Genomic DNA, 56,591 nt, shown 5'->3' on the forward strand with positions numbered 1-56,591 from the left:
CATCACCAAGTCCAATGCAAAGCGTGGGATGCAGTGGTGTAAAGCACGTCGCCACTGGACTGAATCACGCTTTTCCATCTGGCAATCTCATGGACCAGTCTGGGTTTGGAGGTTGCCAGGAGAACGGTATATTTCGGACTGCATTGTGCTGAGTGTGAAATTTGGTCGAGGAGGAATTATGGTGTGGGGCTGGCTCTCATGAGTTGGGCTTTGCCCCTTAGTTCCAGTGAAAAGAACTTTGAATGATCCTAGGATACCAAAACATTTTGGACAATTCCATGCTCCCAACCATGTGGGAACAGTTTGGAGCGGGCCCCTTCCTCTTCCAACATGACTGTGCACCAGTGCACAAAGCAAGGTCCATAAAAAACATGGATGACAGAGTCTGGTGTGGATGAACTTGACTGGCCTGCACAGAGTCCTGACCTGAACGCGACAGAACACCTTTGGGATGAATTAGAACTGAGACTGAGAGCCAGACCTTCTCAACCAACATCAGTGTGTCACCTCACCAATGCACTTTTGGAAGAATGGTGAAAAAATTCCTATAAAATCACCCCACAACCTTGTGGACAGCCTTCCCAGAAGAGTTGAAGCTGTAATAGCTGCAAAAGGTGGACCGATATCATATTTAACCCTTTGGGTTAGGAATGGGATGGCATTTCAAGTTCCTATGTGAGTTAAGGCAGGTGGCCAAATACTTTTGGCAATTTAGTGTATAATCTGCACCTAGAATATAAGACAAAATAATGTTGAATGTTACAACACTAATACTGTATTTACTCACATATAAGACAATCTCTTTTTTAATATTTAATTCTAAGACAAAATCAAAGATGAAAAAAAATAATCTTTTTTATTTTAAAAACAACATATTTTTCCAGCACGTCTTTGTATCCCGCCTGCTGCATTTCTCTAGGTGTGAGTGACAGGAAGAAAACCTCCAAACTGCTTTTGGGAGGGTGTTTGGCACCATCTGTTGGTTTGCACGTAAAAAGAACCTCACCCCGAATGAGACAACTTGTAAAAATATTTTTAAAATTCATTTTTGAATGCACACACCATGAATGGTCTGCTTCGTTCTTGTCAGAGAGCAAACTACTGATTGCAGAAAAGAGGATAAGAAAGAGATCAGAGTCCTTATGTGACCTTTTTGAAAGGATGCACACCGACAGGACCGTGTTGCTTATCTGATGACTTGATGACCTGAGATTACAGTTATGATGATAACGACACTTTGACCTCTATCTGGTCATGGCTGATACAGGAGAGACCTTTGATATCACAGCACGGGCGCTCCTTGTGTCTCTTTTGCACTAACGTGCAACACTGTGACTCTGTATTATTTAGAATTTCACAGTTGAACGCTTGGGACGCTGACATTCCCATGAAATTAAAAACAATATGTATTTATTATGTCGTTTGTCTCTGTAAAAAAAAAAAAAAACCATTGAAAAAAATAGTTTTATATATTTTTAATTATCTATTATATAATATACATTATGTATTGTATTTGTTTTATTAATAAATGTATGGTTTCAAATAGTTGAATTGTTGGTCCATGTCAGGGGTGTCCAAAGTGCGGCCCGCAGCTAATCGTTTACCGGCCCGCCACACATTCTGCAAAAATTGCAAAATTAATAGTATTGCAAAAAAAAAAAAAAAAAAAAAACATTTGAAAAAAAGTGAAGTGAGGTGAAATCTAATGAGTGGCAATGTTGACACAAAGCTGCCATGCAGGCAGTTTTTTTCCCCCTTTTGTCTTTATTTTCTTTTTTTTCTATTGCTCCAAAAAAAAAAAAGGACCAAAAAAATATATGTTATAATGAATTATTACTTTAAAATTATCACTTTAAAATGTTTTATGTGGAAAAAATATTGCATATGTTGTGTGGTTGCCATATAAAAACATCAACGTTTTGACGAAAGAGCATAACAAAAAACAAAATAATAGTTCCAACTTAAAATCGACAGATATATCGGAAGTTGATCTTGAAATTTAAGTGTTAAAAGTAAAAAAAAAAACCTAATAAAAATGCATCACTTTATGAGTGGGGAACCTTTCGGATCTCAAATATATTTAGTAGGATTTTATTTAACTTTTCACTGTGATTACTCAAAAATATTAAAAAATTAAAATCAATGGTGTCCTGCATTATTGATCTTTGAGGGCTTTAATTGCTAAATAAAGGAACTCTCCTGAAGGAATCAATAAAGTACTATCTATCTATTTATCTATCTATCTATCTATCCATCCATCCATCCATCCATCCATCCATCCATCCATCCATCCATCTATCTATCGATCTAAAACAGGGGTCACCAACGCGGTGCCCGCGGGCACCAGGTAGCCCGTAAGGACCAGATGAGTCGCCCGCTGGCCTGTTCTAAAAATAGCTCAAATAGCAGCACTTACCAGTGAGCTGCCTCTCTTTTTTTATAAATGTTATTTATTTACTAGCAAGCTGGTCTCGTTTTGCTCGATATTTTTAATTCTAAGAGAGACAAAACTCAAATAGAATTTGAAAATCCAAGAAAATATTTTAAAGACTTGGTGAAGTGAATTATATTTATATAGCGCTTTTTCTGTAGCGACTCAAAGCGCTTTACATAGTGAAACCCAATATCTAAATTACATTGTAAACCAGTGTGAGTGGGACTGGGAGCCGGTGGGTAAAGTGTCTTGCCCAAGGACACAACGGCAGTGACTAGGATGGCGGAAGCGGGGATCGAACCTGCAACCTTCAAGTTGATGGCACGGCCGCTCTACCAACCGAGATATACCACTGTTTAAATAAATTCATTAATTTTTTTACTTTGCTTCTTATAACTTTCAGAAAGACAATTTTAGAGAAGAAATACAACCTTAAAAATTCTTTTAAATTCTTTTAAATTACTTCCTCTTCTTTCCTGACAATTCAAATCAATGTTCAAGTATATTTATTTTTTTTATTGTAAAGAATAATACATCAATTTTAATTTAATTATTCATTTTAGCTTCTGTTTTTTGGACGAAGAATATTTGTGAAATATTTCTTCAAACTTGTTATGATTAAAATTCAAAAAAATTATTCTGGCAAATCGGGAAGATCTGTAGAATCAAATGTAAATCTTATTTCAAAGTCTTTTGAATTTCTTTTAAAATTTTTGTTCAGGAAAATCTAGAAGAAATATTGATTGGTCTTTGTTGGAAATATAGCTTGGTCCAATTTGTTATATATTCTAACAAAGTGCAGATTGGATTTTAACCTATTTAAAACATGTCATCAAAATTATAAAATTAATCTTAATCAGGAAAAATTACTAATGATGTTCCATAAATTATTTTTTTAATTTTTTCAAAACATTTGAATTAGCTTGTTTTTCTCTTATTTTTTTGGGGTTGAATTTTGGATTTGAAAAGAGTCGAAATTAAAGATAAACTATGTTTGAAAATTAATTTATTTTTTTCCTGTTTTCTCCTCTTTTAAACCGTTCAATTAAATGTTTTTTTCATCATTTATTCTCTACAAAAAACATTCCGTAAAAGGAAAAAAAATGTACGACGGAATGACGGACAGAAATACCCATTTTTTTATTTATATAGATTTATTTATTAAAGGTAAATTGAGCAAATTGGCTATTTCTGGCAATTTATTTAAGTGTGTATCAAACTGGTATCCCTTTGCATTAATCAGTACCCAAGAAGTAGCTCTCGGTTTCAAAAAGGTTGGTGACCCCTGATCTAAATACTGCATATTTCAGTTTTACTATAAAAAACAAAGTTGGCTTTGACAGAAAAGGCATAAAACCATATTTGTTTCACTTTATATCAACCTCAAGTTGATATGGAGATTTACTGTAAGCATTAAATTAGAAAAAATTATAATAATTTTACTTATTTTTAACATTTTATGACTATGCTCCCCAGGAGCCCTATGGATAAAAAAAAAAAAAATCCATAAATTTTGTTATCGTTTGAAAATGAAAAATATCAAAATGGCCCCCCCGCGTGCTTAAATTTTCCGATGTGCGGCCCTCTGTGGAAAAAGTTTGGACACCCCTGGTCTATGTTGTAGTTTAGTCCTTTAAAAAGTTTAAACAAAGTAGTTTAGTTGACTTTTTAAGGAACTCTTTTCAGCTCATTTGTACTTTTCACCTCAGTTTGATTGACATCAATAAAGTGTTTTTACTGCGTGTGAAAGTGTGAAGAGTACTCTGCTAACAATCATATCTGCTATCAGCATTGAGATAATAAAGAAAGTTGGTAATCACCAGGATGAGAACATTATGAAACCAAGGTGATCATTCATATATCTCTTTAATCCCCGGTTATAGACTCAACTGTACTTTTTCATCAGCAGTCTCCATTATGTTGATTTATTCTCCATTTCGTGAGCTATGACATCATTGTGATGTCATTTCCTGTTATTTGGACTACTAAGGAGAAGCGTTAAAGGCCTACTGAAATGAGATTTTCATATTTAAACGGGGACAGCAGCTCCATTCTATCAGTCATACTTGATCATTACACGATATTGCCATATTTTTGCTGAAAGGATTTAGTAGAGAACATCGACGATATTTTACTTCTTTATCTTTTTTTGCTACCAAAAATGCTTTGCTCTGATTAGGGGGTACTTGAATAAAAAAAATGTTCACAGGGAGTACATCTCTGAAAAAAGGTGGACAACCACTGCTCCAAAAGCCGTAGATGTTATTGTCACATATGCATGCACTGTAGATGGCAGCATTGTCCTGTTTAAGAGTGTCACACCATTGCTGTTTACGGCAGACAAACTGCTTTACGGTTCATTAATGAAACTACATAACAAGGAAACCCACATAAGAAACCAAGAACTCGCCCTCAATTATTCTACAGTTAAAACGTCATTGGGCAGGCACTCTGTTTATATTGTGGGAAAGCGGACGTGAAAACAGGCTGTCGACACGTCACTCGGGTCCGCATGGAGCTGGAGGGGGCGGGGCCTCCAGCTCCGCCTGAATTTCGGGAGATTTTCAGGAGAAAATTTGTTCCGGGAGGTTTTCAGGAGAGGCGCTGAATTTCGGGAGTCTCCCGGAAATTTGGCAAGTATGTTATATTTTCAGTTCCATTTCAAAAGTAATGGAAAAAATTGTTTATGAACAGTTTGATGGAGACTGTACCTTGCCACTAAAAAACTCATGTACAAATTCCAATCCGGCTTCAGAAGTAACCACTCCAATGACACATGCCTTCAGAAGTCCTTTGACACCGTGAACCACGCAATACTGTTGGATAAGCTCAGAGCAATCGGATTCGATAAAACCTCATCGAGCTGGATGCAATCTTACCTGGAGGGGAGGAAACAGGTGGTAGAGGTGAACGGCACCATGTCCTCTCCCCTCTCAGTAAGCTGTGGAGTCCCCCAAGGCAGTATACTAGGACCTTTACTGTTCCTAATATACGTAAATGACATGTCATCAGCATGCCACTGTGAATTGTTCCTGTTTGTGGATGACTCGGCCCTGCTGGTATCCGGCAAGGACAAGTCACAGGTGGAAAAAATCCTCAGTGCCGAACTCTGTAGAATTTCCACCGGGCTCGCTGACAACAAGCTATCCACACACTTAGGTAAAACGGAATCCATCCTATTTGGGTCCCATATCAACCTTAAGAAAGTCAGTGACTCCACTATAAAAGTGGGTGACATTGTTATCACCAGGAAAGATGAGATCACCTACCTAGGTTCCATTCTAGAGGCTAATCTTTCCTGTGATAAAATGGCAACCAAGGTAATCAAAAAGGTCAACCAACATACTTGCCAACCCTCCCGGATTTTCCGGGAGACTCCCGAAATTCAGCGCCTCTCCCGAAAACCTCCAGGAAGAAATTTTCTCCCGAAAATCTCCCAAAATTCAGTGGAGCTGGAGGGGGCGTGTCCTCCAGCTCCATGCGGACCTGAATGGGGACACGTCCGCTTTCCCACTATATAAACAGCTTGCCTGCCCAATCACGTTACAACATCTACGGATTTTAACAAAAAACTGCACACACAAGGAGACGAAGCAGAAGAACGAGGAAGTTATAGCAATGATGACGTTGTCTGTAATAGGGTGATTCTATGTTGTCTGTTGCCATCTCTTGGTGAATGTTGGCTATAGCGTTATAGGGTTGCTTTTTGATTGGCCAACGATTTACGTGATGTTGGGCACCTGACGGCAAGTGACTCTCGCCAGTACGCAAATGGCAGAACAAAGGTTACTCAAATAGTGAAAGGTAAGTGTTGTTGTTGTTTTTTTAGTAACCAGCAAGCACAGTACAGTTAGTAGAACAACGGTGTTTTTATTACTGTATATTTCATAGGTGCCGTCTGAAATTCAACAATTTTTATTTATTTATATATGTAATAAAATAAATATATATAGCTAGAATTCACTGAAAGTCAAGTATTTCATACACACACATATATATATATAAAATCCATCCATCAATCCATTTTCTACCGCTTATTCCTTTTTGGAGTCACGGGGGGCGCTGGCGCCTATCTCAGCTACAATCAGGCGGAAGGCGGGTTACACCCTGGACAAGTCGCCACATCATCGCAGGGCCAACACAGATAGACAGACAACATTCACACTCACATTCACACACTAGGGCCAATTTAGTGTTTGCCAATCAACCTATCCCCAGGTGCATGTCTTTGGAGGTGGGAGGAAGCCGGAGTACCCGGAGGGAACCCACGCATTCACGGGGAGAACATGCAAACTCCACACAGAAAGATCCCGAACCTGGGATTGAACCCAGGACTGGAGGACCTTTGTATTGTGAGGCAGATGCACTAACCCCTGTCCCACCGTGAAGCCTATATATGAAAAATATATGAAATACTTGAGTTGGTGAATTGTAGATGTAAATATACTCCTCCCCTCTTAACCACGGCCGCCCCAACCACGCCTCCGCTCCACCCCCGACCACGCCCCACCACCCCCCAAGTATGTCAACCAACGAATGAGATTTCTCCACAGAGCCTCCTCTCTGGTCAACAAAAGCACCATGAAGATTCTAGTGGAAACTCTCACTCAACCCTTTTTCGACTACGCTTGCAACTCCTGGCACCCCAGCACCTCCAAAACCCTCAAATCTAGACTACAAACATCCCAGAACAAGCTATTCAGGTTTTTTCTAGACCTCCACCCCAGATCACACCTCACTCTTACTTCTCCAAAGTGGGCTGGCTCAGGGTAGAGGACAGAGTAAAACAACTTGCACTGAGCCTAGTCTATAAAATCCACTCCCTGATACCGAAGTACATGTCAAACTACTTCCTTAACGTAAATGACCGCCATAACCACAACACCAGGGGGAGCTCCACTAACCACGTTAAACCCAGATTCCGATCTAACAAAGGTCTTAACTCATTCTCCTTCTATGCCACATCAATATGGAATGCACCCCCAACAGGTATAAAAGAAAGTGCATCCTTCAAAACCGCACTAAAAGAACACATCCAGGCAACTACAACCCTAGACTAACACCCTCCCCGGATTGTAAATAATCAAATGTTAATAAGCAAATGTATATACGTGTTCCTATGCTTTCTGTACTCACTATGTTCACTACTTGCATCTTACGAAGTCAGACCTACACAGTTTCAAAGTCCATTTCTCAGATGATGCAATTGTTGATGACTGAAGTGCTGATATCAACACAACCTAACCCCCTCACCCCAACCCCCTCCACACCCCACCCCTGTATAGTTAATAATGTAAATAATTCAAAATGACTGTATTATGCTGATAGTTTATATTTGTACTATGAATTGATTTACGTGGACCCCGACTTAAACAAGTAGAAAAACTTATTCGGGTGTTACCATTTAGTGGTCAATTGTACGGAATATGTAATCAAAAACATTTTTACATGACAACAAACGCCCCCCTGCGGCTGGAAAACGCAATGCCTCTTTATTCTCTAATACGTCACAGTCTATGTATTTATAGCCTTCAGATATGACCTCAGACCTCAGCACCTTACATCAGGATAGAAATATTGCTTGGAACATTAAAGTGTATCATGCATCATATCTGATAATACTGTGATATTGTTGAATCGGGAGATAATATGGTGACCTTTGGCCGTAGGCAGCTCTGACAACATAGGTCATGTCACCAAAAATAAAAAACAATTAAAAAAAATATATATATATATCTATTTTTTTTCTTAATACATGTTGACCAATTTGTAAAAAAAAAAAAAAAAAAAAAGTTCAATTTATAAAAAGAATATAAATTAGTAAGGATATGCTGATGGATAAGTTGATTGGCAACACTAAATTGGCCCTAGTGTGTGAATGTGAGTGTGAATGTTGTCTGTCTATCTGTGTTGGCCCTGCGATGAGGTGGCGACTTGTCCAGGGTGTACCCCGCCTTCCGCCCGATTGTAGCTGAGATAGGCGCCAGCGCCCCTCGCGACCCCTAAAGGGAATAAGCGGTAGAAAATGGATGGATGGATGCTGATGGAGATCTTTGTACAGCCACTAGAGGGCAGTATTTACACAGAAACCTACGGTTGAGTTACTGTATTTAAATATATATATATATATATATATATATATATATAGTTTGAAAAAAAATAAATCCAAGGAAAAAAGTCAACACATAAATTGTTGTAATTAAAATAATATATAATGTATTATTTTATTTTTAAATTAACTAACTAAACGTTGTTTGTATTTTAAGTATATTTTATTTTGTAAAATACTTTTGAAAAATTAAAGCAAAATAATCAACACAAAAGTTGTTATGAAAAATATAGTGATGTGTGGCTCGAAACTGAAATATCGATACTGCCAATACCAGTTTTTATGCTCTAATATTAACCCTCAAATCAAAATATTGATACCTTTTAATACTGTATTATAGGTCAATGAGTATATCATTATTAATTATTAGTTTGAATATTTCAGATGCCAAAAATATGTTGTCTACTTTTGTCAATAAGATTCTTTTCAGGATTATTTGTTGGATCTGAGGAGTTCAGTTTGATTTAAAGACCAATCAAAAGCCCAAAAGGATTGCAGGGTTTACTGCTTATAGGGCAAACCAGTCACTTCACATTTGATAAAATATCCAATTTGATGGTTTTATCGGAATTTGTGGGTAAAAAAAAGACTTTTACTGTCTATCACAAACGCCAATCCCCTCTGGTTGACACTGTATTCATTTTTAGCTGACAAACTGCTGCTAATCATGTGTCTCCATACACAGTGTGGAGCCGTATATTGTAGCGTCCCGGAAGAGTTAGTGCTGCAAGGGGTTCTGGGCATTTGTTCTGTTGTGTTATGGTGCAGATGTTCTCCCGAAATGTGTTTGTCATTCATGTTTAGTGTGGGTTCACAGTGTGGCTCATATTTGAAACAGGGTTAAAGTTGTTTATACGGCCATCCTTAGTGTGACCTGTATGGCTGTTGACCAAGTATGCCTTGCATTCACTTGTGTGTGTGAAAAGCTGTAAGTATTATGTGACTAGGCTGGTATGCAAAGGCAGTGCCATCAAGGCTTATTGGCGCTCTTGTTCTTCTCCTTACGTCCATGTACACAGCGGCGTTTTAAAAAGTCATAAATTTTTACTTTTTTTTTTAAAACCGATACCGATAATTTCCGATATTACGTTTTAAAGCATTTATCGGCACTTATCGACATCTGTAGTAACAACAATGGTTGATATGTCAGCATACAGGAGGGCAGATCCATAAATAAATTGGTGGTGTCGATACCAAGGGTAGTAGTATCAATAGGCCTGGGCCAATATTCGATGAGTCAATTAATTAACCGACGATAAATGAAAATTAAATCATTAACTTTTCCAGTGTGGATAAATGGCCATGTGTATGTTTCAAGAGCATTCAAACTTTTATTTTGCTCAAACAATTGTTTAAAAAAAAAATAAGGATGCAGTTTAAATTTTGTGTTGATATTGTTACACTTTTAATAGCACTCACTATAAAAACATTGAAACATTTACAGTTAATACATGTGATCCGTGTTGGTATCGACCCTTCTCACTCATGCAGGATTGGTATCAAAATGGTCAGCAAGAAACCCCCGATATAATCATCAAAATTGTGAAGAAATGTAGGAATTCATTCTTAAAATAACTCACTGTGAGTAAAAGGTTTTTACTTTTTATACTGACTCATTCTAATTGGACTTGTTAATATTTTGGCAGGTGAGTACACATTAGTACACATTAGAGTACACACGTCAAAAGAAATAGTACCGTACTCAATCTTAGACATAATGTCTTTTCAGGTAAGTGAACAATTCACTTGTTAGCTAAATTAAACAATATTACGAAATATTAACTTTAAATTTGTACCATTTCACACAAACCTGCAAAAAAATTATATTTTTTTATCTATGCATTTGTTATTGTTAAATCTTTTTTATATGGGATTATGTGCATTGAATCTATGAAAAGTGCGTTACAAATACAACAGTTATCATTAACAACTAAACTGGTCATGACACACTGTATGCTAAAAAAAATATATATGTATATACATGTACATATTATGGTGTGGCAGAGCACAATGGCACCGTTTCATGAAAATGTTTTTGCATCATATCAAAACCATGGTATTTCATTTTATTCGTGTGGTGAGGGGACTTATGGCGTGTCAGTGGACCTCCTGGACAAGAACCACACCTTCATGGGCTCCTTCTTTCCCTTCATGGTGACGGGGCCGCGATACGCCAAGTGGAACTGCGGGTCTGCGTTCTCGGCAGACTGCAGACACCTACACCGCAAAATAAAATCACACTTTTGGTGGTGAAAGTGACTTCAAATAGCTGAAAATGCTCTTCTATTACAGTAATAAAGCATTCAAATGTCATGTTTTCACTGGAAAGAGACGGCTGCTTTTATTTTGAAGGCAACTTGTTTTCCCACAATGCCTTGAGAAGCCAAGTGCAAACAGGTGTGGTGGGAAAATGCTGATTTGTTTTGTTACTGTGCAACTTAAGTTTTTTAAGCTCGAAACCGGAACAAGGATAAGGTATGTACATTGTTTTAATTATGTTTGTAAAATGGTATTTTGTTGTTTGTTTAAAACAACTCGCTACCATACCATAAATATAAAGCACTGTAGCTCTTTTAATGTCCATTTTCTAAACATTCTAATGCTAACTACCAGGCCCGGTTAGCTCAGTCGGTAGAGCATGAGACTCTTAATCTCAGGGTCGTGGGTTCGAGCCCCATATTGGGCGAGATTTAGGTTTTACCATAAATTGATTAATGTGGACCTCGACTTAAACAAGTTGAAAAACTTCTTTGGGTGTTACCATTTAGAGCAGGTGTCTCAAACTCAATGTACCTGGGGGCCACTGGACCCAGAGTCTGGGTGAGGCAGGGCCACAAGAAAAGATTTCTTCAAAAAATGTTGCATACTCCTCAGCATGTCTATGACGGTTCAAATTGTATTCCTTTTGCACTGCAACTTTCTCTGTGCTCAACAAAGAAATATTGCATCCCCCACTTTTCCTGGAATTGTCTTTGCTCATCACTAACCCTTCTCTTCACTGCAGGCTTTGAAAAAGACATGTTTGGGGTTGTGGAAATAATTGTATTTGGCCAACGCACGGAGAATAATGTTATTTCCACAATGTGTGTCGTTCCGCTTTTCCTCCTTACAGCAACACAGCGGTCGGTGGAGAAGTACCTGGATAGCGAGCGCAAAAAAGTGACGGCTCTCAGAGTGTTATCCGGCGTCATATAGAAATATATGTAGTGTTCATCGTGTGAGGCAATGCAAATTAAACAATAAAAAAAAACAAATAGCGGTTGAATTGGTCCAGGTTATCGGGGACTGTTATTACTGACGGACAGGTGTCGCGGTGTGACTGCAGCCAGGCACGTAAGAAAACCCTCGTCTCCATGGCAACGTCTCTGTTGCTTTCACTCATTTGCCGCTTTTCCACTAACGCAGGGGTAGGCAACCCAGAACGTTGAAAGAGCCATTTTGGTCCCAAATAACACAACGCTGTCAAGCGCCATTCATACACAACTTGCTGGCTGCACTAACATTAAACTTTCATATTAAGATAGGGGGCTGCAAAATAATGTCTTGCGGGCCGCGTGCCTGAGACCCCTGATTTAGTGGTCAATTGTACGGAATATGTACTGTACTGTGCAATCTACTAATAAAAGTCTCAATCAATCAACATCATATCTATCTATTTTTTGCATCATATCAAAATGCAGGAATACCGTGATTTCCGGACTATAAGGCGCACCAGCTAAATTTAGGGGAAAATACAGATTGCTCCATATATAAGCCGCACCTGACTATAAGCCGCAGGCTTTTCGATGTGTAATTACCGTAGTATATAGGGGTTCCTGCTACCACGGAGGGGATTGTCGGGACAGAGATGACTGTTTGGGAACGCAAAGCGTCCCATTTATTAACAATAAATCTTTCAATCATTCAATCAAACTGTCACATCTTTGACATGGCGAACAGCATTCGTGCAGAGTACAAATAATACAACGGTGCAAAGTAATACAAAGTGCTCGCCTGTAACACGGCAGTAAAAGTGCAGTCTTCATGCTGCCGTTTCCAACGTCTCACCATTGATTCATTGATGTCAAGGATACGTGCAGCAGCTCTATTTCCTTCTTTGACAGCCAGATCGATTTCCTTTAACTTAAAAGCAGCATCATATGCACTTCTCTGTTTGTTTTCCATATTGAGGGTGTTTGCATGAACACTTCCTTCGCGCAAACTGTCGCTGACGCTCTTCTACTCTTTGTTTTGCTCTCGTTACCTGGCGCCAGATGTCTGCCTCGGTCTCGCGCATCCTCGGTAGTGCGCGCCCCTGGTTACCGTAAGCCGCAGGGACCAGAACGAGGGAAAAAAGTAGCGGCTTTTAGTCCGGAAATTACGGTAAGTTTGTTGTGCTGCTGCCTTTTTCAAACAAACTTTGCAGCATGCAGTCATTTGTTGCACACCTGTCGCTGCAAATCTCAATCACTGCCATTTTTATTTTCTTTGAATTGTTTTTCTTTCTTCTTTCTTTCTTTCCTTTGTAACTGAGATACTGTTTGGAACCATTTCCCTTGTGGATCAATAAAGTTTGTCTAAGTCTAAGAAACAAACCTCTCGTTCTCAGGTTGCGTTAGCATTAGCCATGTTTCGCTAGGTGTGTGAATCTCCGCTAATGAAATAAGGAGGAGGGCTGAAGCTACGGAAACTATGCCGGAGCAAAAGGAGAACTTTTTTTTTTTTTTTTTTCATCTTTTACAACAAAACACTCAAATTTATTGATAAAAAATCATCTTATCGCTCAGGCCGTCTAGCCACTAAGACTTATCTGTTAACCGCCTTCTAACCTGACTTTTCTTTGTCACACGGAATCGATGAATTGATCTTTAAAAATCTTGTGGAACTATTTGTGGATTAATCACATTTTAGGGAAAAAATATAGCATGTGGCTGAATACAAACTTGTTGAGAAGTACTCAACCAAGTTCTTGGATTACACTCTTTCTTAGTAGGTGCTTTATTTCATATACATTGCTTGTATTTATTTAGTTTTTATTTAATTGGCATACGAACCCTTTACTTTGTATTGTCCAAAGCTTATAAACAATTTAGGGCGCATGCAGAAAAAGCGCAAAAATATTTCTCCTTTAGTGTTTCCAACAGAACTGCAATGTATTTGTGGCACTGCTAGTTTGGTGATTGACGCTATGACGCTATCGTCAAATTTGTATAATTGGCCGTGACACATTTGTAGAAAGCAAGTAAAAAAAACAAAGCAAAACAAATGTTTAGAACTACAAATTAAGTTTCTTTTTGTTGTTTTTGACATGAACAAAGCTGACTGTGAATACTTTTAGATAGGGGAGGGGCCCACAGTAGAACTAGATTAGAAGACAGACACCTGCTTTCATTTTAATAGTCAATAGTCGCCATTTTTAAAAACAGTTTCCGGAGGACTCTGATGACTTTAGTCACTCAATATAGCAATAACGTGGCTAAGTTGGCAACACTGATCCCCCCTGCTTTGTCTTCTTATTCTCTGTCAGACCAGGTGCAATAAATGAATGTGTCGATGAGCGAGGGCGAACAAGTAGCAAATCTATAATAAACTTATGGGAACCACGGCATTCTGAATGAAATGTAATCATCAAGTGCCCAGATGTGTTGTTCATACCTGTAAGTGTATTCTGAAACGTTGATCTTGCCCTTTTCGCCTGTGGTTTCAGTGCGACTCGTGAGGTTGACCGTGTTTCCAAACAGGCAATAGCGTGGCATCCTCTGGCCAATCACCCCTGTCACCACCTCACCCGTATGGATCCCGATCGTAATCTGGAAAAAAAAGAGTGCCCCCAAATTATGTACAAAACTGGTCAAAATATGGAAAGTATATGAAAAAAAATGCCTCAAAGCCGAGAGGCTTCATCCTATTGATGAACAGCGTGTTTTGATTCTTCTTTAGCTTTTTTGGGTGGCAATTAAGAAATGTGATCACAGAGCCAAAAAGGGAAGTTACTACTTCTCTGTCCTGGCTGCTCAGTGCAAAAAGGCTAAAGTGACAATTATACAACAATAGTGTAGACCAGGGGTGCCCACACTTTTTCTGCAGGCGAGCTACTTTTAAATGGACCAAATCGAGGGAATCTACCTCATTCATATATATCAGTGGTTCTCAAATGGGGGTACGTGTACCCCTGGGGGTACTTGAAAGTATGCCAAGGGGTACGTGAGATTTTTTTTTATTTTATTTTAAAAATAGCAACAATTCAAACATTTGTTATAAATATATTTATTGAATAATACTTAAATAAAATAGGAATGTAAGTTCATAAACTGTGAAAAGAAATGCAACAATGCAATATTCAGTGTTGACAGCTAGATTTTTTGTGGACATATTCCATAAATATTGATGTTAAAGATTTCTTTTTTTTGTGAAGAAATGTTTAGAATTAAGTTCATGAATCCAGATGGATCTCTATTAGAAATCCCCAAAGACGGAACTTTAAGTTGATGATTACTTCTGTGTGTAGAAATATTTTTTTATAATTGAATCACTTGTTTATTTTTCAACAAATTTTTAGTTATTTGTATATCTTTTTTCCCAAATAGTTAAAAAAAGACCACTACAAATGAGCAATATTTTGTACTGTTATACAATTTAATAAATCAGAAACTGTGGACATAGTGCTGTATTTTAATTCTTTATCTCTTTTTTTTCCAACCAAAAATGCTGTGCTCTGATTAGGGGGTACTTGAATTAAAACAATGTTCACATGGAGTACATCACTGAAAAAAGGTTGAGAACCACTGATATATATCATTTATATTTATTTATTTATGAAAGAGACGTTTTTGTTAACAAGTTAAATGATAATACAAGCATATGTAACACATATAAATGTCTTTCTTTCACAAAGACAAGAATATAAATTGGTGTATTACCTGATTCTGATGACTTCCATTAATTGGAATGAGACAGTAGTGCTGATAACGCCCACATTTTTGAATGGAGGACAAAAAAAGTCCTCCTTTCTGTACAATACCACATGAAAGTGGTTGGTGTTTGGCATCCTATTTATCCAGCTTCCATACACTTTACAAGAAAAACATTGACGGCAAATTCCGTAGCTTGCTTGATTGACATTCACGGCACCCGAAGGTCTTGTGAGATGACGCTGGTTGCTGCGAGATCATTATTATGAAAAAATGACTGAGAGTAAGGCGAGAAACACTTTTCATTTCAACAGACTCTCGCGCCGTACCTTCCGTCAAAACTCTAAAGGTTGACTGCACATTTCCTATCTTCCCAATAAAAGTCCTGCTTCATGCTGCCTGCGCTAACAAAATAAGAGTCTCGGAAACTGGCGTGCACAAGCGATCGCTCGGAAAGCTGGCGTGAGTTCCTCAAAGATTCCCACCTCGGGTGTTTACACTTACATTTATGCATTGTAACAAGGTCTAATGAAGGCGTTGTACTAAGATATTATATTGTCAGAGCTCAGCCACAGGGAAATGTAACAGCACCAAAGCTACACAGGTTGAGATCAGAGTTAATAATTACATTTTAATATAATAATTAAAATAAGTCATGGCAATCTTGGCCCACACAAAAAAAAGTCTGGGTTCAAATCTGGCACTAGATGCTGTCCTAATTGTTATATTACATTATGTATTGTAGCTATCCTAAGAGAGAGTCGTAAATCTATCTGCAGACTATTTCCATGTGAACCGGTGGGCATGCTGGTGGTCTTCAGAGCCTGAAGGCGCTCCTGAGTGTCTGAGATGAATGAGAGTCTATTTTTAGCGGTGGGATCGTGAGATGATTGGAGTCTGTTTTTGCTACGGAACTCGAGTCCACTTCAGTCTGTGCCCCTGGCCCAAAATAAGCCTTTTGTTGAGGTAGATGTTTTTCCAACATTACGTCTTCACAGTCCTTGATACAATAACAATGGCCAAAGCTCATTCAAACAAATGTCTGCTGTTTTGTTTCTTGAGTTTTCACTGCTTATTGTTTCAAGCTGCAAACACGTCATATTAAGGACTGTAGTAGTATTCTGCATTTGGCTGCATAGGAATTGGTACAGCTTTTTGGTTCAGTTCATGTGCCTTCTTAATGTGAAAACTTGAGCAGACAACGGTTAAATGCAAAATAAGTCGAATGTTTATGGGGGTGCTGGAGCATATCTCTTCTGAAAGTAACAGAATGATTTGCAAATATAAACATTTTTTTTTTCTTCAATTTAAAAAAACAGTTCGCAAGTAAAAATAACATTTTCGGCAGGTAGAAAAACGACTCGCAATTATGAAAAACTATTAAAGGCCTACTGAAACCCACTACTACCAACCACGCAGTCTGATAGTTTATATATCAGTGATGAAATATTAACATAGCAACACATGCCAATACAGCCGGTTTAGTTTACTAAATTGCAATTTTAAATTTCCCTGGAAGCATCCTGTTGAAAACTTCGCGGAATGATGACGCGTGCGCGTGACGTCACCGGTTGTAGCGAACATGTTCTTCCAGCACCGATCACGGCTAAAAGTCGTCCGCTTTAATCGCATAATTACACAGTATTCTGGACATCTGTGATACTGAATCTTTAGCAATTTGTTCAATTAACAATGGGGAACTCAAAGAAGAAAGATGTAGGTGGGAAGCTGTGTATTGCAGCTGCCTTTAGCAACACAAACACAGTCAGTGTTTCCTTGTTTACATTCCTGAAGGTGAAGCTTTACTATGGAACAGAGCGGTCAAGCGAACATGGTTCCCAACCACATGTCAACCGGCAGGTTTTGGTGAGAAAATTGTGGTAATAAGTCGGCTCTTAACGTAGACATGAGCGGAGCTTGCGTCCTCTTGCAGCTGCGGACTCTTTTACCTCCTCCCACCAGAGACAATGGCGGTCACCACACCCGTGGCCACACCCCTCCGACTTTCAGGTACCATATAATCTCACTAAGACACTAGTAACACAATAAGCAGATAAGGGATTTTCCAGAATTATCCTAGTAAATGTGTCTAATAGCTGAATTGCTCCCTCAGCCCTCCATTCATCCTTGCTAAAATTAATAGGGAAATCGTCGCTTTCTCGGTCCGAATCGCTCTTGCTGCAGCTGGCTATGATTGTAAACAATGTGAGCATGTGAGAAGCTCTACAACCAGTGACGCCACGCGCACATCATCTGCTACTTCCAGTACAGGGAAGGCTTTTTTATTAGCGACCAAAAGTTGCGAACTTTATCCTCAATGTTCTGGACTAAATCCTTTCAGCAAAAATATGGCAATATCGCAAAATGATCAAGTATGACACATAGAATGGACCTGCTATCCCCGTTTAAATAAGAAATCTCATTTCAGTAAGCTTTTAAGTATAAGTTAAAAAAAAAAGTGTAAAAACTGTTTTTATTCAATTAAAAAAAATATTTTGCAATTATAAAACAATTTTTCTACAAGTAAAAAGAAAAACGCATCGTAACTAAAAAGACAATTTCCTGCAAGTAAAAATAACGATTCGCAAGTATAAAGACGATCTTCTGCCAGCAACAGAACAGTTTTTGTATTGTCTTCTCTCTAACTCTTATTTATCTACTTGTTAATTTCCTATTAACATCTGCTTACTTTCTGGTGCAACGCTCTACACGTCTTGAACTTTATTTAGCACTTACTTCTTCTGTTGTTTCAAGCTAGTTTTACCAGCTACCTTAGCAATTAGCCTGCCTGCTTTTGTCTGCTCTTCCTTTGTGTGTAAGATGTTTAGCCTCGTCCTCCAGTCATGATAAAACTTAAGAACTGCAGATTATTTGTCGCAATTGAAGATTATTGACTCTGAGGATTGACTCAGCATGTATGGAGATAGACAGTGAGCTGCGAGCTAACTCTATGGCAGTCAATTCCAGTTGGAAGTAAGAAGAAAATAGGAACCCATCCATTCATGTTCTACCGCTTGTCCCTTTCGAGGTCGCGGGGGTGCAGGAGCCTATCTCAGCTACATTTGGGCAAAAGGCGGGGTACACCCTGGACAAGTCGCCACCTCATCACAGGGCCAACATAGATAGACAGGATCAAAGTTACAAAATGTGGATGATTCAGGGAGGATCGGAATCTAAGACCCAGTACCTATCGATGCTTGATGACCAACCCTAATCATGTGTAACCGTCGCCCTAATGGCAGAGTGGGCAAAACGCACAGGCGCCCCAAGCGGTAACAAACGCGGAGTAAAAATGGACAAAGAAAAGGGCACACTGAATGGCAAGGCAAGCCCCACAAGACCCGTCGGCTCTTTTGAAAATAAGTCTCAACTCATGTCCAAAATGCCTGTTCACCAATGCAGATGACCTTTTTTTTTCCATCTGTAGTATGTTTGGTTTTAAAGTGAGCCTGTGTCAGAAGTGGTAAGCATGTCTGAAAGAGTATCTTTGTATGTGTGAGTGATTGTGTGTGTGTGTGACGGAAAAAGAGAGTTTGTGTCATTTTATGTTGAGCTGATTTGAAAGTCTAACGTTAAATAAATATTTCCATGAAGCAAATTGTGCAGTCCTAAATTGATAGAATTAAAAAAGGCAGATGATCTGTCAAAGGTACACTTCTTAAAATGTATAGATGTAAAAAAAATGTTTAACCTAATGCTAAAAAACTTGTACCGTATTTTTCAGACTCCAATGTGCACTTAAAATCCTTTCATTTTCTCAGAAATTGAGCCTTATTACCCGTTGCGCCTAATATACGGAATCATTTTGGTTGTGTTTACCGACCTCGAAAGCTATTTTATACGGTACATGGTGTAATTATAAGTGGGACCAGTAGATGGCAGTCACACATTAGAGATATGTGTAGACTGCAAGATAACGCCAGTAAACTGTGTGTACAACCACAATAATAAACATTTTAATAGAAAATAAATACCTCTGTGACAGACTCAGTCAAAACTGAGCAGAGATTTAACACATTTTTCTTTTGGATCTAATTGATCATTTTTGAGGTACTTACTAAAATATCTAAAAGAAAACACTTTTTTTTAAAGTTTACCTGCTGAAAAATATTTGCAGTACTTTAGATATGGCTGAGCGACAAAACAATATCAATATATATCTGTATAGACACAATCAATATCAATAAAAAATGTGTTACAAACCCCAATCCATATGAGTTGGGAAATTGTGTTAAATGTAAATATAAACGGAATACAATGATTTGCAAATCCTTTTCAATTGAATGCACTACAAAGAAAAGCTATTTGACGTTCAAACTCATAAACTTTATTTTTTTTTTGCAAATAATAATTAACTTGAATTTCATGCCTGCAACACGTGCCAAAGTAGTTGGGAAAGGGCATGTTCACCACTGTGTTACATCACTTTTTCTCTTAATAACACTCAATAAACGTTTGGGAACTGTGGAAACTAATTGTTGAAGCTTTGAAAGTGGAATTCTTTTCCATTCTTGTTTTATGTAGAGCTTCAGTCGTTCAACAGTCCAGGGTCTCAGCTGTCGTATTTTACACTTCATAATGCGCCACACATTTTCGATGGGAGACAGGTCTGGACTGTAGGCGAGCCAGGAAAGTACCCACACTCTTTTTTTACGAAGCCAAGCTGTTGTAACACGTGCTGAACGTGGCTTTGCATTGTCTTGCTGAAATAAGCAGGGGCGTCCATAAAAAAAACGGCGCTTAGATGGCAGCATATGTTGTTTCAAAACCTGTATGTACTTTTCAGCATTAATGGTGCCTTCACAGATTTGTAAGTTACCAATGCACCCCCATACCATCACAGATGCTGGCTTTTGAACTTTGCGTCGATAACAGTCCGGATGGTTCGCTTGCCCTTTGGTCCGGATGACACGATGGCGAATATTTCCAAAAACAATTTGAAATGTGGACTCGTCAGACCACAGAACACTTTTCCACTTTGCATCAGTCCATTTTGGATGATCTTGGGCCCAGAGAAGCCGGCGGCGTTTCTGGATGTTGTTGATAAATGGCTTTCGGGTTGCATAGTAGAGCTTTAACTTGCACTTACAGATGTAACGACAACCTGTATTTAGTGAGAGTAATTTTCTGAAGTGTTCCTGAGCCCATGTGGTGATATTCTTTAGAGATTGATGTCGGTTTTTGGTACAGTGCCGTCTGAGGGATCTACGGTCACAGTCATTCAATGTTGGTTTCCGGCCATGCCGCTTACGTGGAGTGATTTCTCCAGATTCTCTGAACCTTTTGATGATATTATTGACCGCAGATGTTGAAATCCCTAAATTTCTTGCAATTGCACTTTGAGAAACGTTGTTCTTAAACTGTTTGACTATTTGCTCACGCAGTTGTGGACAAAGTGGTGTACCTCCCCCCATCCTTTCTTGTGAAAGACTGAGCATTTTTTTGGAAGCTGTTTTTATCCCCAATCATGGCACCCACCTGTTCTCAATTAGCCTGCACACCTGTGGGATGTTCCAAATAAGGGTTTAATGAGCATTCCTCAACTTTATCAGCATATATTGCCACCTTTCCCAACTTCTTCGTCACATGTTGCTGGCATCAAATTCTAAAGTTAATTATTATTTGCAATTTTTTTTTTTTTTTTTATCAGTTTGAACCTCAAATATGTTGTCTTTGTAGCATATTCAACTACATATGGGTTGAAAATTATTTGCAAATCATTGTATTCCGTTTATATTTACATCTAACACAATTTCCCAACTCATATGGAAACAGGGTTTGTACATAAAATCTTCAATTATATATATTTTTTCTTCGGTGCAAGAAACAGGAAGTTGTGAAGCAAGGTTGGTTGCATGAACAAAGGCGCTCGCTAACCGAGCAACACAGGAAGTGGTCATTGATCAGTGGGAGTGACACGCTAACAACCAATCAGGTAATAGTATCAACTATAATGTTTGGCTGCGTCGTCTTGTTGTGCTCACGGTTGATTCTTTGCATGGAGTGAGGAGAGAAAGTAAAAATGAGTGCTGCAGAGAGCAAATAATGTTTTGATAAAACAACAAAACTCACAGCATGGCAGTTTTTGGGACTTTTTCAAAAGGATCGTAGTGAGACCAAGGTGGTCCCTTAATTATGCAAGGAACTTGTCCCCACCAAAACTAGTTATACCACACCACCTTGGCCGTGCTCACCCTTTAGAGCACAGCTGTAACGTACTGGCACTAAACCTTCAGAAAATAGTTCTTCTCAGGTTTCTCTATGTTTACATTTTCACACTTTGCACTATTTGAATGTTTTCTATGTTTGTGTTTACATTTCCTTTCCTTTCTGCCTTTGTAACTTAGGGAATTTTAATCAGAGGAAGATTTGAAATAAAAATAATTTACATTTAATATTTTTTTTTGCCTGGTCCTTATTTTTTACTTATCGATATTGACTGATATGAAACACTTTTTCAGCGTTTTCAGCCATTTCGCCCAGCCCTAATTTTAGATTTTAATTTCATAGGAAAACATTTTGCTCATTATCCAAGTATTTCTAATAAGCACGTATGCATCTCATGTAGTTTCCTCTCATTAAGATGTAATTGTTATCATTATAATGACTGTCTGGGAGAAATAACATTGTTCAAGTATGAGGTCCATTTTTGACAGGCAAAACCTGGAAACTAAATATGGTTCCTTTCCTTTTAAAGATCTAGATTGTGTCAAAGGGTGACTTAAGTAAGTCATGTTCACATCCTCTTCTAATCTCACCTGTACGGGCTCCTCATCTACTTTGACTTGTCCAGCGATCTCCAACATGTCGAGGGCCAGGTGGCAGATGGACTTGGCGTGATGTGTGCACGGCTCTGGCAGACCGCTCACCGTCATGTATTTGTCACCCACCGTCTCTACCTGTGCACAACATTCCCCCACATTAAGTCAGAGGCACTATTTGCTTTGTTTTTTTCAAAGTGCATCATGCAATCCTCCCGATTTCTCAAAATACACACAGCAGCAAGGAATAAACCCAAAACGCTTGCAGATAAACACTCAAACACTTACATCAGCTTCGAGACATTCGGGGGCCTCAAATAGTGGGACCACCAAGCCATTCAGCTTGTAGAGTAAATATTACTTCTTTTGGTGACCCAGTCAGTGCATGAAGCCAATGGAAGCCAAGCTGGAAGTGGAGGAGGTCTGTTTGACTTCTTCAAGTGCATTCTTGTCTGAAAGCCTGGGGTGTAAATCTGCTGCGTGAGGCGTACAAAGTGCTGTGCTCGCTCTCTAAAGCCGCATTGTTTAGAACGCCGCCGTACTACCGTTCCCGTGGCGAAAAACTCAACTCAACGGCTATAAATAGTCTTATGTGAGGGCGATTGCGTCACACACTGCTGCTGTAAAACAAAATACATGCTCCTCTTTCCCCCCTCATTTAAAAAAAAGTGATGCTTTTAACCTTGTATACATAGGGGTTCTTCCGAGTGTCTGTCAAGATGTCGAAGCGGGTGTAAACATCATTGAGCAGGTTGACTATCTTGATGGCTCCCTCAGCAGAGGCGTGCTTGCTGCAGAAGACATTGAAGCCCACAATGCCGCTGAAGAGGATGGTGACATTATCGTAGCGCTTCGCCGGTACAGGACGCTTGTGTCGCAGCTCGTTGGCAACAGATGGTGGCAAGACGGAGTAGAGCAATCTGCAAAGATGCAAAGAAAAAGGAGGAAGGAGTGAGTGTGTGTTGTTGTGCCGCAAATGACGGCCAGACGGGATGCTGTCCTTTTGGATCCGAGCTTTATTTGCTCACCCACCACCTTTTGGCCATTTCTACATGCAAGCTGCATTTGGATGGGTGGTGTTTCTATGGTAACCAGTTGGAGCATGGTGATCTGTCGAAAGCAAATACTACAGTATCAAGCACATCTTTTGAAACACACAAAATTCTATGAGGTGGAAACTTCCAAAAAGCAAACGCAAGCCATCCCTTGTCACTGCTTGACTTCCACATTTCAAAACTAAATTTCATACAGTCGTTAACAACTGAAAGAGAAAAATTACACCAGAAATGTATGTTTTCTCCAAATAAAACAAATAAAACCTGATATACTAACTGGCATCCTGATGAAACCCAATGTTAATCAGATCCGATATCAGCAAAAATCATAGTACGTTCTTTAATTTTGTAGGGTGCGATGTTAGAAAATGTGTGACCTGAAATTACTCAAACAACAATGGTAGAGATAAAAACACTAACCTTATGAGAGACGTATGCTGTCTTTAAACTGAAGTGGAGTAGAAATTTGTTTAGTGACACCTGGTGGTCACAAGAATTAATTAGGTTAATTAAGCTCGAACGATGCATGTTTGTTACTGGTTCTTTTCTAATATGCTTCTGCTTTAGAGACTTTGGATATGTAAGTAATATGTAACTATATTTATTTGTTACTTATCTATTGACAAATGTGCTGTTGGAGACTGCAATGTTGTTCAATTAAGGACTCATTACACATTTCTAGCTAGTGCGCTTTACTGGTGTGTAACTGCTAGATGCTAGTAGCCTATAGCCTACCATGTTTACCTTTTTGTAAATGACTAAAAAACAAGAAAAAAACAACCTTGTGTGCTTATTGGAGGACGATAAGATGTTAACTGGCTGTCCAGCTTTGCACCAGTAAACACTGCAGGACTGCTTGCATCAGAGTTTATATCGGGGATTTTAAATGCAAGCCGATATCATTTAATACTTGTTTTTGTTTCTGAAACGAACCAATTTCCGATATCATTATCATATCACGACACCCCCATTAACCACTATTCTACATTGCAGTGTGCTCCCTTTCGGATTCAATGGTGACCTTCACACTTTTTGTCTCTGCCACTGCCAGGACCTTTCTGTGCTCAAATTATATCAAAATTGTGAAATTAATCCTTTAAATACTCACAAATAAGATGATATTTAATGTGAAACTCAGGATACTTCGATAAGTATAATTGGGTGGGTACGACCTTTAGGGTGTTCCACTTTAAATGTTCCACTGTACAATCCAAACAAATTCTGATGACAGTTTTTATTTTGACATACCCTTTTATAGGCGGTTTAATGGTACATGTATTTTTTTAGTATGGAGCCTTTAGAATTCCCACATTTCAAGTAAGGGGCAGGAAGTGTATGTTCAATGTTGCAATGCACTTTCACAAGCCCAGGCAGTGTGCCTGTCCTCAAAGTCTCAGTGAAATACGTTAAAGGAATATTACAAGTGGATGAGGCCAAAGCAGTCCCGCATTTTTCAGTAAAGATGAATAACTTCAGCTAATCGGAAACTTGTGTTTGCACACCTTAATTTTTATGGGGCTTATTCTAAACATAACGTTAGTTATTAATGAGATATATTATCAGATAGAACACTGATTTTCTTTGTCACTTGCTTTGTCGCTGGGCCCGAGCTCATCTAAGATGGACTGATGGAATGTGGAAAGGTGTTCTGTGGTCTGACGAGTCCATATTTCAAATTATATTTGGAAACTGTGGACGTGGTGTCCTCCGGAACAAAGAGGAAAATAACCATCCGGATTGTTATAGGCGCGAAGTTCAAAAGCCAGCATCTGTGATGGTATGGTGGTGTATTAGTGCCCAAGGCATGGGTAACTTACACATCTGTGAAGGCACAATTAATGCTGAATGGTCCATACAGGTTTTGGAGCACCATATGTTGTCATCCAAGCAACGTTATCACGGACACCCCTGTTTATTTCAGCAAGACAATGCCAAGCCACGTGTTACAACAGCGTGGTTTTGTAGTAAAAGAGTGCAGGTACTTTCCTGGCCCGCCTGCAGTCCAGACCTGTCTCCCATCGAAAATGTGTGGCGCATTATGAAGCGTACAATACGACAGTTCTCAAACGTTTATTGAGTGTTGTTAAAAGAAAAAGTGATGTAACACAGTGGTGAGCATTCCCTTTCCCAACTACTTTGGCACGCGTTGCAGCCATGAAATTCTAAGTTAATTATTATTTGCAAAAAAAAAAAGTTTATGAGTTTGAACATCAAATATATTGTCTTTGTAGTGCATTCAATTGAATATGGGTTGAAAAGGATTTGCAAATCATTGTATTCCGTTTATATTTACATCTAACACAATTTCCCAACTCATATGGAAACAGGGTTTGTAAATACATATATATATATCTATATATATATATATATCTATAGATATATATATGTATGTATGTATGTATGTATATATATATATGTACACACACACATATATTTATATATATACATATATTTATATATATACATATATACATATATATATATATGTGTGTGTATATATGTATACATATATGTATATATACAAGTATATTATGTATATATATATGTATATATATATACATATATATATATATGTATATATATATATGTATACATATATATGTATATATATATACATATATATGTATATATACATGTATATTATACATACATATATGTATATATATATATATATATATACGTATATATGTATATATACGTATATATGTATATATACATGTATATTATGTATACATATATGTATATATATATATATATATATATATATATATATATATATATATATACATATATATACATATTATGCATACATATATATGTATATATATGTATGCATAATATATATATATATATATATATATATATATATATATATATATATATATATATATATATTTTTTTTTTTTATTATTTTTTTTTTATTATTATTTTTAATCTGTCCTGTCCAGGCAAATCTTACTGGTGATGTAGATGCCCATATCTTCTGTACAAATTTACTTTAGAAAAGAGAAGGGTTGGAAACCTCTCTTGTTGCCTTGTTTGTATTTCACTTTATTAAATGTTTGGGTAGAATTTTGTTAAACAAAACCAGTTTTCTTTTATGTAATATAAAAATTATCAGAGCTGTTATCTGTTCTATGGAGGAATTTAGTTAATAATAGAACTGGCACCCAATGTTATTAAAAAAGTATTGATCTTGAATCGAAAATCGTTTTGAATCGTGAACCGATCCTGAATCGAAGCTTTTCAAATTGAGAACCGATTCTAGATCGTATCGTTACACCCAAGAATCAAATCGAATCGTGTGGAGTCCAAAGATTCACAGCCCTACACAGAATGATAATACACAAATTCAGCACCTGAACGGTGTTTTTTTTTTCTAAAAATCAATATGTGCTCTCGACTGCAGTGCTAAATTAATGCTGCTTACCCTTCAGTGGAAGGTCAGACTCACAGAGAATCAAAAGATTCTGACACTTCAGCGTTTTAGTGAATACAAAAAAAATCACAATAGCAGTCCTAAACACACAAAAAAAGATGTAATATAAAAAGTTAAGAGCAACTGCGATACAAATGGAGACTTTAACATGCATAATCATAAGTATTGTGACATAATGGTTTGTTTAATAATCGAAAGTGTCATCCGCTATGAATAGAAATGAGAAATAGTCCAACCTGTCTGTCTTCTTCTTCTCATCCTCCAGGGCCCGGAGTGTATGCTGCAGGCGGTCGGTTAGGATCTCCAGCTCCTGAGTCAGCTTGTACTCCTCACGAAACTGCTCGCCCAGCAGGACTAGATCCCGCGTGGCATCGTGGAGCGGAATGTCGCTCAGGTACAGGCCTCTTCGTGTCAGATCGTCCAGGTTCATCACACTTTGCAAGAAAAAAAAAAGCTAAATACTAATTTGTGTCAAACATTATTTCACTGTTATAATGCGCTTATTTCTGCTTCGAGTCGCTCTGCTTTAGTCCCACACTAATTGAATTTCCCGTTGGTAAGCAACCTAGTCCAATGACTAATCTCTTGCTCTCTGCTGTACAAGTGTCTTCTACTTGTGAGGGGCCAGCTGCTTGAACCTTGCTCTTCTCTTTCAAATATCTCCCAAGAAATTGGTTATAGAAGAGCCAGCGGGGCTGATGGAGGTGACAATCAGTAATTTGCAGTTTTCATTGCTTGTGCATTGCTCTGTGTCTGCACATGTGCCGAGTGCTTAAAAATATAAAAAGAACCCAGCAGATTTTCTCATTCAACATCAAAAAACAATGTTGAGGTGCACTGTGGACTCACCTGGGCGAGCAAAGGAAAAGGATGTTTTCCGCCTCGGGCAAATAAATCATCTGTCCTTTCAACCTCAGGCAGCTTATTTCCACCCCCGTCAGCTCGTCCTCATTCTCCACAGTCTCCACATTTAGCAGGCCCTCCTGCAAGGGTTGGACCACCTTTATGAATATTTCATTGCTTATTCCTCCACAAAACACGCCCAAAAATGGGGCACCAGTAAATCTCTCTTTTTTTTTTTTTTTTATTTGAATGCTTTTTTTTGCTAACAGGTCTAGCAGGCACTGCGAATGTCAAGTGAAAGCGTTGTTTTCCAAGAACAGGCAGAAAAAAGATGTTGACATTTTGGATTGTTTGAGCTGCTTTAGGTCACGGTCAGGTGGATGCTCAGTGGGCGCTTAGTGGGCGCTTGCGTTCGATCATTGAGACCCACCCTCTTCTCAGTTTGAACTAGGGATGGGCCACAATATACATATATCATAATATTTTAGTTGGCATATGAATGACAATATAAGTTAACCATTTCAAAATGTGTTACAAAGACTCTTAATTTGGTTGCGGACATATGAAGCAACATATTGTGTAATGTACAGTTGTAGTATTTTCTCTCAAAGCTATTCTATAATTTACTTGCAAATTTACTCCTAATAGGTGGTTACCTTTTGTTGTAACATGGCTCTATCTACACTTCTTTTAAAATGTAATAAACACCTATTCTTCTGTTGTTTGGATACTTTACATTTGTTTTGGGCGATTCAACAAATTTGGGTATCAATACAATACAAAGTAGTTTACAGGGGGGATATTGGTCCAACCAATACGGATACTGATACTTAAAATGTTCAAGATCTTTGAATGATTTAGGTGAAACAATATCAATTCAATATTGAAATAATTTCCTTATTCCTAATCTCCTTTATCACATAGAATAGTTCGAGCAAAATAAAGTCAACTAAACATAAGCAAAAACTACTATTGACTCTGATTTAAATCATTTGGTTTTTGTATGTGAAGGGGAACTGCATTATTTTGGGGAATTTTGCATATCATTCACAAACCTTATCTGAGACAAACACACATATGTTTTCCTTTGTTTATGCATTCTAAATCGTAATTAAACATTGGCAAAAGTCAGTTAACAATGGAGTCAAAGGGAGTCTATAAAGTGCTAATAAGAAACATTTAAACATGTTTTATATACATGCTGTGGGTATATACAGTATGTAATGTAGTAACAGGCACACACATAATAACATGTAATATTTACATATTTTGCTCATTTCAAGCATACAGCGGCACATCCATTTTACAGATACATCACAACGTTTGCCTTTCCCTTCAACAACAAGAAACCTACTAATCATCTTCTATGACTTCATGAGAAACAACACAAACTACTTTGGGACAAATTATGATACATTAACTTCAACATTTTTGGCCTGAAAAAAAGGAGGATGATCTCCAGATTTTAAACAGATCCAACTTTAGTGAAACAGTATGGCATTATGTAGCAGTATTGCTAAGTGCTAAACAAGAAAAACAAACTACGACTATAATAAAACAATCACATACTGTACAATGTTTGCTCTCACTAGGGTGCCAACTGACAGGATGTTTATATATTCCTGTTTGAATTAAGATTTTACAAAAGGTTAAAAAAAGGTGCCGCAAACTCTTTTTGTGTCTTTCTTGTCATCTCCGGGTCTAAATTGGATTTCAAAGTTCAGCAACTTCTCGGTTTATGTCCACAGCCTTCTACTTTCCAGATGAGAGGCATGATTTCTAATCTAGAAATGACGTATATCAACTCAGAGGTGATGTAGCAGCTCACTGGCTCAATGTGTAAACATAGCAGCAAAAGCGAGTTAGCACTCTGTGATCACAGTGCCACTAAAGATAGTTTGTTTGCGCTAGTGCTTATAATAACAATATCGCTAATGCTTGGTTAATATTCGGGTCACGGCATGTAAATGGAGTATTGTTGGCAGCTTTTGGATGTTTTTTAGAGGGTCTTTTAGGTGGAACAGTGTATTTCCATTAGCTGCATTGTTAGCCACCTCGTACTTGCCATATTTGACGACTTCAAAAAAGAAAAAAAAGAAAACCATATGTGTTCTTGTCTTACTGAGGGATTATCAATGATTTGGCAAATTTCCAAAACAACTGCAGTTCCCCAGTGTCCAGGAAGCTATTTCTTGAGTTTGTATACAACAAAACATTGATTTAGTGATAATAAAACATACTAATCAATTGTTGTTTTTAGATTTTAATTACTGCTACAAGTGGTGGAAAAGTGAATACCTATGCGGCTCATACGGACCACAGCTGACGGCCTAACAATGCAGCTCTTGACCCTAGGGGTCGCGGATGCCCTGTTGAAGACCTCTGTAGATGCATTCTTTGCCGATTGGCTGGAAAAAGTAATACGTTTCTACTGTCTAATAGTGATGTGTGCAGCGTTTGAGTTAGCAGATCGGGTTGCTGGCTCTATAAAGGACAAGACAACCATTTTACATTACTGGAGTTTGGGTCTTCCACTTAGGGTTAATTTCTCTATTTACACATGTGATGTTGTCAATTATGTGAAATTGTATTTAATGTTTGGTAAATATTGTAATATTCTTTATACCTCAGACTGATGGGAAAGGAGTTAGGTTCCCAAAAATGACAAAGTTAACCACAACTTGTCTTAGTTTTTTGTTCAAGACACTAAATATTACATCGATTACCTTGCTTCGCAGGACAAAGACAGTGTTGATGTGGGAAAGAATGCCGTGGTAGCCGAAGTCAATGTGCGGGCGGACCAGGGAAAACACCGAAGGGAGGATGCAGGTGCCGGGCTGGAGCTAAAAAGAGAGGAGGTAATTTAAATATGTCAAACAGACTGTGCTATCATGAGGTGAGGCTAACCTGAGGCAGGACTCGGTAAATGGCGTTGCCGCACTGCGTGAGCATCAGATCTTTATCGAACATCAAGTGGAAAGGAAAGGCCTTGCAAAACGTATACGGGCTGATGCGTGTCTCCTGCGTGCCATTCTCCTCAAAGCCATCGAGGTCCTCGTAGAAGGCCTCTTCCTCTGAGTCCTTCTCCTCGATCAAGAACTTGATGTGGTCGCACTCCTCGCTTTTCGGCTGGATCATCTGAAGTCAAATATTCAGCTGAAACTTCATGGTGTTACAAAACAAGCGGTACTCTTCGGCCTAGTACAGTATTACGAGTGTAAAAGGTTTGAAGATATCGTCCTCCATTTGTTAGAGTGTCAGTCTTGTGGTACACTTCTGCACACTACAGTATGCTTGTGGATTCCACCTTCCTCCATGTTTTTGTGAAATCAATCAAAGGTGAAGAAAAGTAAGGTGACTGGTCATCAGCCCAGGCTGCAATCCGCTGGGATAGACTCCTGCTCTCAGGGTATGCACTTGGTAGAAACGTGTCTTTACTCTCCTTGAATAAATATTAATTATTAGCACTATTAACATTTATTTTGAAAAATAAGACATGTCACCCAATCAATCCAAAATGCCATAACAAGTATATGTCCATTCAAAATATCTTTGAGAATTTTGGTAGTTATTGTTATTATTACATATTAGAGCTATCTGCATTATTGCATCAATAATCTCAAGTCTACTGTAATGGATATGAATACAGATAATAGAAGTGCAGACAATGACATTAATCAGTGTTGGCATAAGGCACACTGATGTCAGGCTGCTGTCTTTGCACCTTGTTTCCACAGCAACCATGGCTAATATTTCCCGAGAATGGGTCTCACGTTTGGAGCGTCTGCCGTTTTTCCTGCTCTTTCATTAAACCCCCCCCACACACTCACACACACAATGAAAAAATGTATGATCTGTAGAAAATGCCCAAAAGACACAATTAAGACCATCCTGTGTTGGAGAAGGACGTTAACCATTGTTATCACTAGTAGTCGTCACCAGGCTGTAAGTTTGATTTACGCATGAAAACGACAATGCTTTTATTTTGAAGGTGTAGTTTTGTGCGCAGGTACCCTACTTGTGTCCCAATGTGAATCCGTGTGTGCACACTTTTACTGAACTATGACGCTTGAGCTATCCTTGTCAGTAATGAAAAATGGCAATCAAAATAATTTATTGAAATAAGAAGTTACTGGAACTGAAACAAATGGACGTCACTTTTATCGCAAATGTGTCTGTCTTGATTACGTACATGAGTGACTTTGACTTTTTGCGTCATTTAGTGTCAAGGCGCAGTCCCATACCTGCCATTTTATAGGCCCTTTTCCACAGCAGGAACTTTGATGGACATTTCCCATTTACAAAGTTCCCCCTGTGTTTCCACCAAAAATTACTCGGGTAGATATAGTTCTTCAGGAACTTTTTTTAGTTCCTGCCAGCTAGGTTGGATTTTTGGAAGGTTCCTGGAACCTTATTGGAGGTGGGCTGTGTGTCGAACGCTGATGGGTTAAACACAGTTGGAGGCATTCCTAAAACTTTTTTTCGAATACAGGATCGCCATTACAGAAAGCTAGACGACTTGTTTATATCCCATTTCTTGTGTAATTCTATTACAACAAACTTGATAACAAAGAGAAAGAAGAACAAAATAAACTTTCGACTTGCAAAACTTCGGTGTGGTAAAGAACACTGATCAGTGGAACTATCTTGCGGTGTTTTTTACTTAGCCGCAGTCTTTAAACTATATGCAGTCTAATGTTGTTTATTTTCATTTTGATACGCAAAGCTACGAGAAGTGGTCAGCGTGAGATATACACTGATATTTATTATTTATATTTATTTATAAATTTATTTATTTATATTATTTATAAACCAGTGAAATTGGCACGTTTTGTACATCGTAAATAAAAACAGAATACAATAATTTGCAAATCCTTTTCAACTTATATTGAATTGAATACACTGCAAAGACAAGATAATTAATGTTTGAACTGTTAAACTTTGTTGTTATTTGCAAATATTAGCTCATTTGGATTTTGATGCCGGGCAACACGGTGCGACAGGGGTTAGTGCGTCTGCCTCACAATACGAAAGTCCTGAGTAGCCCTATGTTCAATTCTGGGCTCGGGATCTTTCTGTGTGGAGTTTGCATGTTCTCCCCGTGACTGTGTGGGTTCCCTCCGAGTACTCTGGCTTCCTCCCACCTCCAAAGACATGCACCTGGGGATAAGTTAATTGGCAACACTAAATTGGCCCTCGTGTGTGAATGTGAGTGTGAATGTTGTTTGTCTATCTGTGTTGGCCCTGTGATGAGGTGGCGACTTGTCCAGGGTGTACAGCGCCTACCGCACGAATGCAGCTGAGATAGGCACCAGCGACCCCCCGCCAACCCAAAAGGGACAAGCGGTAGAAAATGGATGGATGGATTTGGATACCTGCAACATGTTTCAAAAAAGCCGGCACAAGTGGCAAAAAAGACTGAGAAAGTTGAGGAATACTCAACACTTATTTGGAACATTCCACAGGTAAACAGACTAATTGGGAACAAGTTGGTGCTATGATTGGGTATAAAAGCAGCTTCCATGAAATGCTCATTTATTCACAAACAAGGATAGGGCGAGGGTCACCACTTTGTGGACAAATGTGTGTGCAAATTGTCCAACCGTTTAAGAACAACATTTCTCAACGAGCTATTTCAAAGAATTTAGGGATTTCACCATCTACGGTTCGTAAAATCAACAAAATGTTCAGAGAATCTGGAGAAATAAAATAAAAATGATTAATGGGTTGTACTTGTATAGCGCTTTTCTACCTTCAAGGTACTCAAAGCGCTTTGACACTACTTCCACATTTACCCATTCACACACTGATGGAGGGAGCTGCCATGCAAGGCGCCAACCAGCACCCATCAGGAGCAAGGGTGAAGTGTCTTGCTCAGGACACAACGGACGTGACGAGGTTGGTACTAGGTGGGATTTGAACCAGGGACCCTCGGGTTGCGCACGGCCACTCTCCCCCACTGCGCCATGCCGTAATGCCCGTGTTCTTTGATCTCTCAGGCGATACTGCATCAAAAACCAACATCAGTATGTAAAAGGTACCATCACATGGGCTCAGGAACACTTTAGTAAACCACTGTCAGTAAATTCAGTCTGTCGCTACATCTATAAGTGCAAGTTAAAACTATACTATGCAAAGTGAAACCCATTTATCAACAACACCCAGAAACGCCGCCGGCTCCGCTTGGCCCGAACTCATCTAAGCTGGACTGATGCAAAGTGGAAAAGTATTTTGTGGTCTGACGAGTCCACATTTCTAATTGTTTTGGAAATTGTGGACGTTGTGTCCTCCAGTCCAAATTGGAAAAGAACCATCCAGACATAGGGGCAAAGTTCAAAAGCCAGCATTTATGATGGTGTAGGGGTATATTAGTGCCCATGGCATGGGTAACTTACACATCTGTGAAGGCACCATTAATGCTGACAGGTACATCCATATTTTGAAGCAACATATCCTAGCAACGTCTTTTTCATGGACGTCCCTGCTTATTTCAGTAAGACAATGCCAAGCCACATTCTGCACGTGTTACAACAGCAGTGGCTTCGTAATAAAAGAGTGCGGGTACTAGACTGGCCTGCCTGTAGTCCAGACCTGTCTCCCATTGAAAATGTGTGGCACATTATTAAGCGTAAAATACAACAATGGAGACCCTAAACAGTTGGATAACTTAAGATGTACATCAAGCAAGAATAGGAAAGAATTCCACCTGAAAAGCTTCAAAAATTGGTCTCCTCAGTTCCAAAACATTTACTGAGTGTTGTTAAAAGGAAAGGCGATGTAACACAGTGGTACAAATGCCGCTGTGCCAACTTTTTTGGAACGTGTTGCTGCCGTTACATTATAAGTTAATGATTATTTGCAAAAAAAATAAAGTTCTCAGTTTGAACATTTAAATACCTTGTCACTTGTTTACCTGTATCTCACCTTTTTTGTAAGGGGCGCTGGAAGCCGGCAGACCCGTCAGCGATCCTGTTCTGTCTCCCTGTAATGTTTGTCTGATCTTGAATGGGATTGTGCTGAAAATGTAAATTTTCCCGAAGGAACTCTCCTGAAGGAATAAATAAAGTACTATCTAATCTAATCTAATCTTTGCAGTGTAGTCAATTGAATATAGGTTGTAAAGAATTTGCAAATCATTGTATTGTTTTTATTTACGATTTACACAACATGCCAACTTCACTGGTTTTGGGTTTTGTATATATTGTTATTTACAGCTAAAATGGACAATAAAAATCGCCTGACCCTTATGAATTCATCATTTACTGAGAGAACAACTTTCTGACTGTTGGATATTGGGACAAAAACCTGACTTTTTAAGAACAATTCAGTACACTTTGTGTTCATATCATATCGTTTCGTATATTATTGCTTTCTATTTAATTTTCTTACTTTTTGGTAAAATAACTGAGACAATATTGTCTGTTTATTTACATGGTATCAGTGTAAAAATATACTGAACCAACAGGGACTTATGACTATGCAACAACGCCCGCGTGCATGCAATTGTGTTGTGCAGACCCTAAATCACCTCTTTTAATCGTGCTTAAAAAGAGGAAGCATTCCGTGCCTTAGTGCAATTTAATATGCTCAACACTAACCGTACATACCGCGCTTTGGGCGTCAAGTGGGTAGGCATGGTAGAATTTGCTCAGTGTGAGTACGCCCACTCACACTTAATCACCCACCTACAAATGGTAGTAATAGATGATAGATGACACTAGAAGCATCCTGAAAAGACTCCTTGTCACTTGGATCTAAAAATACCCTCTTTGTCAGGGATATTAGCCCCAAAAAAATCTGCATATCTGACATAGCGCAGCTTTCGACCAGTTTGGTCTTCTTGCCCTCTGAATTTGATCACAGCAGATGAAGAACAGCATGTAAAATGGCAAACCTTCATCTCTATCTCTGTTCCATGTATTTGCTGTGCGACAGTTTTAATGATGCCAATCACAATGTCCTGCAGGCCTTCTCTTTCCGAGTAGTAGTGAAGGATCAGATTCTTGCCCTTCTCTGCGTCGGTGCAACGGAAGGAGGGAGCCCTCATTCCTGGATAGATAGTTCCCAGGTGGTCATGAAGGGCGTCCAGATTCTGGGGATCATCGCAAATAAAATGCATTTAAAATCACTCAGTTCTTCTGACAACGGAAGGGAAAATTGTACAGTACATTATGACAATTGTCGGGCTACAAAACTGAAGTGCAATTACATGACAGCAACCTAAGGCCTGATCTACTAGAGCAGGGGTCGGTAACCTTTTTGGCTAAGAGAGCCATGAAATCCAAGTATTGTAAAATGTATTTCCGTAAGAGCCAAATAATATTTGTTCTAACACTGAATACAATGCGTGCATTTTTAAGTAAGACAAACATTTTTAGAGTGTAATTAGTATATTATTTTATTTTTAATAACATTTTTATTCTGAAGCTAACCAATTATAAATAAAATACCTATTTCCATTAATGCGACCCTCCTGTACCTCAAAGGACAGCTGGGGTTGGCTGAGCCACCCGCAACCTTGAACAGGTGCGGAAGATAATGGATGGATGGATTAAAATGCATGAGAATGTTTTATTATTTAAACGTTATTATTCACACTGCAATTTCCAGTGGAATTATTCATTACTTATCGTGTTAAGCAATGTCAGATAAGGTCTGACACTGAGAGCCAGATACAGTCATCAAAAAAGCCACATCTGGATCGCGGGCCATAGGTTCTCTACCCCTGTACTACAGGTTTGGGTGTTTAAAAACATGTGCAAACTTGATAGCACATGCAAAGCTGATCCACTAAACGTGTTCAAAGAGGACTGTGTCTCTTTGGCGAGCAGAAGAAGGAGCACGATCCATTTAACGTGTTTGTCTTCATGAGTGTGCAGAATATATGCTGATCATCAGAAAGACCCCTACAATACTGGGAGAAGAAGATGCAGATATAACTATTCTGCACATGCAGTTTGATTAATCAAGACTAAAACACAACGGCGAGCGTCTTTATTTAGCGCATATAAAAAGTATTTGCAAGTTGACACAGTCACACAAACGGCTGTTAGAAAGGACGCGTTTGCTCTGCAGCTCTGTCCTACTTGTGCCTTTCAACATATACAGTATAAGTAATGGTAAATAGATCATACTAGTATAGCGCTTTTCTACCTTCAAGGTACTCAAAGTGCTTTGACATTATTTCCACAAATTCTCCCATTCACGCACACATTCACACACTGATAGCGGGAGCTGCCATGCAAGAACTTAACCACAATCCATCAGGAACAAGGTTGAAGTGTCTTGGTCAAGGACACAACGGATCGAATCAAGAACCCTCAGGTTGCTGGCACGGCTGCTCTACCAACCAAGCCACGCTGTCCCCATAAGTACTGTCAAACATAATAATATCAGACAAATTGTCAATTCAGCAATATAATTTTACACCTGCTGGATGACTTAAGGTGCTGGATAAAACACATTAAATGTATGTGTTTTTTTATTGATGCTAGTTTTTTCAGATATATTATCAACGAATCTCCTTTGTAAAAAAAAAACTTATTACAGTATGCATTTTATTGCATATTCACGCCCACTAATAGCATACGCATTTTTTTTCGTTTGTACACTCTTTTTAGCCCGTGGTATTTGGATTGTTTACCTGAACATTTTTGCTCTGCCTATTCTAAAACCTTACCATTAAAATGTTAATAACATTTCTAAACAGAGATGCCTATTCACACAGGCCGCAGAAATTAGTAAATAAAAGGTTGTTTGGGATATGTATGCAAGGCCAGTCGTTGGCAATGCCATTTTGTAAAGAAACATTGCAACTTTGCACAATGATGTCATATTTTACTATAAAAAAAACAGAAGACTTTAATAAGTCACAAACACAGTTAGAGGTGGGAATCTTATGGGCACCTCACAATTTGATTATGATTCAGGAGCTACGATTTGCTTATGCATGTATGCATCTTTAATTATTACATTGCAGTGATGTTGCTAGGTAGGTGTCCTGCAACCCTGCATAATTAGCTGAAAGAACGCAGTCAACTCACTCTCCCTTTTTTACCACAAAAAACAATACATTGTGTTTAAAGTAAACAAATGTGAATGTCCAAACTAATTAGCAATCAATTGTTAGTTGAAAAGGTGTCGCGTAAATACCACTTTTTTGTACAAAAGTCTCCTTTCAACAAAATAACAATAAACTTCCAACAATGGATCAGATCCCTCGCATCCAAAAAAGTCGAGCCTATTACCTGAAGGAATTCACGGACGTTTGAGCCCAGCACTCGCAAGATGGTGTCGTATCCAGACTCTTGGCAAAACTCAAAGAACATCTTCCCGAACATCTGCAGGATGTCTCCCGCATCAATTTCTGGAAACCAAAATAATAAATAAATCAGGAACTGAGGAGGGCTATATCCTGTGATATAGTACAATGTAATGTCCATCCATATAAATTGTGGGATGAATCCCAATGGGCAGATAGTGATCATGTGACATGTAGAGGTTAGCCAAGGTTTGGTAGAAATGTAACATCCAGTGGTACCTCAACTTAAGAGTACTTTGAGGTAAGAGCTTTCTCTCGACTAATTGTTATGCTAAGTTACAAGCAAATATTTAGGTTGCAAGCATTCCTGCCGTTAGTTGCCGTAACAAATGTCAAAGTGAACAATGTAAGATCCGCCCAAAATATCTGGTTTTACTCACTAGCATTAGCTTATAGCTATAGAGACCAATGTAACTTTGTTTTTCCAACCATGGAAATGCTTACTGTGGTTGCAAGTAATACATTCTATTGTGTTGTTTTTATACAATATTTCTCATCCAAAAGTTTGTTTTTAGTTTTGAAATGCATGTAAAATGTTTAAAGTTGTGCTGTTTTTGAGGGGACCGAGCACCAATTAAATTGTTTTTAATAAATTTCAATGGGAGATACCAGTGTTTTGAGGTAAGAGCGCCATCATAGAACTAATTAAGCTTGAAAGTTTAGGTACTCTTGTACAGTGTATATGCTTTAGCACTCTATGTACCATTTCACATTGTAGGTACACTACTAATAAACACAGAAAGTAGTTATAGCTCTGTAGCTGCAATATTATCCAGGCTTATTAATGTTTCAATGGTGAAGTTTAAATCACTTTGTGTTAATTGGGCTCAAAATGTAAGAGAACAAATACTTACTGAGAACTTTGCTTGCAGCTGCAACAAGATCGTATGTTTTGGTATCGTCGTATATGATTCTAACGAGGAACTGTCCTTCGATGTCCAGTTGAGCCTCCCTCCTGAAGACAAAATTCCGTTTTACACAAATGTCTTGATAAATCTTTAATTTTTCCGCCTGTGCCTTTCACACACAACCCAGTGAACTGGGACATATATGCCACAGGGTGTCCAGCAATCAGATAATTAGATGTATGATGATGCCATGCTGTATGTAGGATGTCGTATAAAATACATGTCAGACAAAAAGTGATTCTCGGGATTGTGGACGTCTGTCTTGGTAAAGGATCTGATACAACCTCTGAAAGAAGAAAAGTCCCGGACCCATTCCCTTTTTGTACCATCACAAAAAAAAGGAAAAGCTTTTTCCAGTATGTTTGCATTAGTAAATGTGTGTAAAATTAATCTAGTGACAACATGGTAAAACGCAACAGGCATACCTATCTAATGGAGAGTATCTTCACAGTTCACATACGTTAACTTTTATTTTACAGTCTAAAGTACTGTAAGCTGATTACACTTCGAGCTGTAATCAGCTTTAAGTCACCAGGCAATCATGCGTATCACAATGCACTTTATTTATACATTTAACAGCGCATTTATCGAATAGAAAATGCAATGAGGTTGTAATTAGCTGCTGCTTAGCTGAGATAACAAACAGGATTTATATTTGGCAGGTTCATTAGAATCCGGAACGGCTAAAAAACATACCAGACCGTATAAGGCTTTGCACGGAAAATGTGGATTAATTTTTCAATTAGTCATCTGATAGAAGTTGAGAAAGAGGACGAGGGTGATAAGTGAGTTGTACATGATATATCAGTGAGATATGTCTGCACCGAGCCGTCGCCGACAACCAAAGAATAACATCTTAGAAAACATTAACACAAGACAGCTGCTGGTCTTCTTTTCTGGTTCTGTTTTTTTTTTTGTAATTTTATATAAGGTCACGGCAGGTTCAGGGCACGATAGATAGAGCCGAATATCCCAGCGTGCTAAAAATGTCATGTTGACATTAAACTGTGTTTGTGGCTGATAATAAAAGAGGAGGCGCTCAAAAGCAACACATTTAGAAGCTGTTCCCTCTGCTCTGATTTTTTTCAGGAATCTTCAAGTTTTTCCTTCAGTTTTTGCAAATATGCAACAAGTGAATTCTCTTTGTACCAAAATTAGATACATTATTTTTATCTAAGTCAATGACCTGCGTTGCTTGCAGAAGTTAAGCTTGGGGATATTGAACGTGCTTTACAGTCTTGGTTCATGTTTGTTGAGACTTGAGATGTTCAAAAACTACTTCAATTAAATTCCAATTCATTCACTAGTTCAAAAAAGAATCACAAATATAATAAGGTATTCAAAGATCTGACCCTGAATTATGAATACATTTGTCATGATCAATGAATACAACAATGATGAAAATAGTTTGGGGTTTTTTCAACCTAAGGTATTTTCATTGCTAATAAAGATCATCACCTTATTATATTTATAGCAGGCATGGGCGATTTGGCCTAAAATCTGGATGTTGATATATATTATTACAAAGGTTCCTAATCAACCTGCAACCATATGAGGTAACATATTGCATTATTTTGAGTTTTATTATTTTCTCAAAACTATTATTAATTTACGAGCAAATTTAACGTTCAGAAGTGGTTACTTTTTGATGTAACATGGTTCTATGTACACTTCTGTGAAAATATAATACACACTTAGTCTTCTGTTTGGATAATTTACATCAGTTTTGGGAGATATTACAAAAGTACTAGTTACAGGGCCAGTATTGGTCATACCAATGATGATAATGATACTTAACGTTTTAGAGATCATTGAAGGATTTTTGATTTTTTGATTTTTCAAATTTTTGATCACAGTTGTAATCGCAATTAGAATCAGACTCTGATTTAAATGCTTTGTTTTTTTCTCTTAAAGTCTTCCTGTTCCAGGGACTCATTGTTAGACTTTGTAAAGAATAACAAAAAATACTTAATATATTTTTAATGAAAAATATCGATATAAACACTGTAGTATTGACCAAATATTGTTATTATACTTGTTATCGTTACTGTCAATATTTGTATCAATCTGCCTGCCTATGTTAAATTCAAGAGCTGTAGCTTGTGGTTAGCATATCCTCCTGTGGTGTGTAGCGTAACATGCTCAGCTATTCCTCGTCCTCAATGCATGACACTTGTAATAAACATAGTTTCCCGCCATCGAGGCAAGGATTAGTGACTTAGAAGTGGCTTTGCAGCGTGGAGGGAAGTTGGCCACAAGCTAAAATGCTACATTGCGTTGAGGAGTTGGACGTGTTCGCTGTCAAATTTGCAGACACAGCTTAAAAGTGCCATCAACATGCGTTATCCCGATGCAACAATACTATTAAAAACTCTATCGCCAGCCAAATTTTTATTAGCATTTATATCATCTATATTGCGCAACCTTAACACTATTGGTTCTTAATTGTTGAGGTTGTAAACAAGTATATATATATATATATATATTGATACAGTATATATATATATATATATATATATATATATATATATTGATACAGTATATACACAGTGCATTCAAAAAGTGTTTATAGCACTTTATCCACATTTTGATTTGTTACAGCTTTATTCCAAAATGGAATAAATTCATTTTTATACTCAAAATTTTACAGACAATGTGAAAAGTTGTTTGTTTTTTATTTTGCAAATGTATGAAAAAAATTATATTTAAAAAATGACATGTACATAAGTATTCACAGCTTTTTATCAATACTTTGTTGTTGCTCCTTTGGCAGCAATTGCAGCCACATGTCTTTTTGAATACAATGCCACAATAAATACTATAAAGCAACACCACTTGGACAAAATACAATGTGTGGTGCCACTGTTATCGACGTAGCCAACATTGATATAAAAACTAATTCTTTCTTGCACATTTGCTTGTGACCTTTGCCAGAGACATTGGAGAATAGACAATAATAAATCTTCAGTATGATAGTGTAGCGACTGGACTATTGTGTATGGTTATGAGCTGTGAATTAGCGGTTGGGCTATAGGGGGCTGTCATGCTTGCCTGCAAGCTATAGGCAGCTCGAGAGGGAAAAAGAGTTGCTAAGCCACATTATGCGTCTTGTATGTAAGGTAAATAATGCTGTTTTGTAGACACTTGTAAAGGGCTTTGTGCACAGTCATTCTGCTGACGTGACAATATTTTATACTCTTATCAAACAGATCTGCAGTGGACAACAAATGCTTTTGCACACACACTTTTGTTGAAGAGAATGCTGTAAAATCTAAGATAATACAGCTGCTCCAGCTAACAATTATTTTTGTATTTGAGTAATTTGTTGATTAGTTTGTCCTATTGATTGAGTAATCGTAGCCTCAATGCGTATTTTACGGGGAAATTGTTTCTATAAACAACAGTTTTTCTGCCTGCAATAACCTTAATTCGGTTCTAAAAAATGCACATCAACATTGAAATTGCATTTTTTATGTTTGCAATAAAGAAGCCGTTTGCAACATGCTCTCTGTTACATTTTTCAAAACAAAAAATACAATAAGAACACCAGTGGATTAACATAACATATATATTTTTAAAATGTCTATTTTTCGCAATTACTAATCTAATGGAAAAAAACACCTCAGGCTGAGGAGTTTGTTTGGCATTCTGGCTTGTCACTCAGCCTGTCTTGTCAACACGTGCACCTAGCGATATACATTTAATCGATATCAATGAAAAATGTGTTCGATAAGACATGCGATAGATATATACTTATATTTTTTTTTTTTTTTTTTTTTGGTCGGAAGAAACCAGAGGTTACAAAGCAGGGTTGGTTGCATGAAAAGTGCCACTCGTGCTCTGGTAACTTAGCACAACAGAAAATTATCCGTGAGCAATGGGAGAGACATGCAAACAGCCAATCATGTCACATCACACATATCAAGTTTTAGTTTCGCAATCTTGTTGTTTCGCTGTTGATTCTCTGGATGGAGTGAGAAGAGAAACTAAAAATGAGTGCTGCATTGAGCGGAGAAATTGTCGATAAAACAGAAAAAGTCACCTTGACAATACGTCAGTATTTGGGATAGACCATAGAATCTCTTATATGGAAACAACAGGTAGGAACAAAAGTGCAGAACTGTATAAGTAAAATAAATTACAAAACAAAACAAAACATTTTTGCTACATTAAAATATTAGTAATTTGGTCTAATAGTATTTAAATAATTATACTGCATAACAAATGATTTTCCATACTTAAAAAGGAATAACAAATTAAGGGGACAAGCTGTAAAAAATGGATGGATGATTGTTTTCCATGGTTGTGTTGACAGTCCCCCTTTTTTTCCTTGATAGATAAGTGGATTATAATCAGACAAAGGTCACTAATCCAGACAAAGGTCACACTACATGAAAATGTTTATATTCAATATATTTTTCTCCCCCTTTTTTTACTCGATTGGTCGTAAAAAAACATCAATAAATGTCGATAACGACCGATATAAAACACCTCTATCGTGACACAGTTTTAAGCCATATCGTCCAGCCGTAGCGTGGACATACACAAAAGCAGTCCAAGAGAAGCAATGGCCAATTTGCAGTCATGTTGGTGCTATGATAGAATATACACACAATGACAGCTATCATTATTAGCAAAATCACTATTAATAACACACAAATCTGCGCGTGCACAATGTTACATAAGTACGTAGTCTATGTCATCCTATCCTAAAAGCCGTAAGAGCTTTAAACACATTGGAAAGTTAGCGCCCTCGAGGCATCTTAAAGGGGTCATATTATGATCGTTTTTCTACATTTAAAACACTTTTTGTGTGGTTTACATAAAATGTATTGTAGTTCTTTGCTGAAAAAGTTGGAACCGCTTTCTAACCGTGTCTTTCGGTTGTGCTGTTTTATCTACATGGCTCCACTTCGACAGCGTCTCCTGCCTGTCATCCATGACAAATCGCCACTTCATCGCAGGGCCAACACAGACAGACAGACAACATCCACACTCACACACCAGGGCCAATTTAGTGTTGCCAATCAACGTATCCCCAGGTGCATGTCTTTGGTGGTGGGAGAAAGCCGGAGTACCCGGAAAGAACCCACGCAGTCATGGAGAGATCCCGAGCCCGGGATTGAACTCAGGACTACTCAGGACCTTCGTATTGTGAGGCACATGTGTTTCACAAAATTGAGTATTTACAAACTTACACAGTAAATCTTTATGAAAGTCTCCAAAAAGAAGCTGTTAAAAACTAAACAAAATTAACTAAATATTGAGCCAGTAATGTCCAAAACTACTGGTGGAAAGTGCCCGCCCCATTCGGTGATGTGGGAGCACAATCCACCATTCACGTGACATCACATGGGCGCATTAGGACCGAGCAGAGGTAAAAAGTAAGAATTTCTACAAAACGCAATCTCCTATTAGTATTTTATGGACCTCAGGCATTTATGGACCTCAACGACCACATCAAACTTTGAGTGTAATAGGACCACTGTAATAAAACAAATCTAATAAAATCTGCGTTCGCCGCCACACAAAAAGATCACGGCACACAAACACCACCGCTCTCATTTGCGCTTCATTGCCGTGGGGAAACTACACATGTCCCGGGCACGCTGTGCGGTCCTGATTGTATCCATTTTAATTTGATTAATGGATGCAACAAAATATTAAATCAAGCTTGTTTCTAATTAAATTAATTTATGCAGTCCTAAGTAAAGCCATGTTTTTATTTTGAAGCTTATTTTGCACTGAACAGGAGGTCCGTGTGCACGTTTTAATGCTATGCAACTAGACACTTGGCAATAATGGGGAAGTTAACAATAGTGGTTGGAGTGTCCGCCCTGAGATCGGTAGGTTGTGAGTTCAAACCCCCGGCCGAGTCATACCAAAGACTATAAAAATGGGACCCATTACCTCCCTGCTTGGCACTCAGCATCAAGAGTTGGAATTGGGGGTTAAATCACCAAAAATGATTCTCGGCACAGCCACGCTGCTGCCCACTGCTCCTTTCCCCTCCCAGGGGGTGATCAAGGGTGATGGGTCAAATGCAGAGAATAATTTTGCCACACCTAGTGTGTGTGTGCCAATCATTGGTACTTAACTTTAATACAATGCATAAACGGAACCATTTTCATAGAATTTACCTCTGGATCTAACATTTAATGTTGAAAAAGCAGTAGACTATATACGTGTTGCGTTGTCGTGGCAGTGTGATGCCGGAGGTCATCTTTCCAAGATGCAGAGGAATGTCAGGAAGCGGCTTGCCGGTGAGAAGAATGATTTATTCTAGGTGCAGACAAAAATATGCTGCGCGGTGCCCACGGCACGGAAAACAAGAAAAGGTTGGCCAAAAGATGCTAGTCAAAACACAGACTAGGAGCGTAAACGAGAACGTAACGTTGTTGCATGGGAGCAAACCAAAACCACCAGACCGAGTGAGGCCAGGGATGGATGAAATAGCTCTTTGATTAGTGCCCAGGAACAGGTGAGCGTCCCACATACTATAGTCAGAGGCAGGTGAAAGTAATCTGCCGTCATGGGCAACTAAACAACAAACCCATCCATCCATCCATCATCCATCCATCCCATCCATCCATCCATCCATTTACTACCGCTTATTCCCTTTTGGGGTCGCGGGAGGCGCTGGTGCCTATCTCAGTTACAATCGGGTGGAAGGCGGCGTACACCCTGGACAAGTCGCCACCTCATCGCAGGGCAACTACAAACTCAGGGGTGCAAAAAACATATTTGAGGTAGTCAAAACTAACAGAACAAAACATGATCTGAAAAAGGTAAAATATATGTTAGATTATAGGGCAATGCGCATATTGTACTGTGCACTTATATTGCCATATATCAGCTACTGTGTGGAAGTGTGGGGGAACACTTATAAGAGTAACATAAAGGCATTTGTATCAATTACAGAAAAGAGCTATAAGGATTATTCATAAAGTAGATTACTTAGAACACACTAACATTTTATTTATTAACTCTGGACTATTGAAACTACAGGAGCTAGTAAAGCTACAGACATTGTGTGTCATGTTTAAGGCTAGAAGTGAAACATTACCAGCAAATTTACAAAAAATGTTTGTCATCACTGTCTGAGAATACAGAGCATAGAAGAAAAGGTCATTTCAAACAACAATATTCAAGGACAACTTTAAAACCAATGTGTACATCAGTGGTGGGGGTAAAATTGTGGAATTCTCTTTACAACGAGATAAAAAACTGTAAAAATATATTCCAATTGAAAAAAAATATACAAAGATAGAACAATAAGATCATATGGACAGCCATAAGTGTTTACAATTTAGTTTTTTATTTATTATTTTACTTATTTTTTGTCTGGTTTTGTATTTGCTCTGTATCATTCCGTGAGGTGTATTTATTACTATTATTTTTCTTGGTTTGGTTTATACTTTATGAAGTTGTGCACTTGTGTTTTTCTTGTGTTTTTTGTTTTTGATTGTTTCATTACATTTGGATATATGTGTCGGCTTAAATGATATTCATGAAGTAAGAGAATGTACTATGTCAAAGGGGGCAGGAAATTATAAGACTTTCTTCATCCTGCTCCTTCTCAGGAATTGTGTGAATTTAAATTGTATAATTGTGATATAATAATGTATTGTTCTAAATGCACATCAATGAATGAGAGAAATAAAAATGAAATGAAATTAAATCTGGGCAACGGATCATAACAATACGCTGACTTTAAAGGCCTACTGAAACCCGCAACTACCGACCACGCAGTCTGATAGTTTATATATCAATGATGAAATATTAACATTGCAACACATGCCAATACGGCCTTTTTAGTTTACTAAATTGCAATTTTAAATTCCCCGCGAAGTGTCGTGTTGAAAATGTCGTGGTATGATGACGCGTGCGTTTGACATTTTTCAGCCCGATCCAAGCTATGAGTAGTCTGCTTTAATCGCATAATTATACACAGTATTCTGGATATCTGTGTTGCTGAATCTTTTGCAATTTGTTCAATTAATAATGGAGAAGTCAAAGTAGAAAGATGGAGGTGGGAAGCTTTTAGCCTTTAGCCACACAAACAGCCGGTGTTTCCTTGTTTAAATTCCCGAAGTTGAAGCTTTACTATGGAACAGAGCGGTCAAGCGAATATGGATCCCGACCACATGTCAACCGGCAGTTTTCGGTGAGAAAAATTGTGGTAATAAGTCTGCTCTTACCGGAGACATCAGCGGAGCTTCCGTCCTGCTGCAGCTGCGTTGCTTCCCTCAGAGACACTCGCGGTCAACACACCCATGGCCACACCCCTCCGACTTTCGGGATACTATCACGAAAACACTACCAACACAATAGGCAGATAAGGGGATTTTCAGAATTATCCCTAGTAAATGTGTCTAATAACATCTGAATCGCTCCCACTGCAATCGACTTTTTTTTGTTTTTTCTAGTCCTTCACGGGCTTCACGGTGGGCAGAGGGGTTAGTGCATCTGCCTCACAATCCCAGGCTCGGGATCTTTCTGTGTGGAGTTTGTATGTCCCCTGTGAATGCGTGGATTCCCTCCGGGTACTCCGGCTTCCTCCCACCTCCAAAGAGATGCACCTGGGGATAGGTTGATTGGCAACACTAAATTGGCCCTAGTGTGTGAATGTGAGTGTGAATGTTGTCTGTCTATCTGTGTTGGCCCTGCGATGAGGTGGCGACTTGTCAAGGGTGTAACCTGCCTTACGCCCGATTGTAGCTGAGATAGGCGCCAGCGCCCCCCCGCGACCCCAAAAGGGAATAAGCGGTAAAAAATGGATGGATATTCCTTCACTCTAAATTTCCTCATCCACGAATCTTTCATCTTCGCTCAAATTAATGGGGAAATTGTCGCTTTCTCGGTCCGAATAGCTCTTGCTGCTGGAGGCTATGATTTTAAACGATGTGAGGAGGCCCTACAACCCGTGATGTCACGCGCACATCGTCTGTTACTTTCGGTAAAGGGAAGACTTTTTTATTAGCGACCAAAAGTTGCGAACTTTATCGTCGATGTTCTGTTCTAAATCCTTTCGGCAAAAATATGGCAATGTCGTGAAATGATCAAGTATGACATAGAATGACCTGCTATCCCCGTTTAAATAAGAACATCTCATTTCAGTAGGCTTTAATAGCAATAATAGGAAGGCGAACCAAGACTTGGTGAGCTGTTTGACAAATATGGGACAAGCAGGTTGTACTATAAAGTCTGTCAAACTAAAAGGATCACATCGTTTCCTGGTCAGCCTGTGGAGTGAGCTTGACAGTTAATCATTAAAAGCAAACATCCACTGGTCATGTCAGCGCTATCAGACAAATATTATGCGGACATGAACATCGTCTGCTACTTTAGGTAAAGGCAAGGCTTTTTTATCAGCGACCAAAAGTTGCGAACTTTATCGTCGATGTTCTCTACTAAATCCTTTCAGCAAAAAATATGGCAATATTGCAAAATGATCAAGTATGACACATAAAATGGACCTGCTATCCGCGTTTAAATAAGAAAATCTCATTTCAGTAGGCCTTTAATAGCAATAATAAGAAGGTGAACCAAGACTTGTTTGAGGTGTTTGACAGAAATGGGACAAGCAGGTTGTACTATAAAGTCTGTAAAAGGATAAAACTATAAAAGGATCACATTGTTTCCTGGTCAAGCCTGTGGAGTGAGCTTGACAGTTAATCATTAAAAGCAAACGTCCACTGGTCATATCAGCGCTATGAGACAAATATTATGCGGACATGACGTAACAAAATTCAAAATAAAACACTCACTTGATATCTTCCCATACTTCCGGTCGTAGTTCCTTAAAACGAGCAGTTCCAGGGCGTGATTGACAAACCCATACTGTAAATACACGGGAAACGAGCACATGAATCCCTTCTATGATCAATTCCACTTCGCGAGAGGCGCTTGTTTTTACACACATTAAAACATTTTTTTTTTAAATGGTATGTCATCAGATTGTGTTCACCTGTTAATATGTGGAGTAATAACAAGCCACTAGCCATGCAGGAAACGGGGGGGGGGGGGGGGGGGGTGGGGGGGGGGAACAACCTCGCTTCGTCGTCTGTTAAACGGCTAGTTTCGCCAGCGTTAAAACATTAAACCCACTCCAGATATACGTACCATTGTGTCAGAAGCTCTTCTTTCCTTCTATTTTTAAGCATAAAACGTCAGTTTGGGCACAGCCTTCATCGTTTGATACAGATGCTGATGGTCTCCACTGCGTCCATACCTCCCCGTTTCATCCCTGCGTGATTGACAAGTAGCTCGACCAATAGCCTGCGAGAATGCTCATTGGGTAACACGCCGAGGACCAATGAGAACGAAGCATCGTTTTGTTTGGGAATGATGCTCCGTGAACCTGACTGAGCCCCGCAGTGTGGGATCTGGTGTTTCTCAGAGCATTTCAGCGATTTAAAACTATATTCTCATAATTATACACAAAACCGTTGTTCTTTTCACTAATATACAAAATTGAAATAATTCTGTTTTTCGCAGCATTATTTACAAAATATTAGGGCTCTCTAGGCCTACTGAAATGAGATTTTTTTTTATTTAAACGGGCATAGCAGGTCCATTCTATGTATCATACTTGATCATTTCGCGATATTGCCATGTTTTTGCTGAAAGGATTTAGTAGAGAACATCCACGATAAAGTTCGCAACTTTTGGACGCTAATAAAAAAGCCTTAAAGGCCTACTGAAACCCACTACTACCCACCACGCAGTCTGATAGTTTATATATCAATGATGAAATATTAACATTGCAACACATACCAATACGACCTTTTTAGTTTACTAAATTACAATTTTAAATTTCCCGGGAGTTTCGTCCTGGAAACGTCGTGTAATGATGACGTGTTGACAAGACGTCACGGGTTTTTAGGAAGTATGAGCGCTGCGCATGTTGTGATCCGGCTTCCGGATCACACATCTCTAGCATGTTTGTCTTTTTTGTATTGTCCTACTATGTTTTGATCATGTTTTGGACTCTACCGATCCCGTTTGTTAGCGCACTTCCTTGTTTTGTATTGTCACCATGGCAACCTAAGTATGCCTCCTGCACGGACTCATTACGCACACCTGTTTTGAATTATTTGTGTTGTATTTAAGACCACCTGCTACCTTAGTTCCTCCTGGCTGTTTTGTTTGCTACTTGCAACACGCACGTTGGTTCTTATTTTTGTAATCACTATTGCTAAGTCTCGCCTTAGCTTTGCGTGCGCTCTGCACCTCTATTCCTGTACTCTGCTCTCGTTGCTAATTATTAGCATAGCTCTCCGTGCATTCGGCACGCCTTTTCTTTGCATTTTGTACCAGTATTATTTTTGTTTTTGTATTAAATCTAATCTTACCTGCAACTCCTGCCTGTCCTGGTCCTCTTGCATCCCTGGGGTAGCAACACGCATCCATTATGCCTCGCCATCGTGTCAGAAAACAGCCAGCACAACGCCGCCTCGCAGTGGACCACCAAAAGTCTTCCCTTCGCCAAGCCGCGAAGACTTTTTCCCCGGACAGCAGCGCGCAGACAACAGCCCAGTACTCTTCCCTGAGGTTTGGAAGTTTTGTTTTTTCTCCATATTCCAACCACTCTTCCGACTGGGCTGTAAGGCCAGGGCATACCTCCGGCCCACCGGTCCATCACGGTGACGTCATTTCGTCAACGCCCCCTGGTGACTCAATACCACCCCCTGTCGATGATATTTTTTCTGAGGATTTTTATATTGTTGAGTCTTATTCTCAACCTGTTTCAAATATTGACTATGATTTTTTGGACTCTATAGACACAACTAAGTTCTATACAGATGTTATTTCTAGATGCAAACTAAGGCAACATGAGCTACCTACTTTTCCTCCTCCACCTGTGTTTCCCCCGGTCAAGCCACTAAGGCCACCTAAACCTCCTCCACCGACTTTTCGACTTGCTAGTCCACTACCTCCAGTGCGCCCTCCACCACCGGTGTTCAAGCCTAGTCCCAGTCCTGGTCCGACTTCTGGCCAACATTGTAGATCAACTCGTAGACTGAGTCGTAGTCCGAGTCCTAGCCCAAGTCCTTGTTCAAGTCATTCTCTTAATGGTAGTCCAAGTCCCGGTCCCAGTTACGTACCTTCGTGTAGTCTTGATCGTAGTCCGTGTCCTAATTCCCCTCGTGGTCTTAGTCCTCACAGTAACCCTAGTCCTTGCCCAAATTCTTGTCCGAGCCCCAGTGTCACTGTAAGTCCTAGTCTTTGTCCAAGTCCTTGCCCGAGCACCAGTATGATTGTAAGTCCCAGTCCTTGCCCTAGGTTGACCTCAAGTCCTAGTTCCTGCCCAAGCCCTGGTTCGACTGTAAGTCCTGGTCCTTGCCCAAGTCCTTATAAAAGCACTAGTTTGATTGTAAGTACTGGTCCTCACACAAGTCCTTGCCCAAGTCCTAGTGTTAGTCTAAATCCTCATAGTAGTCCTAGTCCTCCTCTCTGCCAGTCTCTTAGTGCTCCTCGGCTGACGCCGACACCTGCTCCTCGGCTGACGCCGACACCTGCTCCTCGGCTGACGCCGACTCCTGCTCCTCGGCTGACGCCGACTCCTGCTCCTCGGCTGACGCCGACTCCTGCTCCTCGGCTGACGCCGACACCTGCTCCTCGGCTGACGCCGACACCTGCTCCTCGGCTGACGCCGACACCTGCTCCTCGGCTGACGCCGACACCTGCTCCTCGGCTGACGCCGACACCTGCTCCTCGGCTGACGCCGACACCTGCTCCTCGGCTGACGCCGACACCTGCTCCTCGGCTGAAGCCGACACCTGCTCCTCGGCTGAAGCCGACACCTGCTCCTCGGCTGAAGCCGACACCTGCTCCTCGGCTGAAGCCGACACCTGCTCCTCGGCTGAAGCCGACACCTGCTCCCAGTCTGGTTCTCACACCAGCTCCCAGTCTGGTTCTCACACCAGCTCCCAGTCTGGTTCTCACACCAGCTCCCAGTCTGGTTCTCACACCAGCTCCCAGTCTGGTTCTCACACCAGCTCCCAGTCTGGTTCTCACACCAGCTCCCAGTCTGGTTCTCACACCAGCTCCCAGTCTGGTTCTCACACCAGCTCCCAGTCTGGTTCTCACACCAGCTCCCAGTCTGGTTCTCACACCGGCACAAACTCCCAGTCTGGTTCTCACACCGGCACAAACTCCCAGTCTGGTTCTCACACCGGCACAAACTCCCAGTCTGGTTCTCACACCGGCACAAACTCCAAGGCTGGAGCCCACTCCGGTACCAGCACCACGACAGGTACCGGTGCCAGCTCCGTGCCGCCAAGCACCGGTGCCAGCTCCGTGCCGCCAAGCACCGCCGACGACGGGGCTGGAGCCCACACCAGCGCCGACGACGGGGCTGGAGCCCACACCAGCGCCGACGACGGGGCTGGAGCCCACACCAGCGCCGACGACGGGGCTGGAGCCCACACCAGCGCCGACGACGGGGCTGGAGCCCACACCAGCGTCGACGACGGGGCTGGAGCCCACACCAGCGTCGACGACGGGGCTGGAGCCCACACCAGCACCACCGACGACTCCTGCGGCTCCCAGGCCGCCTCCGACGACTCCTGCGGCTCCCAGGCCGCCTCCGACGACTCCTGCGGCTCCCAGGCCGCCTCCGACGACTCCTGCGGCTCCCAGGCCGCCTCCGACGACTCCTGCGGCTCCCAGGCCGCCTCCGACGACTCCTGCGGCTCCCAGGCCGCCTCCGACGACTCCTGCGGCTGCAGCACCCGCATCATCCTCGCCAGCTGCACTCGGGCCTGCTTTGGCTGCAGTCCCCGCACCCTCGTCTGCTGCTTCCAAGCCTGCTGGGATTTCGGTGCTGAGGCGTCGTCCACCACGTCGACCACGGGCGTGGCCTCTGCGAGGTCATCCTCCTCGCCAGATACTCCCTCCTCCATGTCGGCCACGGATGTGGCCGTGCCCGGGTCGTCCGCCTCGCCGGGCACCTCATCCTGCGAGGCGGCCACTAATGTGGCCTTTTCGAGGTCGCCCGCCAAAGCTTTTTCGGCAGCAGCGTTCCACCCGCCGCCGCCACATGATGTGTCCTCGGTGGATTCGGGGACATGCGATCTGGCGACCCTCCACCGTGGACTCCTTCCGCCCTCCCTTCGTTTGTGAACTTTCTGGTTTTGGGAGGGGGTTCTCTTTATTGCAGTTTTTTGGGGGCATCTGGGATCTGCCCCTTAAGGGGGGGGTAATGTTGTGATCCGGCTTCCGGATCACACATCTCTAGCATGTTTGTCTTTTTTGTATTGTCCTACTATGTTTTGATCATGTTTTGGACTCTACCGATCCCGTTTGTTAGCGCACTTCCTTGTTTTGTATTGTCACCATGGCAACCTAAGTATGCCTCCTGCACGGACTCATTACGCACACCTGTTTTGAATTATTTGTGTTGTATTTAAGACCACCTGCTACCTTAGTTCCTCCTGGCTGTTTTGTTTGCTACTTGCAACACGCACGTTGGTTCTTATTTTTGTAATCACTATTGCTAAGTCTCGCCTTAGCTTTGCGTGCGCTCTGCACCTCTATTCCTGTACTCTGCTCTCGTTGCTAATTATTAGCATAGCTCTCCGTGCATTCGGCACGCCTTTTCTTTGCATTTTGTACCAGTATTATTTTTGTTTTTGTATTAAATCTAATCTTACCTGCAACTCCTGCCTGTCCTGGTCCTCTTGCATCCCTGGGGTAGCAACACGCATCCATTATGCCTCGCCATCGTGTCAGCGCACACACACATGTCGTAAATGTCGTCTGCATAAACGACATAATTACACAGTATTTTGGAGACCTGTGTTGCTGAATCCTTTGCAATTTGTTCAATTAATAGTGGAGAAGTCACTGTAGAAAGATGAAGTTGGGAAGCTTTAGCCTTTAGCCACACAAACACACGGTGATTCCTTGTTTAAAATTCCTGGAGGTGAAACGTTACTATGGATCAGAGCGCGGTCAAGAGAACATGAATCAAGATGGAATGTCAACCAGCAAGTTTCGGTGAGAAAATTGTGGTTAAAAAGTCACTCCTTACTGGAGAAAAGCTGAGCTTGTGTCGTCCATGCAGCTGCCGTCGACTCCCCTGAGACACTGCGCGTCAAGACACCCGTGGAGACACCCTTCCGACTATCAGGTACTATTAAACTCACTAAAACACTAGCAACACAATAGAAAGATAAGGGATTGCCCAGAATTATCCTAGTAAATGTGTCTAAAAACATCGGAATTTTTTTTTTTAACTTTTTTTTTTTTTTTTGTCCGTCGCTATCAATATCCTCAAACACAAATTTTTCATCCTCGCTCAAATTAATGGGGAAATTGTTGTTTTCTCGGTCCGAATAGCGCTTTTTGTTGAAGGCTCCCATTATAAACAATGTGAATATGTGAGGAGCCATCAACATGTGACGTCATCGTCTGCGACTTCCGGTAGAGAGAGGGCTTTTCTCTTAGCACCGAAAGTCGCAAACTTTATTGTGGATGTTCTCTACTAAATCCTTTCAGCAAAAATATGGCAATATGTACCTAACTAACATGACTTGACATATGCGAATGAGTATGATTATAGTAATCCATTCAATTCAATGAACCAATATACTTACTTGAGGAATATTCAACTGGTGGCCTGGGGTCAAATCCAGTCTGGGAATGAGACCATATCGACCCCTGAGTTCAGGTCAAAACTTTGGAGACCAACTTTTTGCAGCAAATTCCTAAAAACACTAGAGTGCTCCTGTTGTATAGAGCAGTGGTTCTCAAATGGGGGTATGTGTACCCCTGGGGGTACTTGAAGGTATGGCAAGGGGTACGTGAGATTTTTTTAAAATATTCCAAAAATAGCAGCAATTCAAAAATCCTTTATAAATACATTTGTTGAATAATACTTCAACAAAATATGAATGTAAGTTCATAAACTGTGAAAAGAAATGCAACAATGCAATATTCAGTGTTGACAGCTAGATTTTTTATGGACATGTTACATAAATATTGATGTTAAATATTTATTTTTTTGTGAAGAAATGTTTAGAATTAAGTTCATGAATCCAGATGGATCTCTATTACAATCCCCAAATAGGGCACTTTAAGTTGATGATTACTTCTATGTTACTATATTACTTCTATTCAATTATAAATAAAGATATCTATGTGTAGAAATCTTTATTTATAATTGAATCACTTGTTTATTTTTCAACAAGTTTTTAGTTATTTTTATATCTTTTTTACCAAATAGTTCAAGAAAGACCACTACAAATGAGCAATATCTTGCACTGTTATACAATTTAATAAATCAGAAACTGATGACATAGTGCTGTATTTTACTTCTTTATTTCTTTTTTTCAACCAAAAATGCTTTGGTCTGATTATGGGGTACTTGAATTAAAAAAATGTTCACAGGGGGTACATCACTGAAAAAAGATTGAGAACCACTGGTATAGAGGAACTTGGACCAGTGTAAACACATTGGCAGATCCTTGCATTGACAATTTAACCTTGCTAGCAAACATTGGGTTCCAAACTTGTGATTTACCTCAAGGCACCTATTCAAGTCCTCTCCTTTTTGCCAGTTAACAACTTTTTTCATTAAGATGATTCATGTAACTAAGGTGTTGTAGCTCGTTTACTTCAAATTCAGTTAGTAGTCATTTGTTCAAATTCTTTAGTTATATTAGTCGTGTTCCTCAAGGTTCTAGTTTGGGTCCCCTCTTTTTCATAATATGGGCCATTTTTAATTTTCCTTAAGGAACTCTCCTGAAGGAATCAATAAAGTACTATCTATCAATTCAATTGGTGGCCCATGTGTTCAGTTAAAAAAAACTTGTCGGATTTACTAAAATTTTTGCAGCGGATTCTTTGAAACACTATAGTGCCTTTTTTTTTTTTTTTTTTTGCAGAAGTACTTTAAAAGCTGCAGAGCCTTCCTGTAACGCTGACAAAACAACTAAACCAAAATCAAATGTCTTCTGTAGAGGACGCTGGTTTTCCAGAATATACAAAATAAGACTCAGAGTAAAGGGAACATTTCTGTGTCTTTTTGGAAAATCAATTTAGTTGAATATTCCTGATCTATTTTATCATGCATATTCAATTATATTCTATTTATGAACAGTATAATGATGGTTTGTTGTTGTTGTCGTCGTTTTTAGCAAACTATCAACCTAATGAACCAATGTACTTATTTTGTAATGCAGATTTAGTCATATTCTACTTATGAACACCAGTTTTGGTTTGAAAAATATAATAATAATCTTGCTAAATAAATATGAAAATAAAAACGTTTGTCTAGAATACAAATTATGCTCTGGTTTTGCCTACTCCTTTACACATATTTGAAATTGTGCATTTGTAAAAATAATGTACTTTCATGTAACTTTTTCTAAACTTTATGTGTTAAACTCAAGGCCCGGGGGAAAAATCTGGCTCGCCATATGATTGAAAGTGGCCCATCCATCCATCCATCCATCCATCCATCCATCCATCCATCCATCTTCTTCCGCTTATCCGAGGTCGGGTCACGGGGGCAGCAGCCTAAGCAGGGAAGCCCAGACATCCCTCTCCCCTGCCACTTCGTCCAGCTCTTCCCGGGAGATCCCGAGGCGTTCCCAGGCCAGCCAGGAGAGATAGTCTTCCCAACGTGTCCTAGGTCTTCCCCGTGGCCTCCTACCGGTCGGACGTGCCCGAAACACCTCCCTAGGGAGGGCCGTTCGGGTGGCATCCTGACCAGATGCCCGAACCACCTCATCTGGCTCCTCTCGATGGGAAGGAGCACCGGCTTCACTTTGAGTTCCTCCCGGATGGCAGAGCTTCTCACCCTATCTCTAAGGGAGAGC

General features: G+C 39.6%; 1 protein-coding gene and 1 non-coding gene across 2 annotated transcripts; one reads left to right on the plus strand and one right to left on the minus strand.

Moving 5' to 3' along the window:
• Positions 1 to 8,929: 8,929 nt before the first annotated feature.
• Positions 8,930 to 49,022, minus strand: gucy1b1 (guanylate cyclase 1 soluble subunit beta 1). Its single transcript, XM_061911876.1, has 13 exons — positions 48,886 to 49,022; positions 48,531 to 48,603; positions 38,707 to 38,807; positions 37,779 to 37,897; positions 35,426 to 35,623; positions 30,439 to 30,669; positions 30,258 to 30,374; positions 27,538 to 27,671; positions 26,925 to 27,122; positions 22,877 to 23,114; positions 22,192 to 22,332; positions 14,178 to 14,332; positions 8,930 to 10,760 (listed from the first exon to the last, which is right to left on the minus strand). The coding sequence occupies exons 4-13, from the start codon at positions 37,869 to 37,871 to the stop codon at positions 10,631 to 10,633; spliced, it is 1,635 nt and encodes a 544-aa protein (XP_061767860.1). The 5' UTR covers positions 37,872 to 37,897; positions 38,707 to 38,807; positions 48,531 to 48,603; positions 48,886 to 49,022; the 3' UTR covers positions 8,930 to 10,630.
• trnak-cuu (transfer RNA lysine (anticodon CUU)) lies at positions 11,157 to 11,229 on the plus strand. The gene has a single exon. It is a non-coding gene; the product is annotated as a tRNA-Lys (tRNA).
• Positions 49,023 to 56,591: the final 7,569 nt, after the last annotated feature.

The sequence above is a fragment of the Nerophis ophidion genome, linkage group LG01 (genome assembly GCF_033978795.1).
Source record: "Nerophis ophidion isolate RoL-2023_Sa linkage group LG01, RoL_Noph_v1.0, whole genome shotgun sequence".
In the NCBI taxonomy this organism is placed as follows: Eukaryota; Metazoa; Chordata; class Actinopteri; order Syngnathiformes; family Syngnathidae; genus Nerophis; species Nerophis ophidion.

Coding starts and splice junctions, on each gene's coding strand:
- gucy1b1 (XM_061911876.1), bottom strand. CDS start 37,871: ATGTTCGGGAAGATGTTCTTTGAGTTTTGCCAAGAGTCTGGATACGAC. Junction 30,670..35,425: donor GAACAGAGATAGAGATGAAG/GTTTGCCATTTT, acceptor ATTTGACTTCAG/ATGATCCAGCCGAAAAGCGA. Junction 23,115..26,924: donor GAGAAGAAGAAGACAGACAG/GTTGGACTATTT, acceptor GCATCTTTGCAG/ATTGCTCTACTCCGTCTTGC.